The sequence below is a fragment of the Lepidochelys kempii genome, chromosome 15 (assembly GCF_965140265.1).
Source record: "Lepidochelys kempii isolate rLepKem1 chromosome 15, rLepKem1.hap2, whole genome shotgun sequence".
Lineage (NCBI taxonomy): Eukaryota > Metazoa > Chordata > Testudines > Cheloniidae > Lepidochelys > Lepidochelys kempii.
The window spans coordinates 23,982,105-24,044,564 of record NC_133270.1 but is presented as its reverse complement, the minus strand read 5'-3'; the positions used below and the strand labels follow the sequence as shown (position 1 = coordinate 24,044,564).

General features: G+C 46.5%; 1 long non-coding RNA gene across 1 annotated transcript; it reads right to left on the bottom strand.

Moving 5' to 3' along the window:
• Positions 1 to 1,835: 1,835 nt before the first annotated feature.
• LOC140898909 (uncharacterized) lies at positions 1,836 to 41,294 on the bottom strand. The gene is made up of 3 exons (XR_012155134.1): positions 41,214 to 41,294; positions 34,111 to 34,242; positions 1,836 to 1,910 (listed from the first exon to the last, which is right to left on the bottom strand). It is a non-coding gene; the product is annotated as an uncharacterized lncRNA (long non-coding RNA).
• Positions 41,295 to 62,460: the final 21,166 nt, after the last annotated feature.

The following is a 62,460-nucleotide window of genomic DNA, read 5'->3' as shown; positions in this document are numbered from 1 at the left end:
AGATGTTCCCAGCATTCAGCCAAGAGAAGAATGGATAGCATCTGAGATTTATGACAGCTGTCTCTAGAGCCTGAAAGCTTGATAAAACATTGGAGCCATCAGATGAATAGCATACATGGAAGCAGTAAAATAGGGTACATACCAAAAACTGTCTCTATCCTCCACTTACGTTTTCTTAATGCTTGGTAGAGGCCCTAGTGGATGCTTGGGCCAAAGGTCCCAGCCAGGGAAAAGAAGAGAGACAAAAAGTGTAGCTCTGCCATTTGCTTCATCCCAGTAGTCAATAGCACCCATTTCCATTAGGCTTTCATTAGGGACCTGAGATTCTCAGTTCGGGATCTGAGCTTCACTACATAATCCATGCTCTTGCCAGGCAGTATTAGGCTCTGGAGAACTCAAGGAACTGTACTAGCTTCCTATTAACCATTAAGGAATTGCCTTCAATCTACTAAAGGTCTACCCTGGGGACTAGACAAACCACATCTCCCCTCTAGCTCACTCCCTAACAGGACTGAGATTTAAGTAACTAAAGCTAGTGGGAAAATGATCTCATTGGAAGGCCCTGGACTCTGGCATGGGTACAGATACTAAAGTGCTCAGATATTATGGTGATGAGCACGGTATAAGAACATACAGAGACTAAAGAGTGTTCAAGTCTGTTTACCATCAGCTAAGTCATTAATGAAAATGTTGAAAAGTACCAGACCCAAGACAGACGGACCCCTGCAGTACCCCACAAGATACAGCCTCCAAGTTTGATGGTGACAACATTGATAACTACTCTCTGAGTATGGTCTTTCAATCAGTTGGGCTCCCACTTTATAGTAACTTCATTTAGACCACATTTCCCTAGTGTGCTTTTGAGAATGTTATGTGGGACTGTGCCAAAAGCCTTACTAAATTCAAGATACATCACATCTACAGCTTCCTCTATCCACTAGACCAGTAACCCTGTCAAAGAAGGAAATTAGTTTGGTTTGGCATGATTTGTTCTTGACAAATCCATGTTGGCTATTATGACAGTGTTATCCTCTAAGCACTTACAAACTGACTGACTGTTTAATTCTGTGTTCCAATACCTTGCCAGCTATTGCAGTTAGGCTGACTGGTCCTCTTCGTTCCCTTTTTTAAATGATAGGTACTATATTTATCCTTTTACAGTTCTCTGAGACCTCACCTGTCCTCCATGAGCACTAAAAGATGGTTCTGAGATTGCTTCAGCTAGTTCCTTAGGTACCCTAAAGGGTGAATTTCATTAGGCACTGCTGACTTGAATACATCTAATTTATATAAATATCTTTAACCTTTTCTTTCCCTATTTTGGCTCTATTGTTATAACCTTCCCCTACCTGCGAAGGTTTCATCACCTAATCCAGTGCTTAACTATTCTAATTGTTGAAAAGATTTTTCCTAACACCTAACCCACGTCTCCCTTGCTGCAGATTAAGCTGATTACTTCTCGTCCTGCCTTCACTGGACATGGAACAAAACCAGAGTTCGAAAACTTGGAAACATTTGTGAAACAGATTCTTTTTTCCTGGCCAGCCCTACTTCAAACAGCCCTCTCAGAAACGAACCTCAGGCAGGCAGGGCAAGCTTATCAAGGCCAGGGAATCAAGAGCTTTAAACACACAAAAGAGAAGTTTATATTTAATCCTCACGCCAGTGGGTTTACAGTTCTGGGTTGCAGTGTAGGGTCTAGATGGTAAATGTAGGTGCTGTCCTGTAAGACCCAGGACCATTCTCAGCTAATAGATTTCAATGGAGCTATGCTTATTTACACCAGAAAAGGGTCCAGGCCCATATGCTCCCACTTTGGAGGATCCCAAACTGTTCCACACGTGTTCATTCCATCTGCAAAAGAAGGGCCTCTGTGTTCTTTGGGATGTTTCTTTTAGTTGGCATGTTCCCTGTGACAGGAAGGAAAAATGCACGCTATAAAGCAGGATGTCAAAGAAGAGCAGCAGACAAGTTAAAGCAATCTCACTTCCAAGTGCCCATGCGCGGCTTATTCTAGCAAAGTGGATCTTCAGCTACTGTACACTTGAGGATGAGCCTCAAGGCTTGGTTCAAATAAGCCTCAAAAGCGTTTAGACGCTGACAGTTATGCAAACCTTTGGTCTGCATGTGGAGGCTGGGAATCTTCATTGGTTTTGGTGGTGACACCACCTCTCCTGGTATTTTGGCATCTTTGCTTCCTACATCACAACCTGGATGTGCTTAAAATGAAGCACTAGATTCATAAAGCTCAGCGCCAGCTTCCGCTGTGCAGTTTATTTTTCCCTGCTGCGCAGAAGAGTCACATGTTTGCGAAGGAGGAATCCCTGGTTTGTTATATTTGACCAGCTTGTCGTAGCATGTGATGCAGCAGACCCGATCCTCCTCTGGCATCACCCTTAAAGGCTGAGCTCTTTCTAGTTTATGATTACAGTGAAAAGCACAGATTATTGTTTCAAAGTGTTCTGCCCCTCACGGGGTCATCTTTGGAACATTTCATCCCATTAAAATGGCTTTCCCTGCACACCTTTTGGAGTGGTGTTGACACTCTCACTTGACAACTTTAGCCTTATCATCCTTTTGTACCCTCGTCACAGTGTGTTGCCATGGAAAGGGAAAGAAAAGCTTTATGAAAACATTGCCAGCTCCTCTGAGTATCTGGGACACGGATTCTTTCAAAGGAAGAAAACTGACACTACAGAGCAATGGCAGAGAAGCAAGGTCTTGGCAGAGCAACAGAGGCAAAGTCATTCCCTGTCCCTTGCTTTTGAATTTTCCCCACTAGTTTAAACACAGACACGTCATTTTCATTACATGCTGGGTACAGAATTCAAGGCTGCAAAGCAGCGTGGGCCGCTCTTGTCGCTCCCAGTCATGGTCTGTGTGGTTTCATCAGGCTCTGATGACACACACACACACACACACACACACACACACCCTCATAGCCTGGAGGTCTTTTAAGGACTACATTTAGGACATTTCTCTCGAGAGTTGGAACTCACCCTGAATGTCAAGCTTCAGAGCATTACTCTGGAAGAATAAAATGGCAATGAAACATCACAGAGCCGGCTGATGTTTGTATGAAACACATTTTAAGTTCCAAGCTGGTCATTAAGGTAAGTAATTCTGGGCAGCAGTTAATCAGACCTATCGCAGCATGACATTCATAGCGTAAGAGCTCTTTTGCTTTGGTTCAGTCATGCCAGAACTGGAAAGTGTCCAAGTTCTGAATGGGACAGTTCCTCCCACCTCACGCTATTGCTGGAAGAGGAGGAAAGTGGATGAGGAACCCTGAATCTGTCCTCCTCCCCTACCTCCAATGGGGACAGCTAGGAAGGTAGACCTGAGCCTGGACCCAAATCTGATAACTGAGGTCTCTAGGTCTTGGCTACACTAGGGTACTTTGGACCCATGGAAGCTGTTGTGTAGACAAGGCTAATAAGCATTCAGGTATTTTTATTGGTGTGTCTCCTAACCCTCGTCTGAGCAGATCTAGATGATGCAGTGGTTAAAGTGCCAGGGGCAGTCTACACTAGATACAGCAAGGCCCACAGGATAGGGCACTGGACTGGTACTGGACTAGGCAGCAGTTCTGCGGAAAAGGACCTAGGGGTGACAGTGGACGAGAAGCTGGATATGAGTCAGCAGTGTGCCCTTGTTGCCAAGAAGGCCAATGGCATTTTGGGATGTATAAGTAGGGGCATAGCGAGCAGATCGAGGGACGTGATCATCCCCCTCTATTCGACATTGGTGAGGCCTCATCTGGAGTACTGTGTCCAGTTTTGGGCCCCACACTACAAGAAGGATGTGGATAAATTGGAAAGAGTCCAGCGAAGGGCAACAAAAATGATTAGGGGTCTGGAACACATGACTTATGAGGAGAGGCTGAGGGAACTGGGATTGTTTAGTCTGCAGAAGAGAAGAATGAGGGGGGATTTGATAGCTGCTTTCAACTACCTGAGAGGTGGCTCCAGAGAGGATGGTTCTAGACTATTCTCAGTGGTGGAAGAGGACAGGACAAGGAGTAATGGTCTCAAGTTGCAGTGGGGGAGGTTTAGGTTGGATATTAGGAAAAACTTTTTCACTAGGAGGGTGGTGGAATGCGTTTCCTAGGGAGGTGGTGGAATCTCCTTCCTTAGAAGTTTTTAAGGTCAGGCTTGACAAAGCCCTGGCTGGGATGATTTAATTGGGGATGGGTCCTGCTTTTGAGCAGGGGGTTGGACTAGATGACCTCCTGAGGTCCCTTCCAACCCTGATATTCTATGATACTCAGGGCACCTTGTACTCCCAGTTCTGCCACTGATCTCCTGTGTGATCTAGAGCAAGTCACTTCACCTTGGAGGTGCTTCTCTTTCCTTTCCCACCTTTTGTCTGCCTTGTCTGTTTAGATTGCAAGCTCTTTGGCGACTGTCTTTCACTTTGCATGCATGTCTACACAATGCCTAGCACAGTAGGACTTCTAGGTACTTCTGTAACACAAAAAATAATGGCAGAGCAATTACGGGAAATGTGTAGAGAAATGCCAGGGTAGACAAAGTCCCTTTTAGACAAAACTGTGCAAATTCTAATGACTGTTTTTGGCTCCAGTACTGTGCAGCGATGGATGTTATAGAAACATGCAAGCTAGCCTGACACAATAGGGCCCTTGAAATGCAACCTTAGGCTTTGAAACTTTCAGTAGGAACTTTTCGTATTTCTGGGTTGAAAGTTGGGGTTTTTTCAAATTGTGGTTTAATATGAAAATATTTTTGTACTTTGCACATCTCTGGTGAGTTGGCTACCCAATAAGGAGCACATTATTCTCCCTCTGAGAATATATAACTGTCCTGGCACATCATCAGAAAATATGGTCTTAATGGTCACCTTCCGGTGGCTGGGAGTGGAAATAGGCCACACTTAATTCCTTAAAATGTCTCTCAACTAATTTGATTCAGAATAGATTTTTAAGTTCAAATCTGATGAATGAAAACCACTGAGGTTTAACAATAGAATGGATGATATATGAGCTGTTAGACAGGTGACTGAGTTTTACCAATTACAGTAGAGGAATTTCCGTAAATATGTTCTTAATAAACTGGTGATCATCCAACATACAATTACCGTCCATTTCAATTAAACGTAACAGAACCGTTAAGTATGTAAGACAACATTTTCTGTGCTACTCTTTAAAATTATAATTATTTTAATGCCTACACGCTGCAAATAAGATCAGGGCCCCACTGTGACAGCCCTTGGCCCAACACATAGTAAGAGACTATCCCTGGCCCAAACAGCTTACAACCTAAATAGGAAAACAGATAAAAGGGTCGGAAGGTAAAACAGAGGTGACATAACGTTTCCAAGCCCACATAGCCAGTCAGCAGCAGAGCCCAGTGATCTATCCACTGGACCACACTGCTTCAACCGCTGTCATATTACCTAGGGTTTCAATTTGGAGTTGGGGGATGATGCTGGGGCATGGTCCAAGCCCATTGGAAGTTAATGGAAAGATGCTCTTTGACTTCAATGGGCTTTGGCTTAGACCTTGGGTGAGGCGTCAGATTAGCCGTGGCGTAGACACATCGGCAATAGCTGCTGCTTGATGTTTCTGTTGCTGAATCCTTGTCTAGCGCTCTCCACTGGAGGCTCTCAGACTGAAATCGATAAAGACTTCCTGGGAGACTGAGGATGAATCATAGAATCATAGAATATCAGGGTTGGAAGGGACCCCAGAGGGTCATCTAGTCCAACCCCCTGCTCGAAGCAGGACCAATTCCCAGTTAAATCATCCCAGCCAGGGCTTTGTCAAGCCTGACCTTAAAAACCTCTAAGGAAGGAGATTCTACCACCTCCCTAGGTAACGCATTCCAGTGTTTCACCACCCTCTTAGTGAAAAAGTTTTTCCTAATATCCAATCTAAACCTCCCCCACTGCAACTTGAGACCATTACTCCTCGTTCTATCATCTGCTACCATTGAGAACAGTCTAGAGCCATCCTCTTTGGAACCCCCTTTCAGGTAGTTGAAAGCAGCTATCAAATCCCCCCTCATTCTTCTCTTCTGCAGGCTAAACAATCCCAGCTCCCTCAGCCTCTCCTCATAACTCATGTGTTCCAGTCCCCTAATCATTTTTGTTGCCCTTCGCTGGACTCTCTCCAATTTATCCACATCCTTCTTGAAGTGTGGGGCCCAAAACTGGACACAGTACTCCAGATGAGGCCTCACCAATGTCGAATAGAGGGGAACGATCACGTCCCTCGATCTGCTCGCTATGCCCCTACTTATACATCCCAAAATGCCATTGACCTTCTTGGCAACAAGGGCACACTGCTGACTCATATCCAGCTTCTCGTCCGCTGTCACCCCTAGGTCCTTTTCCGCAGAACTGCTGCCTAGCCATTCGGTCCCTAGTCTGTAGCTGTGCATTGGGTTCTTCCGTCCTAAGTGCAGGACCCTGCACTTATCCTTATTGAGCCTCATCAGATTTCTTTTGGCCCAATCCTCCAATTTGTCTAGGTCCTTCTGTATCCTATCCCTCCCCTCCAGCGTATCTACCACTCCTCCCAGTTTAGTATCATCCGCAAATTTGCTGAGAGTGCAATCCACACCATCCTCCAGATCATTTATGAAGATATTGAACAAAACCGGCCCCAGGACCGACCCTTGGGGCACTCCACTTGATACCGGCTGCCAACTAGACATGGAGCCATTGATCACTACCCGTTGAGCCCGACAATCTAGCCAGCTTTCTACCCACCTTATAGTGCATTCATCCAGCCCATACTTCCTTAACTTGCTGACAAGAATACTGTGGGAGACCGTGTCAAAAGCTTTGCTAAAGTCAAGAAACAATACATCCACTGCTTTCCCTTCATCCACAGAACCAGTAATCTCATCATAAAAGGCGATTAGATTAGTCAGGCATGACCTTCCCTTGGTGAATCCATGCTGGCTGTTCCTGATCACTTTCCTCTCATGCAAGTGCTTCAGGATTGATTCTTTGAAGTATCTGCAAAAAGGACTATATTTTTCCTTTAAGTTTTGTGTAATGAAACAATCATTAGAGCTGTCAAATTCCCTCCCCCATGCTGCACCAAGTAAGAAAAGTCCCCACCTTCAGAGAATTTAGAACCACCTTTCTGGATATTCGAGTATGGCATGGATAATAAACCTTGAATTAATGAAAGCAGTCGACAAAAGGCTGGAAAGGTAGCGAAGGAGTTAAATGCTCTTGGAAAGATCACATAGGAATATAAAGGAGGCTGTTATGCATTCCAGATATATTTCATGCCAATGTCATTGGAAATGGGGAAAGCAATTCTAGACAGCCATTTGTTCTAGGAGAAAGGCACTTGCATTCCAAGGATAAGGGTTTACTCACTCACCGGCTGCTCTGTTCCAAAATGCAACGATGAGTCTCTGGTGTTATTCCAGTGGAAAACGCATGGCATCACATCATGAGTTATTCATATGTGTGGGATTGGTATTCGCTGACAAGCCAGAGAAACAGATTTATATTTCACTTAAACTCTACTGATTCTGATGGGTCTCTCTGAGGTTTCCTTTGCTTGGGTTAGAACTTTGCTTGCAACAAAATGTCCCCTAGGTCGATGCTGACAAAACAGATGTTCTGACTTTTACACCCCTAAAGGCAAGTACTAATAACCTGCACCTGTCCTGTTCTTTTGGAACCCTCTTTCTTCTTCTTTGCCTGTCCCCTCCCACATACCTTCAAAAGGACTTCAAGGCCTTGACCTTTCTTATTGTACTGACCTGCAGGAACCCACAAGCACCTGGTGTTAATTAGCCAATGATCACTGTGGGTATTTAGGGTTAGGCTAAACTGCAGGATCTAAAATCGCCCTCAAGCCAAAGCTCTGCTCAGGGCTGGGGAGGAGAAGGATGTGGTGCTCTGCAGGTACACTCAGGGTTGTGTGGCATCTCACCACCAGCTGCCCTTCTAATTTGCCTGTGCCTGCTGCGGATAAGCTCCCTGAAAGCACCAGCAATGCTAGGTAGCACTGCTTTCCAGGCCTCATTCTCTCTGTGATAAGCACACAGCAACCTCCAAGTGGTTCCTATAGCACCCAGCCCTTTATCCACTGAGCACTCACAGAATTACCAGGCCTGCTGTTCCCAAAGGCACAGAACACACCAGCTCGAAAGATTCAACTCAGGATCACCACTTTGCTTAACACCACAGCACTTAGATATATTTATAGTGAAAACAAGAATACATTTATTATCAAAGATTCAAGTGATAGTGAGTAAGAATATTGGAAACAAATGGTTACTTATAAAAGGCAAAATCATAGTTAAGTTTAGTCTCTGGAAAGTGTGCTAACAGGTTAATCTCCAGTCTAACGAGGTTTATCTCACCCGAAGTTTTCTCCAGCCTTTTCAGTTGAGCCTGGTTGAGACTCTTCCATGAAACAAACTCACTGGCCGTTTACTAGGTGAAGGATAATAGGGTGTCTTCTTTGTCTCCCAAATATACTAGAGCAAACCTCTGAGTGTGCACCTCAAGACAGGGTTCTCTCCCCCACGCTCCACCCTTTCACATTTGCTTCCTCCTGTGGCTCTTCTCCCTTTGAAGTTTTCACAGTCCTTCATTAGCATTTGGTTCAGACTGGGGAGAGGAGAACTATACATTGTGAACTAGAATACATAATTTACACGTAAACAGTCACCAAGATAAACATTCCTTGTCTGGTGGAAAACCTGTTTTTCACCGTTGCTGGTGGCCAGTCCCTAGTCACATTGAATAAACATCATCTTCAGTGTGTATACAGAACTCCTTACACAATATCTGTGAATGTGGTTCGCAGTAATATTGATGGCCAGCGTGACACCTGATTAGAGACCTCACCTGACACTCTTTGGTGAAGCAGAATGTGCCTACCAGATGCAGGGAATCCCTGTAGCCTCTCTGCATCCCTTGCCAATTGGCATTAAGAGGTTCTTGGGTTACAGAGAGTACTGTAGGGAGCTGGTTACAGATCCTGTCCCAGCCAGCTATGGCATAACAGGTGAGGAGTTGCTCTAATTTATACTCCTGGCATAAACAATCTAAGTGACCTTACACCAGCAGAGTTTCCTCTGCCACACACCCTCCACACCTCTCACAGACCCTTCTCTTGTCCCTGCTGACGGGTGTGCATGTGGGAGAAGGTGGGTCAACTGGCTCCCAAGAGCACCTCCATCAGCTTCATGCCAGCAGGGAGCTCCCTGGCCACTCCCGGCTGGAATGCCTCCTTCGCATTGCCTGGCGCACTCACTGTTGCTGACTTGAGAACCCATCCCTAGGAACAGGTCATACTGGGGAATCAAACCGTTCCCTTCTCTAAATCTGCTCTGAAGACTTTCTAAGAGCTCCAGCCATTTTTCATCATTACATTAGAGAGGAGAAGAATGGTTCTGGCTGTATTGGGTTATTTTGTGTTTCCTGATTGTTCACATAAAGCATGTTGAGTAAACCCTGCATACATTTCTCTCCCCAGTCTCAGTATTTCTAAGGTGCTGATTACTGGGGAACATGAGTGTAGATTTATGGGGCTTGTTACTCAGATGGTAAGCTCTTTGGGGCAGGGACTGTCTTTGTTCTGTGTCTGTACAGTACCTACCACAATGGGGTCCTGGTCTATTAATGGGGCTCCTGAGTGCTATGATAATACAAATAAATAGTAAGTATATAGAAAAGCCACAAGGTCCTCATAGATTTGTGTGTATAAAAACAAACATCTTCTGTATTTTCCACAGTATGCATCCGATGAAGTGAGCTATAGCTCATAAAAGCTTATGCTCAAATAAATTGGTTAGTTTCTAAGGTGCCACAAGTACTCCTTTTCTTTTTGCGAATACAGACTAACACAGCTGTTACTCTGAAACCTGTCATAGAACCATAGTAGCCAAATTCTGCTCCTGCTGTTCTCCTGGACTCCTTTAGCAGTTCCATGAGCTTGCATGCTGGCAAATTGTACCCTGCCTGGCTGCTACCCTCCATCCTAGAGCTGGCTACATTTCAGCAATGCTACATGGATAGCAGGGTCCAATACAGAGCATGGATTTCAAGGGGAGATTCTCCGCACCTGACTTTGGCAAATAGTGTCTGATCCGACTGCTCCTGAAGTTGCTGGGAGTTCAGAGGGCTTTGGGAACTCCAAGATAAAAGATGCTGTACAAATATAAAATAATTAAATATCATGACTGCACTATACACCTGGATTAGCATTAGCTGCTCTTGAAAAAGGTTTGCTTTCCTCCTCCGTTTCCTGTCTCGTTAGCCACGTTTATTCACTTATTAGAATCTGTAAAATATGGAAAGTGCTTCAGGGTGTAGAAAGAAAAGGAGGGCTTGTGGCACCTTAGAGACTAACCAATTTATTTGAGCATGAGCTTTCGTGAGCTACAGCTCACTTCATCGGATGCATGAATGGAAGTGGGGAAATTGGAATCATGTTTTGCTAAAGGGGGAAATGGGAACAGGGAATGGGGGTGGGGAAATTGGAATCATGTTTGGCTAAGGGCAGGAATGGGAACAGGGACAAAGGTGTAAGGCTCTGTGGTGTCAGAGCTGGGAAGGGGGATACTAAGGAAGGAAACTGGAATCATGCTTGCTGGAAGTTCACCCCAATAAACATCGAATTGTTTGCACCTTTGGACTTCGGGTATTGTTGCTCTCTGTTCATGCGAGAAGGACGAGGGAAGTAAGTGGGTGAAGGAATAAGCCCCGATGAAGTGAGCTGTAGCTCACGAAAGCTTATGCTCAAATAAATTAGTTAGTCTCTTAGGTGCCACAAGTCCTCCTTTTCTTTTTGCGAACACAGACTAACACGGCTGCTACCCTGAAACCTGTCAGGGTGTAGAGACTCCTTTGAAGTTTTACCACATAGGCTAGAATTGCATTATGAAGCCTCAATAGTGAGAAATAGGCTTAACTCGGGCTATAGCATTGAATTCTTTTAGAAGTGCACTGGGAGCATAGACACCTGGCGGATTTGTGCTGGGCTTGTACCTCTTTGGGTCTGTCTCTTAGAAGAATTCATATGTTGAACCCAGTTGTGGAGGTTAAGAATTTAAGTCTTCGGTTAATTTGCCATGGTGTTAAATCTAATTAGCACATTATCACTGGCTTTCCCAGCCATAAAACAGCAGGGGAAATTGCCATGAACTGCTGGAGACAAAAGCAAAAAGAAAAGGAGGACTTGTGGCACCTTAGAGACTAACAAATTTATTTGAGCATAAGCTTTCGTGAGCTACAGCTCACTTCATCGGATGCATTCAGTGGAAAAGAGACAAAAGCATGTGTCACTTTTGTGGGTTTCCCCTCTTCCTCCACTTGCCAAAAAATCCCATCCCAAAGGAGCAATCTTGGACAAACAAATGAAGGGCTAGTGCTGTAATCTCTCTGGAGACAGAAAAATAAATACCGACTGTTGCATCAAATAGGAAAGAACCTGTGTGTGTTATAATCCTAAAATGACATTAAAAAGGCCAGGTGGTTTAAAAAGATCCTGATCAGACTGAGCCCAGGGAGGCGATGTAAATGTAGGTCAATTTAACCTTTCCAGTCCAATAGGGTAAATTCATGGTATTGAATTAAATGGGAGTTACACCAGATTTCTTTGACAAGGGTAGAGAGAGATCTTGTCTCTTAAATCATCCATCCCAAGTTACTCAAGAACTGGGCTTTATAAATGGGATTTTCGAATGCACTGAAAGGGACTGTCACCTAACTCCCTTAGGCACATTTGATGAAAACCCTCCCTATAATGTTCCTTCTCTGCCAAGCACTTGGGGGAGGGGTTGTTTGAGATTCAGAGAGCCCACTGTTCACTGTGGGGTTATTTTACCTGCTGGTGTGTAGTTATACTGGGGAGGGCAGTCCTTTATATTTGAAATTTTACTGTGAAGTTACATGATTGCTGGGCTGCTGGTGGCTGCCTGCTTACTTTTTATTATTCTCTCTTATTTGCATTGCAGCAGCCCCTTAGAGTCCCAGTCACGGCCCAGGGCCCCCTGGTGCCAGGCACTGTACAAACACAGAACAAAGATAGTCCCTGCCTCAAAAAGTTGATCATTCAGAAATCAAATCAATAAAACCTTTTTGAGTGACTGGGTCAGCCTACATTTTTAGAGGACTCCGGTGATCGGGCTTTTATAAGCATCTAGCAGACCTTACTCTTGGAGCGCAAATAACTTGAGACTGTGAATCAAGGAAAACATAACCCAAGGAGGGGTCAAAGTTCACAGCAAATGGCTTTTTGCTTTGTAAGACAAATATTGGGCACACTCGGGGATTGAATCCTCAGTCTTCAAAGCAAGACGGGGGAGGGAGGGGGGCTGCATAGCTCTTTCCATGAGGCATCACCTCCTCTGAAGCAAACTTCCTCCCTTGGTCCCAAATAAGCTCAGACCTGATAGCCTTCAGGGTACACTACAAGGCATCTCTATTCTCCTGCACATTGCCGGGAGGTGCTGGGCAGGGAAGAACCTGGGGTTGTGGACTGCAGGGCATTGATGGTGGGTTTTCCATATGTGGAGTGGCAAATTGTGGGTACAATTATGATGGGTCCCACACATCCACTTCTTGGGGGCAGGGGGCTCAGGGCACAGTTTCCTGCCCCTGAACTAGGGTATCTAGTGTCCCACTAGTAACCCAGAGAAGGGTAGTGGAGAGGGAGGGACCCAGGCCCACCCTCTACTCTGGGTCTTAGCCCAGGGGCCCTAGGGATAGTGGTAAACCACTTGAACTAGTGCTTCCTTCCCCTGGGCTAATTCCCTCTCCAGCTCTTCAGCTTGTGGGGCTTCCTGCCTCCTCTCTCTGCACAAGCCGGGTGTCTCTTTACCTAGGGTCTTGGTCTTCTAGCCAGCCACAGCACTTCTCCAAACTCTCCTCTGCTCCAACTCCTTCCCCTGGCTGATTGAAGCAGGGGGGTTTTTAATCAGGTGACTAGCTTCAGGGGCTCTAATTGGCTTCAGGTGCTTTTAATTAATCTATAGAAACCTTTCCTCCCTCTACAGGGAATAAGGCTTCTCCTCATCCTTACTTACATCTCTCTCCTAGATCACTCTCCTGCTGCCTTCTGGCCATGCTGTATCACAGTGGATATTGGATTAATGTGCTGATGACTGTAGCTTATTGCATTATGAGCCATACACACCATTTCTCATTTCTTTCCATGCTCCTGGATTTCAATCACAAAAGTTCTAAGCTCCTGCGGTGTTTCTGCCTGGCTGGATACAGGGACTAATTGGAGATCTCCAAAGGCAGCTTGTTTTCGCTAGTTTTACAGCCCTGGTTTGCAGGCTCATGGGATTGAGAAAAAACATTCAATCCTTTGGTGCTTCTGCTGATGTGAACCAGTGCCAGGGCTGAGGCAGCGCCCCAGTGCCGAAGAGTTCCAGATTTTGGCAAGGTTCAGCTCCAGACCCATACTGTGTGCACGCTCAGGTCCAGCTCTGCTCCCAACCTTTTAAAGTTTACCCGCTGCTAATAAATTCCCTGCCTGGCATGCACGCTCAGGAACTGGACAGGACAGGCAGGGTCACAGTTTCAGAGAGATCAAGAATTCTCCCCATACATAGGCAGCTTTGACTCAAGTGTTAGAGGCCTCATCTAGGAAAGCTCATCACCAGACCTATTTCTCCTTGGCTATAAGGAGGGAGAAAAGTAAATTCTGATCTTCTCCGCAGCCCTTGATTTCCTTCTGTCAGGCAGCAGTACCGTTACAGCAGACAGATTACCGCTGGGTCCCCTGAGCCCTCCAGCACAAGTAGCCACTCGTACACCTTTCCCCAGGATGTTCTGAAAGACACGATTAACACGGTTTTGCTCTAATGAAGGATGGCAGCTTGAACGCCGTGTACAGACTGTGCTGAGAGCACAGGTCTAAAAAAAATAAGCACCTAAAAACCTCCATGACATCATCAAGCAGAAGGGCAGCCTAACGGCCTTGGCCTCTGCTTTGTAATGGAATCATTAACGATAATGCCAAGCCATCATGCTAAATTGTATCCACGGTTTGATGTTCCCTTGAGAGCTTTATCAGGTTCTCCATACCCAAAGTTATGACTATGTAAGTATCCATTGCCTTATGCATTGCACTAAATTAACAGCCACTTCTTTCCAACATTTGGAGGATTTATTCTTTGCAGACCTTTCTGCTGAAATTAGAGAGATGCTTGGCTGAAGTCCACATCTGCAAAGGGAATTGGCCCTGATTCCAGCACCCAGTTGCTGCCTTCCAGCCTCGCTACACTGCCGCACCCCCCTCCGAGTGCAAACAAGGAAAGCTGCCATTTGCTCCAGTGAAACATACTCCTGCGGGAAAGAGGAGTAAGAGGCCAAAGTGGACAAGCCGTCAGTTCTCCCCCTATCAGGGACGATCTGCGGGCAGTGTGACAATACTCACACTCACGCGGCTCCAACTGGCTGCTGTGCAAGTTGCACTCCCACATTTGAAGTTGTTTCCTTCGCACCAGGGCCTCCTATATTTGACTGATGATAGATGATAGTCTTCAACAAACATCCAGAAAGCAGGTACTGGGGTCTAGGACTTGGTCCTGTGTCAAAAATACAATGCTTCTGGCAGCCAGCAATTTGCATGCTGACATTAGGAAGGTGGCAATCCACCCAGAATCTGCAATCTGTCTTCTCAGTAAGCTGTCTTATGTTCCCCTGACTACACAGATGAGCATATTTTTAAATATAGCATTAGTGCTGTCTAATAGCCTAGTAGCTAGGCCTTGGAAATCTGAGTCAGTCTCACTCATTTCACAGAGGCTAAATGCTCTGATGCAATGCATGTCTGGGGAAAACGTAGATCCTCCAGCGTAGCCTTGCATGATTTAATGATTTCTGCCAACTAGTTTGCCAATACAATGCAAAGATAGAGGGGACATTTGCAGTGTACAAGTCAATCAAATTTTACATGGTTCTGATGGTATGTTCTCAGTCTTCGCCAGTGCAACATCATTGATCTTTTATACCACTGGGTATTTGGTTATATTTTTACCCTCGTCGAATACAAGTGAGATACAAGCAATCTTCTGTGGTTATTTAAGAGCTCAGTGCATTTTGCATAAATGTTAATGCCTGTGAACAGGCCAAATTCCAGTTTGGATCAAGTGTCTGTCTGTATACAGTTATTCCTTCAGCTTCACTTCCCATGGGAGCCAGGCTTCTCTTGTGAGGGTCTTCAGTCCACTCTCTGGGTCTGTGCAAGCCCTGAGGCTGGCTTCCTGTCTGACCTCGAAGGAGAGAAGCACATGCCCCATAGCCCGGGACGTAAAGAGACAACTATGACATTAACTGGGGCTCCAGAGGCCATCTAATATTACTGCAGCTACTAGAGATCCCCTGCAAGCAAGATTGCAGCCCCGTTGTACTAAATGCCATGAGAACACATAGTAAGAGGCGGCCCTTGCTCTGATGATCCACAAAATTCAATAGACAGGACAAAGGAGTCCCTCAGCAGGTCAGCGGTAGAAATGGGAATAGAACGCCGACCTCCTGACTGCCGTGCCATTGCCCCATCCACCGGGCCACACTGCTTTTGAGTCTCACCCCCCACCGCACAGAGAGGCCTGGGGGAGCTCACTTGTCTCTCTGCTCTTGTGGCAGGTGGCACGGGGTTTGGTTTGGCTTACGTTCAGACAGTTTTTTTGCAGCCCTAGGGGTCAGGAAGAATATTAAACAGCTTAGATTTTGATTGACTTGAGGGGCAGGAGGAGATGGTGGGCAAATCCACTGCTCCCTTTACCCCAGATGGCAACTTGACGGCTGCTCGGGAGTTCATATGAAACGAATTTGGTGGTCTCCAAAATGCTCCCCAGAAGCCAAGTATCCACATCCCCAAAGACACCACGACAGTCGCCATCTTGGTCAGCACTGGGGACGTCAGAGCTAAACGCATGAGTTGCTCCAGCTTCAGCGACAGCACCAGGTTCCACAAATGGCCATTGTAAAACAGACTCACGTTCTCGGTCGCTCAGGCCCAGAGTGGGATGTAGAACGCACACACTGATCAGGGTTACTCCCACAGGTGCCGACTTTCCAATGTGCCGGGGGGGTGCTCGATCCGCGGCTCTGCCCCAGGCCCCGCCCCCACTCCACCCCTTCCCCCAAGGTCCTGCCTCTGCCCCGCCTTTTCCCACCCCGTTCCGCCCTCTCCCCCCAAAGCTGATCGCGGTGGATAGGAGGTGCGGGGAGGGAGGGGAAGGCGCTGATCCACAGGGCCCACTGATGGGCAGGAGGCCCTGGGGTGGGGAACAGATAGGGGGCTGCTGGTGGGTGCTCAGCACCCATCACTTTCTCCACGGAGTCGGCACCTAGGGTTACTCCCACACAACATATGACAGCCTTCCTGAAAGTTTCAGCAAAGAGGCCAAGTACTGAACAAGCCATCAAGTCGACAATTCTTTCTACCACCCTCATTACCGTTGTATCTGAATGCCTTTCTGCAGGGTGTTAAGCAATGTGCCGAACATCTGTCACATGAGGTTTGCTCTCCCTCATCCTCTGCTTCAGAGGAGACTTAAACGGCATCTGAACTGTTCCAATGCTCTTCTTGGAGGTGGGCTCTCCAAGTCAGGTCTGACGCATGTGGCGAGAGTGTATTCTGTGAATATAAGAAACCAAGTCTGCCACCCCGATCAATCCAGTCATCTTCCAGAAACTGTGAACGCACCAACATTTAAATTACAGCCACTGTGTCCCACGCTGAAAGATAGCTGTGTTTCAGTTGTGGGGGAAGCATTTCCTGTAGGCAACGCTTCTAGTCTACAAAGCACTTTGGCTTGATTTGTACATTTTTTTGCTCATTTGCAAGATGTGAAAATCAGAGTGGGTTGAGTTTCAGCCAAGAGGTTGGGTGAAGGGGAAACAAAACCTTGGCTTCTTTTCTAGGCTAATACCAAGATGCTGCACTATTTCGGCCAATAAATAAGGAGGGGGGGCGGAAAATGTGATCTCGAAGGGAGCAATTATGGAATGAAACGTCTTTCTGGCCAGATGAATTCCTGACAGTTTTCGTTGGTTGATCTCAGATGCCCATTGCTGCTCAGAAAGAGATGAGGTCATCCTTGCTGGAAGGGAAATACTGCCGTTTAAAAGCTTGTGTTCCTTACCAATAAAATAAGGGCCAGGAATTCCAACGCTATGCCGGAAAAACACATCCAATTTTCCCTTTGCAACTGGTACGACTCAAACACTCAAACAACAGGAAGAAATATTACAACATTTTAACCAGGCTGGCAAGTGGGTGTGCGTAATTCAATTCTTTCCCCCCTTCATTTCCCTCCCCCCGCAAAGCTGATGGCGGTGGGTAGGAGGTGAGGGGAGGGAGGGGAAGGCGCTGATCCAGGTCAGTGTCCCTGCCTCTTCCACTTCCCCAGTAGCCAGTGTGCTTGGGAGGCAGAGGGATAAGCCAACTCAAAGAGAAACTGGAGATTAAGTTATTGAAGGCTCAACTCACTTGAGCCCTAATGGCAAAAGGATTGAATTCTCTCCAGGCTGGGTTGGTAATTGCCTCTTCCCAGAAGCGGTAGGGAAAATGTTTTTTATTTATTTGTTCCTTCCCCATTGATCCACATAAGACCATGAATTTTTTGTAAAGAGGGGAATTCAAGGATGCTGTGAAGCTCTTTAGTTCGGAGGTACATTCCATGGGCAGGGCCGCACCAAGGATATAGTACCAGGCCCTGCCCCCTGCTTTAGTCCCATGGCTATACTGTGTGGGCACAGAAGCCAAACAGAGAGGTCCCTCCCCGAGCCCCTGTGTATTGGACTTTGTACACAAAGTCCAAATGGAATGCCATGGAGTGGATCACACTGGGGCTATGGGAAAGGGGTAGGATCTCCCCTATGAAGATCTAAAAGCCCAAAAAGCCAGTGAGGGGCAGTGGGTGCTGAACAAGCCCAGAGGAGGAAATAATTTGCAGAGGGGCTGCTCATGGATGGGAAGGAAAGTACGGACCCGCTAGGTTTTCCAACCTGATTGTTCTGGTTTTGTGCAGGCAAGGATGATTTTTGTCCCAAGTCAATTAACTGAGCAGCCAATCTGCTATGCAGAATACAGAGCTGTGTCTATGTGAAACGTCGCATGAGACTGGTTAGATACAGGTATTGCTATAAGCTCAATGTGCCTTGAAACTACAGTTGGTCAGGAAAATTCCCATGGGACTGTTTTTCATCAGAATCGGACAACTGGTTGAAATTAAAACAGTGCCCAGAGATGGCTCCATTTCAGCAAAATTTCTCCAAAAACTCAGTGGGACCCTGCCTGCTTTCCTACCAGCGCACCTGCCCTGCTGCTCTGCAGCCCACCAGGCAGGCATGGGATTCCCCAGTCTATGGCTCTGTTCCAGCTGACAGAGTCATTTCAAAATTTGAAGGACCTGTTTCAATCAGAACTAAACCAACATTTTGAAACATCAAAAACTCTTCCATGAAGCTGAATACCTTTTTCCTCGCTGCTCTATTTGAAAGGCTCAGGTCTTTTGATTCGTTCAGGGGCTCGGTTTCAAGCACAGCTAGGTCGAGTGCTGATCTTTGCACTCAGATCATGCAACGCGGTACACAGGATGGTTCTGTGGACAGGAACTCAAGAGACCAAGTTTAATTCCTGGCTACTTATCTGGCCCCAGTATAATGGTATCGAAGTGCCTCACAACGCCCTTGGGTGCCATTATTACCATTGTTTTACAAATGGGATACTGAGGAACAGAGAGACTAAGTGATTTGCCCAGGATCACAGAGGAAGTCTGTGACAGAACTGGGAATTGAACCCAGGTCTCCCACAGCTCAGGCTAGCACCCTAACCACCAGGCCGTCCTTCCTCCTGGCTCTACCACCAGGGCCGGCTCCAGCTTTTTTGCTGCCCCAAGCGGCAAAAAAAAAACCCTCAAAAACGATTGAGCTGCCTCCGAAGTGGAAGGGAGGGAATGAAGGAGCTGCTGCCGAATTGCCACCGAAGACCCAGACGTGCCGCCCCAATAACTGATGGAGTTCAGCCCCTTTCTGTTGGCCACCCCAGAAACCTGCTCCCTTCGCTGGTGCCTGGAGCCGGCCCTGTCTACCACGCACTTCCTCTCAGATCCTGAAGCAAGTCCTTGTGCCTCATTTCATCATCCCTCCCATAGGGAAAAATAGTATCCTACCTCACCGGCGTGCCGTGAAGCTCAAATCCATCGATGAGCACAAGGCGCGGGGGGACTGCGGTGAGGAGGGCCATTTGCACGGGTGACAGAAGGTGCCGTTTTCTTTGCCAAAAGCGGGGAGAAACCAAAGGGCTCTGACAGACCACCACTTTGAGGTGTGTGTGCTCGGTCTAGAAACAAAGCCAGTCTCTCCAGGGGACAGGTGAGAACCTGTCTCAGATGGAAACCACGTTGTCTTTCTCAGGGCTCTGCATGCCAGAATATCTCCCTCTGCACTACCACCGTGTTTACGATCTGCCTTCTTCCAATTCTAATTAATAGCAGTTCATTAGCAGGAGGGGACCATTTATAAGATTCAATTAGAAGCCATTTATTTTAATGTTTTTGAACACAAAATGAGCTTGATTTCAGGAAACTTTTCATTAGCGTAATCTTCCTATAACAAGATCATCTTCCCAGCCTGAAAGTTAGACAAGCTGGTGCGAGAAGCAGACGCTGCCTTTGTCTGACAGGACGGGATGGGACATCCATTACCACCACCATGGCCAGGAACATCCTCATGCAAATCCTGCTGCCAGCAGCCTCGGCTGCCCTAGGTCTCATTTCAGAGTTTGCTGCTTTATATGGGTTTGACCCAACCGATGAAGCATATACATTTCCTCCATGCAGCCAGCTTTATTCCTGGCCTTAACTGCTGCTAGTTTCTGCTGAATGAAGTTGTTTTATCTGAATCCTCTGCTGAGGAAAGTAGGTCGTTTGGTCATGATGCAAGTGCCTGACCCATCTTCGCCACTCTTACCAGCTCTGCTGTCCAGCTTTCCCAAAACCAAAGGACTTGTAGCCGGCCAGAGCTGGTATGGAGCGTCCTTCTGTCTCCATCTGCGTGTATCCAGATGGAGTAGCCTGCAAGCCTGTACAAGCACAATTTGTCTTATGCAGCTCTATTCTGCACTAACACATGTCCCAGGACATGTGCTGGCCCTAGGAAAGGTTCCCGTGGTGCGACATTTAAAAAACAAGAGCGCAAAGTAGGACTTTCCTGCTGTAAATCCCATTTTATTTGCTCATTTCAATTGACATGATAGAAACATTTCCGCATGAAAGTTGCAGGGTATTGCACAGCTATAACAATCTTCACACTCCTGCCAGTGATCATCCAGGAGGTTTCGTTAAAAGGCAGTCAAGCGGAGTAAAGACTAAATTAGAGGCTGGAGGAAAGCCTTAGACCCCAGTGGTCTGCTTTTTACTCCCATGACCCAAAACGTTTCGTGGCTATGTAAGACCCAAAGGAAGTGGAAATTAGGGGTTTCTGCCTACATTTGTGGATAAGCAACAGAGAGGTTTATTCTCTACTATAGAGTCTCTGCACCTACTGCAGAACAGAACCAAGGCACCTTGAAGAGGGAAGAAGCGGACCTGGGAGAGTATGGCCAGGAAGTCTGTGCACAGCGCAGACCCAGAAGTCCAACATTGCAGGCATGGACAAGCAGCAGGCCACATCCTTCACTCTCCTCCTGATGCAACAGCGTTGGTGCGGCAAGCCACAGTCATTGGGTAGAAGGATTCACCAGCTCAGAGACTTTACTGTACATTTCACCTAAGCTAGGCACTAATTTTCAAATGGAGCTCCCCTTTATTATCCTAATTGGGCAACGACCCCACACCACCACCACAATTGCAGGCAATAACTAAACCCTTGACCGGGTTTCATGCCTCCTGCCTTTCAGGGCTCATTTAATCAAGCATTTCATTTCCAGCCTTTGTCAGACATGAGGTGCCCTGCTCTGCTGATTCATCCTTTCACCGTGCAGCTAGCTGCTAGGTCTACTGGGCCAAACCCATAAACTCACAAGCATGAAGAGCAGCGGTGAGTTGCCGATACCTGGCTGTCTTCGAACACTCTGAAGAGCGTTCTTGCAGTAGACTCCTCTTTTACGTGCAGTTCTCCTAGCTCACAGTCAAGAAAGCTAGCCTTTATTTGTGGGCTCTGCTGTTTTATATCCTCCACTGCCTCTTTGCTAGAGTTAACCCACGTGATCTGCCTTCGAGTTACTTCCCTTACTTTAGCATACCAGACGGGAGAGCGGCCACGCTACAGAACAACAGTCGAATTGCTGTTAACGCCCTGTGTCCGCACTGGCATCATACTACCTTGTGTGTGGTACCGAGACTCCTAGGGGCACTTCCCACGTTTCGTAGCACTGTAGTAAGCTAAGCCACTCCATCCTGCCAGGTGCCAAGTGCCCTCAACTCCTACTGACTTCAGGGGAAACCATTTGATGAAACATAGCTTCCACTGTGATCTCTCTCAGCACTGTGCGCTCAGTAGCCTTTTCCCAGTCAGGAGGCTGAAGACACTCCCCCCCCCCGCCCCAGGATATTGCTATTGTCATGATTTAGGGTTTGCATCCTTACAGCTTGTACTCTGTGCTTCTCTCCACATCAAGAAGTCAGGTCGTACTTCACACAGACCTATAGAATTGCACTACATTTGCCAGCCACACTGTTTAGAACTTCTGAGAAGCAAGTTTTCCTTACAGCAAACCTGAATCATTGCACAGAGAGTGAGATCATTCCTCAGGTTAGGAAATTCAGTCAAGAAGCAGGAGTGAAAAGCTGTGTCTCCTCCAAAATCCGTGGTATAGCAAGGATATTTCACCCCTAGAATAATAATCTATGATTTGTTGCCAGTATGGAAGATATATTGGTTTTCCATATACTGTATGGTTTGTGCATTTCACAAGGTGGGTTGTCCATATATTCAAAGTAAAATGAAATCAGTCACTTATGTTTAAGCTATATGGTGTCCCATATTTAAGATACAAAATTACACTATACAATTATTTGTATATGCTTAATCTTCATTGGATTTCTGTCAGCAACAATTACATTTCAGAGAGTGATGTTCTAGGATATCCATCGCAAAATGGTCAACTGGCTGTGATCCTGCATTGTGAATTTTGGAGACCTGTCGCTGAGAGCACGCACAGCAGCAGTGGATTTAAGAGACCCCCTCCTCCCCCGCTACAAGGGCCTCAGGGATTGGGGCCTAAGCTCCCATTGTAGCGTGGAATCCTGGCCCCGGAGAATAGGAGTTTTACCACCGATTTCAGTCAGGCCAGAATTTCACCCAGACACTCTACTCCCCACTAGCTTTCTATTTCCTAGGTTGGTGTTCCTATTAGTTATTGCACACTTTGTACTTACACAGACTCAAGGGGCTTAATCTCACAGCCTGCTCCCGCATTTCTCATGTTCCCCCACTGCCCTGGAGTTTTCAGTGCATAAGGATTGTAGACTGTAGCCAGATAATACAGTGGAGCCTGTCCTTCATGTTGTTCAAGCAGTGTGGTCAGTGCATCAAACCCATCTCTTGCTTCTCAGGTAAAAAAAAACAAAACAAAACAAAAACTATTTTTCTATATGTTTCTGTGGTCACCTCTGACAGAGAGTCTTCAGTCTGGCAGAGGTCACACCTCTAGGACCCATTTCTTCAGACCTAGAATGTGTCTTGGCCTACGTGCCTGCAAAATGGAGTAAATATCTCCATGTGGGCTATCCAGACTTTGGGTTCCATATCTGCTTCATCCCTCCTTGGAGTAGATGGGCAAGGAATAGACAGAGACTTAGCTACACTGGCCAAGGAGTGGGGGAGGTGGAGCTGAATCGTTCCAGGGTGGTGACTGGGAAGTGTGTGACTCAGAGTCACAATGCCCTCACCAGTCTGCTCCTGGAGGGGTGCAGCTCACAGGCGACCCCTTGTTCAGGATGATGCCTGAAGCCAGTTCTGCATTTCTCATATTTTAAGGCCACATCTAGACACCAGGAAATAAATCCCCTTTAGCCTCCTCCAAAGGGATCTACTCTTGCTCTGTCTGATCTGCTAACACAGAAGGCAATTGTCAAAGATATTTTTTTAAATGTTTGGGCCATGCAATGTGTGAAACATCCACTTGAGAAAATCTATTGCTTTCCCACATGGACTTGAAGAAGCCACGGTTTACGGAGCGCTCAGCCAGATGGCCCAATAACTCAGTGAAGCTGAATAAAAACCTCTGGATCAAATTCACCCCTAGTGCAACTGCACTGAAATCAGTGGTGTTACACTAGAGTGCAGTGTGGCTCATTGTATTTAACTCATGCAGTTCCTGAAATATCTGCTCACGGCCGTAATTTTATTAAGGGGATCTGGGAATCTTGTTTCTGCAGTTGTTCCACCCTTTGCACACTCTCAGGCTTAACATGGGCTCTTCCTTGTTTACCTAGCCTATGACCAGAATATTGAACCCGATGGAGCACTCGTGTTGTTTTCCCCCCACACTCATTCCTTCCACAAATCCCCTTTTCACCAGGGTGCATGGGAGAGATAGACTAAACCCACAGTTGTATGTGTGACCATCGTCCATCTTTTTAGACTCTGTGGACCGGATAAAATGCAACTGAAGCAGAACCATTTCTGACTTTGCAAAACAAAATGTTGTCATTTCTGAATGCTCCATCACAACACTTATGAAAACGCAGGCTGGGATTGGAAGAGGTCTTTAGGGAAAACCAGAGAAGAGATTCAGAAAATCCTTATTGTACCAAACGATTCCATATCCCAACAGCTGTAAGTTATAGACTCTCAGTATATTGGGGAAGAGTCAACATAGCTTTTGTAAAGGGAAATCATGCCTCACCAATCTATTAGAATTCTTTGAGGGGCTCAACAAACATTGACATGGATGATCCAGTGGCTGTAGTGTATCTGGACTTTCAGAAAGCCTTTGACAAGGTCCCTGAGCTAAGGCTCTTAAACAAAGTAGGCTGTCATGGGATAAGAGGGAAGGTCCTCTCGTGGATCAGGAACTGGTTAAAACATAGGAAACAAAGGGTAGGAATAAACAGTTTTCACAGCAGAGGGGGTAAATAGCAGGGTCCCCAAAGGATCTGTACTGGGACAAGTGCTGTTCAATGTATTTATTAGTGATCTGGAAAAGCACTCAATAGTAAGGTGGCAAAGTTTGCAGACAATACAAAATTACTCCATAATGTCTGAAGCTGACTGAAGAGTTACAAAAGGGATCTCACAAAACTGGGTAACTGGACAACGAACTGGCAGATGAAATGCAAAGTAATGCACATTATGTTTTCCAATCCCAACTATACATACAAAATGATGGGGTCTAAATTAGCTGTTACCACTAAAGAAAGATCTTGGAATCATTGTGCAGAGATCTCTGAAAACATCTGCTCAATGTGCAGGCTAAAAGAATAACTGTGTTCAAAAAGAATTGGATAAGTTCATGAAGGATATGTCCATCAATGGCTGTTAGCCAAGATGGTCAAGGATGCAACCGCATGCTCTAAGTGTCCCTAAACCTCTGACAGTGAGAAGCTGGGCCTGGATGACAGGGGATGGATCGCTTGATAATTGTCCTGTTCTGCTCGTTCCCTCTGAATCATCTGGCACCAGCCACTGTTGGAAGACAGGATACTGGGCTAGATGGACTATTGGTCTGATTCAGCGTGGAAATTCTTAGAATTCCCTCTCATGATATACAATCTTTCTCTCAGCTACTGCTGGAAGATGTTATCATGCACAAAGGAAAATTATTGGACTCTAGAGGCTACGTTTTCAGGAAGGACATGCACAGATCTCTCCCTTTTTGTAGCTCAATGTTCTGTGCCTCCCTCCTTCATGAGGTTTTAGAGTGTATAGGTAACCTTGGATCATGTTGAGACAGATCATGTTGAGAAAGCAGCTAATTATATGCATTTGGTGTCAAGCTTGGGATCCCATCCTAGGCCTTAGAGGGTCTCTTTGGTTGAGCAAAGTGAGCATGAACGTTGATTCTGTACTGGCTTTCAATTCTCAAAGATCAGCTCAATGCCTCAGAGGCTAATACCGGAGACATTTTTAGCACATTAGAAACTGCATATACCAACAATCATTTAATCTTCAAGAAAGACTGGCTGTGTTGAATTCCAGTACAGCAGGTGGCAAGATACAATGAGCACTTTAAATATCACCTGCCTAAACATCTTTGGTTCATAACAAGCATGTTTATTGCGAATCTTTTCCACCCTCCATTAAACCAAGACACAGCCTAGAATTTTTCTTGTGCTTGAGCACGTTATAAGAGAACAAAAGCCACAAAAATCTACTGTATCAAGCCTATACTAGTCATCTAATGTTTAACTATTTTGACACCTTTATACTGTTACAACATAAATAATTACCACACTAGAACTTTAGGGACCGCATCCAAAAGGCCACAAAAACCAATGGGAGATTATTCATTGATCAGCCACTGCGTTACTGCTTCTATAGTTATGGTGATCAAAACTACTTCTAGAGAAAATTAGGCCCAGGTCAAAATTCATTAAATAGGCAAGTCCCGTTTTTCCTTAGTAGCTAATGGCCTGACCTTTACCACTCAAGCCAACGAGAGTTTTGCCATTTACTTCAAAAGGAGCAGGATTGGGCTATGAATTGCATTTGGAGATTTGCAAATCAAGATATCTTATAAAAGGTGATTAAAACATCCTTTGATATTATATGGACAGATTTGTTTTTCGTTGCTGTGATAACCAGATCAGAAGAGCAAACACTATTAAGATCAAAATCTGAAATGCCCCTGTCACTTGCCTTATTTGCCGTGCAAACACCTACAGCTCAGCTGGCCGTATGCTTTAACTGGGTCAAAACCGGGCACAGCAAGGTGATCTCAGTGCCTGAGGCAAAGCTGGGTTCCTTCTGTTTAATAAGGCATCAGGGCTGATCTGGTAAAGTCGACAATGATGCACCAGGCATAATGGAATCTTGCTCTCTCTACGCCCTGCCCCGCCCGACTGACTTGCGATGCAGACAGCAGCCAATCACATTTTCCCTTGATGGACAAGGCTGTCGATGACTCTACTATGAATTACGGTGAGATGGACATGGAGGGGCACTGGACCGCTGGAGGCTTTTGTCTCGCTTGAGCAGGAGGAGCATGCATTCCTTACCAAGCCCTAGTCCACCCGATAGTGCAGAAATGGGGGAGGCCCCACACCCCAGACTGTTCTGTGAGGGTGTCTAACATGACTGGCAGTGCAGCCATTTCCACCTATCCCTGGGTCTTTGTACCGTTTCCCAAAAGCCACCAACAACAGGCATATTGCCTGGGCCCCATTCTCCTGCACAGTTAGGCAGCTCTGCAATGCTCCAGCAGCCCAAAGCTGCCCCATGGAGGATTCCCCCTGCCCAGGGAGACCCTGGTCGGTGAGGAGCTACCAGAGCAGCTCCTATGTTACCCCTATTCTGGCCTAGTCATCCTTATGTGCCAACAATCCCTGGCTGGCCATGCCGCAGCTTGGGAGCTAGGGTACCGATCCAAGGCAGAGCAGCGCAGGATCGGGGGGAAGCCCAGAGGTGGTTTAAAGCCACTCTTATACGTCCATCACCCCACAAGCGCATCTTGGCTGCAACTGAGGATCCAGGCCTTTCTATGCAGTCCCTAGCTGCCGTTTTCCCGGCTACGACACTCACGTTAAAGGCCCGTCTAGAAGCCGACGCGCTTTCAGTGACCAAATCTGACAGCGCTGCCAGAATCGTCACCTCCTTAGTACGGTTCAATCATATGCTAATGTGTGGTGAGAAATGCCTGTGTTCTGCATAGGTCAGAGAGATGAAACTTCTCACTGCTTTGTAGGAGGGTTTTTTTTTTTCCCCTTGGGAAGTCAGAGAATAGAGCACATTGCTTCCTGCCCAGCAGTTTCCGGTGACTCATTTAGCAAGTTTCCTAGTGGGTGCAGCTCTCTACCAAATTCTTCAGTTCTCACTTTTCTCTCTCTCTCTCTCTGTATATGTGTGTGTGTGTGAGCACACACACACGTGTGTAACATTTATGAATCATTAGTCTTAAATAAGGGCACCAGATGCATATTTATATGCTTCATTTTAGGGAGGTGAAAGGAAAATGAAACTGGCCATAGATTAAAACCCAATGCAACAATAAAATGAACTTGCTCATAAATCTGTTTGTTCTGACTAGGGAGATAAAGCTTTTCCGAGAACACGGCGAGTCTGAGAAAACGCCAAGTAAGGAGAAGGTCTTTTTTCTTGGACATGCCAGCCAAAGCCTAGGCTTGACAGAGTAGCAAGAAATGGTTGCAGCTTTTGCTCTGTAGGGGCTTGGCCTTTGAAGGCTAAATAGTCCAGTGGCAGAAGACCCAGGTGCAAGTGACTGTCTACCGTTGAATACCCACATGACCTAAGACATGTCACTCGCTCTGTGGCCTAGATTCGCACAGGTACTTCGGTGGAGTGATGCCCAGTGTCAGAACATTTAACTTTTAGGCACCTAAAAAAAAAAATTCCAGAACACATTGGGATTCCCAAAGGCAGAGTTAGGTGCCTAGACTCCCTGTACAATGAAGGGGGCGAGAGGGGTGCCTTAGACCGTGAATCACAAAATGCTGGGAGCCGCCCACAAGACAGGTGTGTGCTAAGCATCGCCGCCTCTTGGGGATCAGCGAAGCGCCTGAATCCGGACGGCAGGGCGGTGCGGAGCTCTGCTAGCAATTCGCAGGTGGAAACTCTTTGGAGTTTCGGGTCTATGCCATTTTGTGCAAAAAGACGGGGGGGGGGGGGGGTGGCAGACGACAACCACCTCTCCCACAACCTTTAGGCCAGTGGTTAAGGTGCTCAGCAGGGATATGGGAGACCCCTGGTATAAGTCCCCCAATGAAAAGGCATTTGAATCAGGGTCTGCCAACTCACTCGCTATAGTGTATTCTGAGGGGGGGCGCCGTCAATCTCTCCTGCTGAAGCTGTTCCGCTGGCTATAAATAAAGAATCACGTGAGGCAGAGAGGGAGGAGACACAATCAACTCTCTAGCCTGGTGGTAGGAGCACTCACCCAGGAGTGGGAGACCCAGTATCCAGTCCCCTGCTCCAATTACTCTATTTATTCTCAGTGGAACAGCTTCACTAGGAGGGATTGAGGGAGCCCCAGGGGTTAGGGCACTCACCCGAGAAGTGGCAGATCTCTATTCAAATCCTTTTTCCTCACTGCAGGGGATGATGGACTTGAACTGGGGGCCTCCCACATCCCTGGTGAGAACCCCAACCACTGGGCTAACAGTGATGAAGGAGACCTCCTTCTCCTTTCCCTCCCCCCCCCCCCAGTCTGTTTTGTGTGAACTTGCCCATAGGGGCCTGAGCCAGTAGATGGCCTCTGATCAGACCCACACGTGAGTTAGACATATCCTAAAAACCTGTCTACACTTGAAACACTACGGCTGTGCTGCTGTAGCACTTCGTGTAGGTATTGTCTGCACTGGACAGGAGGGGTTCTCCTGCTGGTGTATGTAATCTACCTCCCCAAGAGGCTGTAGCTAGGCTGACAGAAGGATTCCTCTGTCAACCTAGCGCTGTCTATACCAGGGTTTCAGTCGCCTTAACTACATCACTCAGGGGGGTGAATTTTTCATACCCTAAACAATGAAACTGTCAACCTAATTTTTTACTGTAGACCAGGCCTAAGGTTCCTTTTTGTCAATCTAGCAGACTATACAAGCCATACCGTGGGTGTAAATTACATGCCAGGGCACTCTAAAGGAGCCTTAAATGAGAAACAGGCCCTCGAGTTCCAGGAAGCTGACAGGAATCCTCAAATCGGACATCCTCATTGGTGTCATTTGTATATTTGTATCATTTGGTAGCTTATGCTTATTTCACCGTAAGCAAAATCTGCCAATCCAAGTGAAGGAAAGAGTTGAAGAGCAAGAGATTAAACTCAATCGCCTCTGTTACCATGGTTGTCTATAGATTACCGTCCACTGGAAAGCATGATTAGATGGGCTAAGTGTCACCATATGGAGGCGAGGGAAGATAGTGCAGGCATCATAGGAGAAATGAAAAGGAAATGCTTTAAGAGAGGAGTAAAGCCATATTTCTTTTTGAGTTTTGGTTTGGTCTGTAGCACTTCTACAGAGATTCATTGCAAGGCTGCCCAGGTATTTGCCAAACATTAATTAAGCCTCACAAATTCCCTCGAGGAAGGTAGGCGCTCTTCTAATTGTACAGAGAGGGTGAGTGAGTTGCCCAAGGGGATTTATCTCTTCCGTGGCAGAGACAGGAATGGATCTCAAGAGTCCCAGTTCCCAGACCCCGGCTCTACACACAGTCCAAAGGAGACAGGTTTTGATGGGGTGGAGGAATGGCCGGGGGTGTGTATGGAAAGGAAAGAAAACAGTACAGGAAGAGGTGGGATGTTATAGAAAATGCTAATGAGGAGATAAATTCCTGCTACTTGAGTGAAATTAGCTCTTGAGTGGATGGAAGGAATCAGTAAGAAGGGCAGCAATGGTAGCACCTTATCCACATGTGACACAACCCTAACCCACCCATGAGGTCTGAATCCATTAATGCTCTTCCTCCCGAGGCTCCTGAGCTGGCCACCTCTCCTTGCTAAAAACTGGCAATGGCAGCAGCACCCAGTTAATCAAGAAATAGTAAATCTCACTTTGGCAGCCTCAGGGTCACTAGCTTCCTCTCTTCCTACCGGGCAAATCCATCACACAACAACAGGTAAAGAGAAGGACCCACCTGGCCTGCACGTGAAGGGCTGAGGCTGGTCTCTGCTGCCCTGGAGCACAGAGTTTTCTCTGAACTCCTACATGCAGTAAACAGCTTGGAACTCAACTGGTCTCTTGAAGAAATGGGGGGGCGGGAGGGAGAGCATAATAAATGTGCCACTTGCTGAAGCTGTTGGCAGGCCAGGAGTGGGATAATTATACAATATTTCTTGAGCTGCTGAAGCAGCTGTTGCGGGTGCATATATTCTTGCTGTCTTTCTTGCAGTGGAGGAGGGGAAGGTGCCTTTCAGAGGGTGGGACAGACAGAGACAAATCCTGCGGTTTAATGTCTCTGCTGAACGTGGAGATAACAAGCCCCTCGGTGTGTTTCACACAGCTGTCGTAAGCCATTCTCCGTCCTACTGGGATTTTCTCAAACTGTTACCCACTCCCACTCCCTGGCAGTATTTGTGGGTCTTCCCTGCGCACATGCAGAGTCCCCCGTCTTGCTGACAGCCAGAAGCAGCTGAGAAAGGAGCTCTCTACTTTCCCCTGTTGGCTTTCCAAGGGGCAGTAGCAGGGGAGGCTGTGTGCAAGGAGGCACTGGAGTCTCCTCCGCAGAACCTCCCGCAGAGCGTGCTGAATGCCTGGTTGGGCAGGCTGCCCATCTAGGGCGTGGACGGCGCCCTGGGCATGGTTGGACCTGCCTTAGAGGAGACGTGGAGGGAAGGCTGTTCAGCAGCTGGAGGACTGCCTCAGCCCCTGGGGCTTTTCAGCAGCATGTGCTCTGCTGCACAAAGAGCATCTTCCATCCATCTGCGGATCTTCGCCCTTCCATGCAGCCAGTGCCTGGAGGAGCGAATGAACCAGGCCACCCAAAGAGGATTCTATGCAGGACATAAGGCAGGGAGAAGGGCATGAGCAGCTTCCCCTGAACTAGTACACCCACTGAGGGGCTGGCCAGAACCCGGCTCTAAATGAGTTGTGCTTGGCACCTATGATCGGCAGGAATGATACGCGATCACACGTGCATGGCACGTGACTGTGCATGGCCATCAGTTGGGCAGAAAAGGCTCTCTCTCCAATGCAGGCATGTCTGCCTCTGAAGGAATGTGTTATCGCTCCTCTGGCTCTGAAGGGGGATTAAGTTGTTTCTGGGACTAAGGCAGGCAGGATGCATTTTGGTTAGGGTTGGGTGAACCTGAAGTCATTAGGGCTCTGCCATAGTCAGGCAATTCTGAGCCAAGCCCAGAACTGCATTGCAACATGAGTGACGTTCAAGGAATCATGCCAACGCCAACCCAGCAGAGCCTGCGCTCCAGGAACCCATTCAGCTGCACAGATCTTCGCACTCTTAGTTCCCACTCTGCCAGAGAATCATCCCCTCTCATCTAACAGGATCTATACCGGGCAAGGAAGAAGTCTTTCCCTCCAGCCAAGGGCCTCAAAGGGCTGCCTGCACAGGGCTTGCCACCTTTGCAAGGCCTGGGGCGTGACAGCCGGAGGTAGGAATCCACCCTGGCTTCCCACCCGGTAGAGCCTAGTACCACCACTCTTTCCAAAATACTTAACATTCCACAGCCAAGCTCCAGTTTACACATGCTTCTGTTTGAGACAGGTTTGATAATTAGTTCCCCCCTCCCCCCAGACGCATTCCTCTAGGGATTAGAAAGTGAGTGCCAAGCACAGAGCCTACATTCTCCAGCCCTGTTACTGAGTGAATCGCAATGCTGGCTGGCTGACTGAGCGATTCCACAGACAGATTGTATTCAAGGGTCTCCAGGAGGCTTCCTAATGGGCAGCTCCCTGGACGAGAGGGGAAGCCAGAGGTGAGCTAGCTCTGCTGAATGTCTAAGTGCCACACAGTTACTGACTGTCCAGCTCAATAGAGACTACGTGGGAATAAAGAAAGCCGGACACACATGCCGCATGCCTCTGGGAAATAAGTCTGTAAGCCGTTCCCAAGTCCAAGCGAGTCCTTTGCAGATCTGAAGTAATTAGAAGCAAGCTAGAATACCTGGCTCCAAGCCCTAGCAGTGTCTACCACATATAGACCTGCATACGCATTCCTTTCAGAAAAGGGCCAGTTTTCTGGAGAGATCCTAGATTTGACCTTCCTATAGGCCAGTGTCAGGACCTGAAGCACTGATGGAAGGGATAGTGCTGTTACCTCTTTTAGCCTGTGCAGCTAGTCAATATTTGGTCTTTTGCAAGTAGTTTCTGTTAGGAGAAGAAATTGGTGATGGAGTCAGGAATTCCTTTGCTGCAACCTTGTTTATGTACAAGAATGGACAAAGTCACATTTCCCTGAGCACGGCAGGATCAAAGTGGGGCAGTTTCCTTGCTCAGAGTTCCACATCTGCCTTTATAGCTGGCACTCTGCTCAAAAAGCTCTCTTTTGACTCTCTCTCAGAGCCACACAAGTGCTTCTCTTGCGGCATCCAGGTTTTCTACTGCTTTCTCTTGGCAACACTTTCATAGCAGAGCCAGAAGCTAAGAAGCCTGGGATTGGACGTTTTCCCAAACTCAGAGGTCTGGTTTCAAGTGTCGTTTCCAATCCAGGTCAAGCCAGTGACTTCAGAGGATTTTTTTTTTAAAGCTATTTCACACCAGACAGAGGACAGTTAACCAGCAATCTGCTCCACTCAAAGGAACATTTCTGGTCTTGCCTTAGATGCTTGTGTGGGTTGATTGCCTCCAGTTCTTCCTATTGACCAGAAGTCCAGCAGGAGAGCACTGCAACAGTCACACAGGTTGTTCACGTCCTTCTGGTCCTGGAACGCCTGATATGGGCAAGTCATCGGTCATTCCATACATTAGGTTAGATGAGATACCCAGGCGGGTTATAAAAAGCAAAAGCCACCTTGTTTTGCAAGACAACTGCAACTTGCTGGCTAGCCCCAGCTCAGGCAACACACAACAGTGAACATTAGACTGGGAATGCTTCGTATCAGGTCGTTAACCAGCTCTCTTTCCCCTGCATTATTCTTTCCCAATATTACTCTGACTTTTCATTTTCTGCCCACAGAAGTCCCATAATCTTCTGCTGAAGACTGCAGAAATGTGGGTCCCTGAGCTTCCATGGGTCAGATTCTTGTGGAGGTGGCAGATTCTTTCTTCCTTAAGCAAAAAAACAAACTAATCTAAACCGACATTTAATGAAGACCTTAGTACAGGTTACAATGGCAGGTGACGGACGGTTGCTGAGTAGCATCCAGCATATAAGGATTCCTAAGATACTGGACTTGATTCAGTCCACCTAACGGTTTTACCCCCGGTGAAATTTCAATGAACCCAACGGAGTAACATTAGCGTCAGGGACAGCAGGGTCAGGACCACAGTTCTCCTTCTGTTAATTTTTTTTAATCCCACCAGACGACAATGAGCCTGATTCTCAGTTGCACCGGGGCCACTTTATGCCACTCTGGTAGTGTAACGGGCCCTTTGTGTAAATGAAAACTGGGTCCATGGTCTCTATGAGCTAACAAAAAGGTGCTCACCACCCGGGTGAAGGTAAATGGAACAAGATACAGGAGGCAACTCATGGCCCTGTCGTCTCTCCGTTTTTGCTCTTGCGTACCACTGTGAATCTTATGAAATGGAGTGTCACACACATACACATCTGTGCTTCAGAAAACAGGGAAGAGGGATTGCTAAATAACCTATTTCAAAAGGCACTCAAACACACCAACTGTTCACAAGTAAAACCTAGAAGGATAGGGCAGGATGGGGGGGGGGGCAGGGGAGAGCCAAATGCAAATTTCAAGCCTGGTTGACTCACTTTAGCGTTATAACTATCTGCGACAGAGCTTGTGTTTGTTTAGCCAAATTACATAACAAATAATAAGCTAACCCGTACATAGCACCTTTCATGCTGGAGTACCCCAGTTCACATTACAAGCCATGACAGGAACCTGCCAGCAATCTGCAGCTAAATTTCCCATTGACCTCAGATGGAAACAATTGCAAGATCAGGTCTCCCTAGAGTGGTGGAGTAAGACTAAATGGGACTGGACCCAGTTCAGAGAAAGAGCAGGGCACACGCACACACGAAAGGACATTCCCTCTGCAAGAACGCTTGCAGCATTCCTGGCTTTGTTTCCTGTCAATGCTCCCCTGCCTTGGAAAGTGCTCAGCGTAGGGCAAGAGAGGGTACACAGGTCTCTCAAGAAACTAAGTTAGGGAACATTATGGGGAGTTGGGGTGATTCTCACCAAATAAAATGTGAGATTTTGAGGTGACCCAATTCAGAGAGAATCGTGAGAGGGACCAATGAAGCTGAGGGAGTTTTTCATAGTCGGAAAGGATTAAAAAAATGAAGAGATCAATCTAAAAAAGTGTGGCACCTGGAAGGAAATGAAAGAATCTGCCCTAGACAGGAAGTGAAGGAAGCTTCAGAGGGGATTTTAGATAAGCAGAAGTTCATTACCTCTCTCTTTTCCTCTCAACTGTCTTCCTTCCTTCAATTCACCATTTCTAGATCCTGGCCATTTGTCGTCTCTCTCGATCATCATCTAGGAAGCACTAGGATTCAGCATAGTCCATGCTTCATAAAAACCTGCTAAAACAAACGCACACCCTTTTTTAGCATCCTGAGGGTTCTGAAACGTGGATTCTGTGCAACATAGCTAATTCTCCCAGGTGGCGAGCATTCCACACGCTGATCTCCTTAAATAGGTTTGCTCAGCTGGGCCCGACAGCGACAAATTATGATAAGCCTGAAAGGTTTGGACGAACAAACAGAGGAGAAGAAAAAAGGAAAGGGTGTCTGCTTTGCTTTTATTAGGATGGCAATAGGGTCAAGATGGCCATTTGGTGTTTTACTGTTGAAGCCCACATCTGTCACGGCTGTGTCAGCTCCGCGGGGGGAAATGCGACAACTTCCTACATTCTCAATGCTGCTAGTTTGGATTCCCATTAAGCACATGTTGGACCCTGAGCTCTATTCCACCGCTTGCACGCGGTCCAATGCCTACGGATTCCCACCCCCCATGGAGGAACATAAATTAAATATTGGTCATGAGCATTTTAATTAAACGATGCTTCTGCAATATCGATTTGGCTGTGGGGTTTTCTGAACACGATGTTAGCGTTCGGTCAGGGAGGGAACCCTCCTTTCACCCATTCAGCCCCCCAATCTATCGAGGGCAAGATGAATTTAAAGGTATAATACTGATCAGCGTGATGCTTTTTCCATTTCCGGATCAAACCACGATGCTTGGGAGGATTAAAATGAAAGTTTGTTTTAAAGTCAGCTTAGTCCAGGTTTTTGGGGTTTCCAAATGGTTTAGCCATCTGGGGAAAGCCTTTTTATGCCTTTCACAGAAAGAACCCTCCATGGGAAACGTGAACTAACATTAAAGCACAAAGACAGATTGCAGGAATATTTTCTTCCTATTCAAAGCAGCAGACTAAAAATACAGATGATGTGTCCAAAAAAAAAAAAAAAAAATCAGAGGCTTTTCCTGTCACCGTTACAGCTGTATTCTTTTTACAGCCTGAATACAGATGTTTTACCTTGTAAAATGAGCTTTTCTAAAATGTATGATGTTGAGCATTTCTAAAAGGTGAAATCACTTTTAAAGTGATGGATACCAGAGGACATGGGAAATGACCAGGGAAAATATCCTTGGATGAACTTTCAAATCCCTTTGATTTTCAAATATGCTTGTGTTGGTAGACATTGTTATTAAGTGTTAGGAGAACTTGCTGCTCAAGGAGGACAATGAAAAAAAGAGACCATGTTCTGCTCTTGGTCAGTAAACCTGGAGTAACAAATTATTTCCATACAGGTACTCCAGATTTCCCTTGGGACTGATTGTGCTGTCACCCCTAATTCACACCAGTGTAACTGAGAACAGTACTCGGCCCTTCCCCGCAAAAGCCAAGTTTGGTTCATGAGGTCTAGGGCTAGTCTATGCAATTCTAACTCAGAATGGCAAGTGCTTACTTAGGTTTGAGGTCCCATTGATTCAAGTAAGCAAGTGCCCACAACTGTGAGTAAAGGTTGCACAATCCAGCTAGGGATGCTAACTTTCTAATTGCACAAAACCGAACATGCTTGCCCCGCCCCTTCTCCAAGGCCCCGCCTCTGCTCACTCCATCCCCCCTTCTTCTATTGCTCGCTCTCTGCCACCCTCACTCATTCATTTCACTGGGCTGGGGCAGGGGTGTGGGAGTGGGTCAGGGCTCTGGCTGGTGGTGAGAGCTCTGGGGTGGGGCCAGAAATGAGGGGTTCAGGGTGTGGGAGGGGGCTCTGGGTTGGGGCATGAAAGGGGGTGAGGGCTCCAGCTGGAGATATGGATTCTAGCATAGGGCCACGGATGAGAAGTTTGGGGTGCAGGAGGGGACACCAGTCTGGGGAGTGGGGCTGAGGGGTTCAGAGTGTGGGAGGGGTTTCCAGGTTAGGGCAGGGGGTTGGGGCATGGGACGGGGTGAGGGCTCCAAGCTGGAGGTGTGAGCTCTGGGATGGGGCCTGGGATGAGAGGTTTGGGGTGCAGGAGGGGACTCACGTCTGGGGGATGAGGCTGAGGGGTTTGGCGTACGGGGGGGTGTTCTGAGCTGGGGCAGGGGGTTGGGGTGCAGGAGGGGGCTCAGGGCTGGGGCAAGGGGCTGGGGTATGGGCTCCAGGAAGAAGTTTGGGTGTGGGAGGGGGCTCAGGGCTGCGGTTTAGGCTCCAGGCAGCACTTACCTTGGGCAGCTCCCCGGAAGCGGCAACAAGTGTCTCTGGCTCCTAGGCAGAGGGGCGGCCAGGGGGCTCAACATGCTCCCTTCGTCTGCAGGCGCTGTCCCCACAGCTCCCATTGGCTGTGGTTCCTGGTGAATGGGAGCTGTGGAGCTGGTGCTTGGACAGCGCACAGAGCCTCCCGGGCTGCCCCGTATGCCTAGGAGCTGACGGACTAGTTGTTGCTTCCGGGGAGCCACGTGGAGCCAGGTAGGGAGCCCATCAACCCTGCCAACTGGATTTTTAGCGGCCTCGACAGCTAAACACCCGGGTCACCATAAATCCAGCCATTCATAGATACTTAGTTTAAAGGTTCTGACACGTAAGGCACTTGAGCACCTAGGAATTGGTGCTCTGGGGTCTAGATCTTTTAAATAAAATTAGCACTGAAAACCCACCCCGCCTTGTACTGCTCTTGAATACAATCCTGCCCAGAAACCTGGCTATGAGTCTGGTGGCTAGTCCAGGTCTCTGCACCTACACTGCTAATTTTAGCGAGCTAGTTTGATCAAAGCTAGTTCAGGTATCCCCACACTGCTGCAAGGACACCTCCTGATTGCATTGTAGACACCACTTGTGTGTTCAAAGAAGTACAAGGCGGGGTGGGTTTGGAGAGTGGCAATGCTCATTTTATTTAAAAGTTCCAGAGCACCAATCCTGAGGTGCTCCAGCGCCCCAAGGCATCAAACCCTTTAAACTAAGCTGCATTGTGCAAGCAGTACTCACAGTGGTGGGCGCTTGCATGCACGGGTCACTGGAACCTCATAGCTAGGTAAGCGCTTGCCAACCTGAGTCGGGACTGCACAATCCAGTTCCTTTCTGTTGTCACTCGCCTCTCAAATGTGGTTTTTACAACTGCAATGAACATTTTATGCAGAGGGGAAAGCATGTGCTCACTGATTAAAAAATTCCATCCATGGTGGACAAGACTTAAAATATGGTCAATGGCAGACAGGGAGCTGGTATGCTATGGAAAGAGAATTTACAGTTTGGGGGGGGAGGAAGGGAGGGAGAAATCAATGTAAGGTGCTTGCATAATGCAAAACTACTGCTGTAATTATAATTTTATGGTCAAATCGATTGTAATTCTGATCTAGGAGTACTGTGTACTAATGTTTGCAGCCGGGAGCTAACTGATAAATTAGCAAGGATTATATGTTTGCAAGGGTTTTGATTTGGCACTAAAACCAGCAAAGCTTTTGCCCCTGTGGCTGACTACACCAGTGGCTGAGGAATTTGGAGCCAGTTACGGGAGAGCGGTAGGGCTGCAGTTTGGTTAGGAGTTGTCTGATACATCACAGAAGCTTTGGGGAATGCACCCATCTCCATGCATTTATTTATTCATCTGGATTACAGCCCCACCTAGAAGCCCCAACTGAGAGTGAGGCCCGGTTGTCCCTGGCACTGCACGAATAAGGTTTGATGCAAAGCCCATTGAAGTAGACTGAAAGGAGTCTATTGACTTCAACCGGTTTTGGATCAGGTCCCTCGCTAGAGAGTCCCTTGCCCCATGTAAAGAGACAAAGCATGGAAAGCAAGGCAGAGGCAGGTCTGTGATGGGAGCTGGCCAAAGTCACCCAATAGGCCAGTGGTAGAGCTAGGAAAAGAACCTAGGTCTCCCAAATCCTAGTCCATTTAAGTGAACATAAATTAGGACCCAACTCCTAGCCGACTGAGTTGGGGATATATTCCAATGTGGTGTTAACCCTCTTTTCACCAGGGAAAAAGGAAGTGTTTTGAGACTAGAACTTCACCTGCACAACGAGTATAATACAGGTGTCTGGACAGCACTGCGTGTCTGATATAGACCGCAGGCCACTTGGGACAAGGACCACCCGTACTTGGCAACGCTGAACTGGCGCCCAGCAAATGGCAAAGCACGCATACTATCGATGGGGAAAAGTTATAAACCCCAAATCTAACCCCCTTTATAGTTCTAGGGTGGGGGAGGGAAGTTGAGCTTTGAATCCTCAGACCCAATCTGCTCCTACAGTGTTGGTTCAAGATCTGATCCAAAACCAAACCCAAGCAAACCAAAACAAGGCCTAATTTTCCAGATGCAAGTGAAATTTCATGAGAACAGCTCGATATTTTTGTCACTGAAGCAGATCCCAAAGTGAAGCCTAAACCCCAATCTGGATCGGAAATTAGCCCCAACCCTTCTCTCTCCCTGGAGTCCTGGATGCACGAGTTTTGTTTTGTTTTTTAAAAGGAAGGCACAGACCTTGAGCTGTACTGCTAACCAGTGTTGCCATTCCAACTTCTTAACAAGAGATTCCTGGAAAAACTTGCCCCTTTAGCCTGTGATAAAGCCTGTCCCCCCACAGATGCATGGAATATGAAGGGAGGATGGGGAAAGGGCAAGCAACCGAGCAACCTGTTCATTCATAATCCCAAGTAAATACAAATGCTGTGTCATCATCAAGACCACTGAGAGACTCCGCACATCCTGACAGACACACTGATCAAGACACAAGGTTTATCTAAGGCTAAGAGGGGAATTTTGTGGGAATCCCTCGTTAAAATGTTGGTGTGAACACTATGCTGAGTGGATTGATTATGGAGAGTTGTGTTCAGTGTGTGTAATATGAAGCAGGGTGGGGTCAGCAGGATAAAGACTTGGTAGGGAACCAAAAAGTTTGTTTTTTTTCAAAACGAGACATTTGGTCCATTTCAGAGAGGCAAAGTTAGGACCATGCCAAAGGGAAATCGTCTACCTAGAGATGGTTAGCAGTATGCAGAAAGGGACGATGACGTTAGAAGCAGAGCTAATTATTCCACTGTTCCCTTCAGTTTGGAAGGGGGAAAATTAACAAGGGGCTCCTGGGAGCCCACAAGAAAGTGTAGCTAATAAGCCACCATGCACACGCACCTTCCTGCTAGGATTCTGGGCACATTGCCCAAGGGGCAGTTTCCTCCACTAAACCTTCACTGCCATGATAATTCCTGCACAAGGGCAATCTGCTCACAAGGTGCCAGCTATGGCAAGAAAGCTCAGCAGAGTGAACGAACGTTTTTAAAATTAAGTTTGCTTCATAGAAGACAGGACCATAGAAGACAGGATTTTTTCTATGAAAAAGGAAGAATTTTTCACAAGTATTTTTTAAAACTGAAAAGATTGTGAAAAATTTTCATTGACCAAAAACTAGATTTTCAGTATACAAAAAAACAAACAAACAAAAAATTTTAATAATGTTTCCACATAGAAGTTGAAAAAAGGTCAGGGAAAAACAAAATCAAGAAAAAAAACGTTTGGGGCGGGCGACTCAAAGCTACTGAGATGGCAAGGGTCAGCTCTTTGGGGCCGAGACCCTCTTTGTGTTCTATGTTTGTACAGCACCTCGCATAATGGGGTGCTGGTCTGTGCCTGGGGCTCCTAAGCAGCACCGCAATACAAATAAATAGAGCTCAGCTTCCACTTTGGCACCAGGGATCTGGCTTTAAAGTAGAACAGTGTGAACTGCTGGGAGCTGAAGTCCTTCTGAAAAAAAGCAGGCATCAGATATGAACAATGAGCACTTAGCATTCTGGCCCTGAGCTCCTTTGAAAGTCTGGTCTCATGTGCACAGATTAGGTAATAACCACATACTTGTTGCCTCTACAGTGAAAGTCTAAGGGGGTCTCGGTTGGCAACCCCACCCAATTACCACTTGCATTTCATCAACTGGTGCTCTGCAATGCACTCCACACCCTAGGTTGCCAACTTTGGTTGGACGAATTCCTGGAGATTTAATTAACGATTAATCTTTAATTCCTGGAGCCTCCAGGACAATCCTGGAGGGTTGGCAACCCTACCACACCCATGTGCCTAGACAGCGGCAGCTCTGGTGGCTGCTTTGGACAAACCTTACGGACGATGCAAATAAGAAAGGGTGGGTGGTCAGGAAGAAGAGCACCGCCGGCCTTCCACTGAAAGGTGAATGAGAATTGCCTTCTCCAGGGCAAGGAGAGACCATTCTGTTGAACAATGGCAAGTCAGACTAAGATGAGAAAGATGCTGCAGTTCAAGCAAAAAGAAAAAGGAGTACTTGTGACACCTTAGAGACTAACCAATTTATTTGAGCATAAGCGTTCATGAGCTACAGCTCACTTCATCGGATGCATACTGTGGAAAGTGTAGAAGATCTTTTTATATACACACAAAGCATGAAAAAATACCTCCTCCCACCCCACTCTCCTGCTGGTAACAGCTTATCTAAAGTGATCACTCTCCTAACAGTGTGTATGATTATCAAGGTGGGCCATTTCCAGCACAAATCCAGGGTTTAACAAGAACGTCTGGGGGGGAGGGGGGTATGAAAAAACAAGGGGAAATAGGTTACCTTGCATAATGACTTAGCCACTCCCAGTCTCTATTCAAGCCTAAGTTAATTGTATCCAGTTTGCAAATGAATTCCAATTCAACAGTTTCTCACTGGAGTCTGGATTTGAAGTTTTTTTGTTGTAATATCGCAACTTTCATGTCTGTAATCCCGTGATTACAGTACTCCTTTTCTATTTCCATTATGTCTCTGAGCCCAGGCATGAACCAGGACCGCATCGTGCTAGGCGCTGTACAGAACACAGAAGAGAAAGACAGTGCTGTACCAGGCTATCAGCTCAACAACTGACCAGTGCAATCACGTGCATTTCCGAAAGTGGCTCTTTTATGTGTAATTAATAGCGAGGCGGAAAAAAAATGCATGGACAACAATTTGGTACCGAAACCTGGCTGATGTCTCCTATCCACCCAGAGTTGCTCCAGGGGAAAGACATTAGACTATTCACTTACTGTATTGAAGCCAAGCTGCTTTGTATGCATAACTCACACTTAATTTGTGCCGGCATTATCATGTTGATACCAGGAACCCAGTCTGGCAGCAATAATCTCCTCATTCTCTGCCATTTCCTCGAGGGGGTAAAGATCATGGAGCATTAACACAGCGGATGTGCACTTTGACCCAGAAGCTGTTCCGTGGGCTATAAATCAGAAGCCTGCCACAGCAGCACAATGGCCCTGAAATTAATTACCCTGTAGGTTTTTCTAAACAGAAAGCACAATGAGCGCGCGCGCACCCCCCCTCCCACAAAAAGGGGGAACGTCAGCAAAACCGGTCAGCAGGATTCCTCTGGTGTGGAGGACTCAACCCGATGACAATGTTATCTTGGCGAACCTGCTGATTTGCAGCTTTCCGAGTCAGACGGAACCCGAAGCGACACCTGGTTCAAGGAAGTTCTCGGACACATGGCTGCTGCCATGACAACACCATTTCCTCCGTCTGCACATGGACATCTCTATGGGGCACTGTTCTTCTGAGACGCCTTTGAAAGCGTGACTGAGCTGAGAAAAAAAAGTTAATTCCACTCCCCTCTCCCCTTCCTAGAATGCTGTCGGGAGCTTTCTTAAGAGGAGAAAAGAACGGCAAGGTGGGGCTGCTAGGCCCAGTTGCTTAGGGGCTAATCCTGAAATTCTCAGTCCTTGCTCTGGTGAAATTCCCACTGGCATTTTAGCGGCTGGTTTTTGCACACGCAGTCCTCAGCTACCTGTGGACGTGAGCTGGGACTGCACACTTTGGACTCAAATGCGGCAGCCATCGATGCGCTAAATGCTATAACAAGGCCAGGCCATCGAAGGAGGAGAGTGTGTCAAAAAGCGAGGCGTGTGTTTTGTGGACATTGGAGGGGATTCAATTTACAAAATTAAAGATAAAATTTTGAAATTTTCCAGTTTTGAGGAGAGAGAAAATTCTACATTTCCTCCCTTCCCTCTTCCATTCCTTTTCAGTGGCAAAATGAGAAGAAGAAGGGGGGGAAGGAGAGGGGGAAATTAAGGAAAAGGGGGGAAAAGGAGGAGGGGCCTCCAAAACTGAATTTTTAGGTTTTTATTGAAAAAAATTTTGGGGGAGGAGGAAATAAACATTTTCACAAAACATTTAGATTTTGGGTGCAAAAAGGCTATTTTTCATTTTTAAAAAAGTTTTTTATAAAACATTTCAATGGGCTCTAGTTAGAGATACAGGAGAGTTGGCAGTAGTCACATGGGTCTGCTCATTAGCCCTTCCGCTTATCAGCAGATGTACCAGAAAAAGTCTCTCAGCAATGCATTTCCATATGAGGATGATGGTAGGGAGGAATTTCAGAGTAGCAGCCGTGTTAGTCTGTATCCACAAAAAGAAAAGGAGGACTTGGGGCACCTTAGCGAACAACAAATTTATTTGAGCATAAGCTTTCATGAGCTACAGCTCACTTCATCGGATGCATGAAGGGAGGGAGAGACTTATCAATGAGAAGAAGCTTTAGAGAGCTGCCAGCTGCCAGAGACATCAAGGCTCCCCACGAATAGAACATCTGTACCAGTCTCTCACGCACATGGGCATAAGCCACTGGAGGAAGAGAGAAACAGAGAGAGAGTGTGTGTGTGGGGGGGGATCCTGGGCAAAGGTAGGCAGGACATCAGTAAGCAGGAACAACGGCTGCGGTTCAGAGTCAGCATCAGTTTCAACAGGCCAAAGGTCAAAGCCAGAGACGGGTCAGGGATCAGACCGAAGGACAATACCAGGTATCAGGGTCCATGTCGGTGTTCTGGGCTTCAAGTGGGAGTCAAAGTCAGAGCTGAGGTCAATACTGGGAGCACAGGAACAGAGAATACAGAGTAGTCATGGCAGCTAACGAGTGATCCACATCGTTGCCTGGACACTTCCTGGACTGCCTCTTAGGTTTCTATAAGGTGGGAACTGACCAGGTGCCATGAGGCTGCTGTTTGTCAAATACTTTGAGGAGGGGGATTTCCTGTGGGCTGTGTCCACAGCGTGTTATGGGTAGGAGAGTGCAAACAAGTCACAGCTCTCCTTGCATGACAACGTAGAGGTATTTGCTGCTTAATAACTCTGCAGGCCCAGGTTCAAGACTCACTGGGCCTTACACTAACACATCCCCCCTCTGTAATACTTCTCTAGCACAATGTGACTGCCTACAATAAGGGTAAAACTCATGTGTGGCACACAGAACTTTTGGGGGGCGAGTCTGTGGTATGAACTCCCCCAGGAACTGAGGAGTGCAACATCTTCTGTTCCAGGTGCATTTCTTTGACCTTGTCTTCTCCGACATGAACACATAGCAACAAGCATATCTTAAAACCCTCCCAAAACAAGACACTCCGTTGCACCGGCTTCTCTGCCTGGGTAGGGGATGAGAGACCAAGCAACATGCGACAGATATGTAGTTATGTTGTTTACGGCACTACTGGAAAGTGTTCAGCTACCGTGGTGATGGATGCACTCCAACAACCTACATAGAACAGAACAATCTGTGCCCACTACCTTTTAGCTCTGGAGAGCCCCAGTTCAAGCCCTGGTGTCAGCCAAGAAGGCAGCTGACACATCAGTACGTGCAAGCGTCTTTCTGGTTGCCAGAGGCCCGGGACAGGAAAAGAAAGAGTTGCTGCAGGATAAGATGAGGTGCATGTTTACGAGCACCACTTCTACTCTAAACACCTCAGTGTCTCAAATACTGCAGAATTATCTGGTTTCCTCCTTTGGATTTCTTTCCCCACTCAACAGGGCCAAGGATATGCTGCAGAACAGGTATGAGATTTGGGCCTTTCATCTCACAGCTTCAGCACGAGCTGTAATTCCCCTCCCGCCCCCGAACCACCACATCACAAATGGATTCCACCTCAACAGGGACAGCAGCAACCCTCCTCCAGGCTGCGCTATTACTTGTTCCTCCTTGTAATTATTTACAAACATTTCTGTGTCCGTCCCCCACCAACGTGTCTGAGCATCCACTATTAATACAGCATGCTCGTGTCCATGGCGTGCGATATTGCTCGCATGCATCTTTAATTCCTTCCGGCAAAGGGTAGAAGACATGCTCGCTCATGGGCCACAAGAACAGCAGCCCTTGAGCCTTTCACTTCACTCTCCTTCCAGGGCCTCACATCTGGGTGCTCCCAGACACAGCTTAGCCGACCCACTAAACCTTTAATTGACGCAGACACAAAACTGATACTTGTCTCCTTGATAAAATATTAGGGAGTCAACAAATAGGCAAGCCCTTCCCATGGCTTTATTTACTCACCTACAGCATCCCCCCACAGCAGTATTGGAATGGTATAAACCAAGGATTAAATCCTGCTCTCCTCAATCACACAAGCCGTTGCGACTATTCACACACAGCGAGCAGGATTTGGCTCTGTGGCAGCAGTTGCCTAGCGTGGTTTTGCTGCACCCTTTCAGGATATTTCTTAGTAGTGTATACAGCACAGCAGTCTATCATCACACTGAGGAACTAATAAGGGTCTCGGGCAGCCATTCCCTCCGGGCCCTTTGCAGGTTATTATGGGGTAATTCATCTGCCACCGATGATGAAAGTCTTTTATATGGAAAGGGGCTGATTCATCCATTATTTTTCTAAGGGATAAGAGGAGATCTCTGGAATACTCAAGGGATTATCCGAAGGAGCATGAGCATGCTCTAAAATCCAAACCGTTTGTTTCCTTTGGTATTTATTATAATACAAGGAGTTGTTGCTGCAGGTTTACACTGGCGTGATTACTGCTAGCATACTCCAGAGTTATACACATAAAGCTACATTAATGTAACATTATTAAGGTTGCAAAGTCATGCACTCATAAGTTAAAAAATACCAGAATTAACATTTTGGCTGCTAAAAATCTAAGACGTCTCTACTGACCATGTGCAAACTGATCTTTCAAAGGCTTATAGCTTGGCCAAATTTGGGCAGATTTTCACAGGACAGCTTAAACACTGCTGTTGCTGTTAATCAGATGCTATGTTCCAACATATGCTGGGCTGCGTTTTAGGCCTTGTCTACACAATGGAATAAAGTTGATCTAAGTTAGCTTGATGTACAGCCACCACACTAATTATTGAGGTGGTTCATATGCACGCTACCCGTCGGAGGTGCATGTCCTCATCAGGAGTGCTTCCACCAGCTTAATTGTGCAGGGCACTGACAGCTGGAGCCCCCTCAACCCCACCCCAGGGCTGACAGTTCGGGCTGCGGGCCCCAGGGCTGACAGACAACAGGCAAAGTAAGTAACTCTGCATCTACACTGACGCACTACACCTCTCCCAGGGGTTTAGTTATTAGGCTGGCGTAGTGGGTGACTTAGAGGAGCCCAGAGAGACAGCTTTGTAAATAAATATAATAAAACTAATTTTTTATGTAGCCTCTTGCCCCAATTTTGAATTAAATACCAAGTTACACAACTCCGGTCAGAGAACTCCAGCTAAGCTCTGCAGGCACACGTAATAACACCGGCCTTAAATTCCCCCCCCCCCTTGCAAAAGGAAGATTCAGCAACCCAACTCATGCGTCAAATACAAAACCCTGAATCCTACTTTCTCTGACAACGGCCGTAAAAAGTTGCACAGGTATGACAGGTCAGAATACGGCCCAATTAAACACATCTTGAAAGACCACTTTGAGGACAAGCATGTGTTATTTGTTCAATGGAAATGGTCTTTAGGAGAGGTTGGGTTGGAAACTATGGGATGGATTTTCCTAAATTCTTTGCACATTGGGTGCGGAGGTCTTTTGAACATTTGCCTCTATTCTGGGCACTGGGCGCTTGAAAGCCTCGCCCCTCGGGTGTATTTGCCCACCATCATCATAAAGAACACTGGCTTCCCTTAACAGAAATAGTTTGAATGGGGGCGGGGAGGAGAGGGAAACCTTCAAAAGGCAAAAACACATATGGAACCAGAGTCACTACTGGCATAAGCTGCAATAATTCTATTGGCTTCCATGGAGTCGTACCTGCTTACACTAGCTGCAAACTTGGCCCTTAAATTCATCCAAGATGTACATCCTTTAACTTCAGTGGCTTACACCAGGAATGAGTTTGGCCTATGAAGTCTCAGAAATGAGAAATGGGTCTGAACCCAAACAGGCCAAATTTAGAGGAGAAGTAGGAAACTCTATTCTGATTTTCAGATTTCAAGGTCAAAAGGGACTATTATGATCATATAATCTGACTTCCTATGTAACGCAGGCCCAGAGAACCTCACCCAGTAACTTCTGTATCAAGCTCTCATAACTGCCATGACAGCGATTGCACATCATGGGTCTCTTGCTATTTAAAAGATTGCACAAATTGTTCTGGAAGCTTGCAGTTTTCCTCCTCAAGTTACACTGATGGGAACTTCATGGAACTACAATAGCATTAAGAGGAAATCAGACCATTCATCTTTAGTAATGAGGCACTTCATCTTGCTGCACTCACTGATAGCCAGAGCTGTGTTGAACATTAAGTCACCCCAGGACTAGTGATTAAGCCACCAGTCCCTGTTTTTCAATTCATACTGATACCTGGACTACGAAAAGCCAGCACATTAGTGAGAACAATACATAAAACGTACGAACCCAGAAAGTACAGAAAGGCATACGTGGTCTAGTGGACTGCCTATGGGACTGTAAGCCATGAACTCCCAAGATTTAACCCAAACTCCCGCACAACCTGTGTCGCCGTAGTCAAGTCACTGAACCTCTGTGTCTCAGTTTCCCCCCCTCAAATGGGAAGAACAGCCCCCCCCCCCCCAGATTCTGTCATGTTTAATTCATTAATGTAAAGTGGTTTGAGATTCTCAGGTGAAAGAGGCTACAATGCTAAGTATTCTTACTTCTTTCAGTTGCTATCTTGGTCAATTTATGTGCCACAGTATTATGCCAGTCTGTACCATGTTACATTGCTCTAATTTGGATATGGGTCCAAAATACTCTTCACATTGCTTGTTACAGAAGAAATTTTTATATATTTTTAGCTGGCATAGTGTAGTGAGAGGGGAAAAAACCCTATGCACAGTAAGTACAGGATTCTATTGTCTCTACATTTCTAAATTGCCATTTTTAATGATAAAACTAAAGGGCATCTATCCAGAGACCCAAGAAGGTCCCATTTGTCAACAGCAAAGTAACTCAAATAGATGACGAATGAGAAAAGAGTAGCCGGCTCTCTGGTTTGCAGTCTGTGAAATATGACTAATAGCAGAAGAGTGCTGGTGATGCATCTTCCTAGCAAGGGAAAGAAAGATCACTTGAATTTAAATTAAACCCTGCATTTTACTCAGTCAGAAGCAGACGTCATCACTAGTGACTGAGCCACCGTGATTGCTTTAAGAATTAAATTTTCTCCCCCAAGGGCAGACAAATTAGACACAAGCTTCTGCTCCTCGAAGGCATTTAAGTTACCCTGTGATATGAATTACAGTCACGGAGACTTCAGACCACTTCAAATACAGCTGTACGCAATTGCTACATCCAAGTCAGTAGTTAGTCCACCTCCGAGGAGAAACCAGCTTGGGAGATGAGTGTTTTCTCACACACACTAGTTTGAGGAATGGGGGAAGGTGATCAAACTTTTGCACAGGAAAGTGAGCAAATGGGTTATGAGATGCACCATCTAGGCCCTAGGTGTAGGTTTTCCAAGAGTATTCTGTCTTGGTCATATTTTACTCCCATTAGAGGCAAGCACAACTGCGATGGATAGGGCGCACCATTAGGCCAATGCTGAATGCTTTTGAAAATCCCACAGTAGGAGGGCATTGCCTGACAGCCTACCTACAAAGGGAGAAAGGGAACATGGATGGGGGGGGGGAGCGGAGGCGGGGGAGAAGGGGGGAAGAAGATGACATATAATAGGAAGTGAAAATTCCAGAGTGCCACCTGGACTCTGTAGAGAGAAGCACAGGGCCCTTGGTGGGCTGGATGAGGATGGACACATTGCTGTGAAATGATTTGACTGCTTTGTCTCCATCACTCCCCACAATCTGACAGTATCAAATTAAACCGTCAAAAAAGTGACCAACAAGCCTCAACTGCTCCAGCCTTCCAGGAAAAGGGGCCAATGTTCACCTGTACTGTATTATTGCTCCCTGGAGAAAAGCCATTTTGCAGACTCTATTAGGAACAGAGCTCTGTGTGTGTGTGTGTGAGTCAGATTTTTATCTGTGATTGTCCTTAACTCCCCTGCATAATTTCCCTCCCACAGGCAAGACTCTTCTCAAGTAGCCCAAATCTCCCTCCCACCTCCCACAGCAGTTTGTACCGTGAATAGCCAGTTCCCTAGGCAGTTACATGACCTCTTCACCACAGCCACGAAGCACCTCACAGCCATTAATGGGTCTTATCCCCACCACATCCAGAGGAGGCAGGGAAGGATTTTCCCCATTTCACAGATGGCGAATTGAGGCCTAGGATAGACTGAGTGACTCGCTCACGATCACACAGGAAACCTGTGCTTATAGGAAGGCCAGGAACAGAACTCAGATCTCCCATGTTCCAGTCCAGCGCCTTCTTGCCACACTAGCACCATTGCTCGGAGATCAGGAGCTGTGCCCGGGAGAGCAGTTTCCTGAATGGGCAGCAAATCTGGCAACTAAAACCTGCCTCGATTGAAAGCAGGTAAGTGGAATTCTGGAAAGCCGGGGTGTGGGGGAGGTTGAACGCAGACGCTGGAATCTGTGGCTCAGAATTCTCTCTAGTTACGTACCAGACCAGCTGTGCCATTCAGAAACACAACTGTACTGTAACTAAGAGGTACAGCAGGAAAATGGGGGGCCCTGACTGCCAATGTGGAAAGGTTAGTGAATTGCCAAAGAGGATAACTGACCCGACTGAGAGAAAGTGCAGACTTTCTCCAGTGAAAAGGAGTTACTTGTTGGTATGGGATTAAACCCAGGTTTGTTAGGCTAGTTTCCAAGAGCGAGAGCAGAGAGCTCAGATACCCATGTACCTTTGAGAAACCTACGTTTCCACAGCACCTCTCCTCCCAAGATCCCCATAGTGTGTCACACAACATAGCAACTGCTTTTCACACCATTACATTTCACCACCATGGTGGCAACAGCCTAGGGTGACCAGACAGCAAGTGTGAAAATTCAGGACAGGGAGTGGGGGGTAATAGGAGCCTACATAAGAAAAAGCCCCAAATATCGGGACTGTCCCTATAAAATCGGGATATCTGGTCACCCTACAGCAGCCTGGCAGCTGTTACAACACACAACACTTTAGATGTGGGTAATGCCATGGGATTTTTAATGACCACAAGTGACCTTAGGTTTAAGGCTTAAATGGGTTTTCCTCCTCCAACCACCCACACAAGCACAGGTCTGATCCAACTCCCATTGAAGGCAATGGCCAAATGCTCATTCAACTTCAAAGGGAGCATGATCAGGCCCTTACTGGACTTCAGAGCATTATTCTATCTTAGATACTTTCATGGCCTTGTTGCCATAAGATCCAAGTGCAGGCCTGCCGATGCGGGGAGGGGCAAGGGGCAACTACCCAGGGCCCCGGTCGATTTAAAAGGGCCTGGGGGCTCCCAGATGCCGCCACCACCATGGATGGTCCTGGTACCTGGAACTGCTGTTGGTGGGCCTGTCCAAGTGCCTCACAATCTTATATATTTTCTCCTCAACACCTGTGAGGTAAGGAAGTGCCACTATCCCCATTCTATAGATGCAGAACTGAGGCACAGGCTAAAGGAGTTAGTCGAGGTCACACAGGTGGGAATTGAAGCTGGCTCTCTGGCTAGCATCCTAGCCACCAGAAATCCCTTCCCTCAACAACTCATCCTTTGCTACAAGCAGCCCTTCTTTCTGGGCACACTGTTTCTATGGACGAATTTTTAGTATGGATACTTCTAAGCTGGTGATCCAAGAGAGCTAATCCCCTCCCCACCCTCTCCAAGGAAAACATTACCCAAGGGAAAGAAAGAAAGACTCCTCAAATCAAAATAGTTGATTAAATTTGCAATTTTCTCTCACGCCCATGCTCAGAGCCCTTGCCTGTGAGCTGCCAAGCTCTGCATTCTGATGATGTAGCGCTACAGAAACAAGAGGACAGAGAAGGATAACCTTGGAGTCCTCCCAACAGAACGGGATCATTTTCCCCTTGCTGCAAAGAGGCGGTGACAGATCTTCCCAGTGAAGGAGTTGGGAAGGGCACAACTGTATACGGCTGCACAGACTGAAGAGGCAAAAAGTCCCGATGAACCTGCCTGCCACTTGTCAGCTCCCTCGTCTACTGTGCAAACCCAGCTCCCCTGAATTCAAGCGGAGCTCCACGTGCAGTATCTGAAGGCAAATGAGCCTGCACACAATTAACATCAAAACGAATTCTGGGACCATCAGCCTGGTATCTTGGCACCTTCCAAGATGAAGAACCTTCACTCCCTTTCCACTAACACTAAGGGAGGCGTTCTTTCCTCAGTGTGCCCATGCAATCCCCATTAACCACAATTAAGGCACTGAGGATAGATCTCTTATTAAGTGGCATTCACCATGGTGCAGAGGCCTCTTGCGGCCTCTGCACAGACTTGCCAGGCACCTGTGGTAACGGTCATGCTGCCCATAAACCACCAGAATGGCCTTTATTTTTGGGGGTCACTGCTTTTATGGTGGGCATCAATCAATACAACCAGGCAATAGCTATTTAACTACCTCCAGCCCTTTCCCCATCTCTTCGATTACCACAAAAACCTTTTTAAGTTCTGTTTTGGACTGTGAGGAGTTCTTTGTTTTCCCTTCTCCCCGGGTGTTCGATCCGTATTCCGCAAGAAAAAGCGACCCTCTGCCCTCGCTGATGTAGACTTGCTAGAACTGTATATGCTGGGGACACCGAGCTACCCAGCACAAAACACAAAAGAGGTACTGTTCTGCAAAGCAGCGAGGGTCACGCGAGCTGTATGGTCATGTGAACAATGCCAGCACCAGAGACCTTGGCTGCCGTACTCTGAGAAGAGAAGAAGGGTGGGAGAGCTTGTTCCATTCCTTGTTTTTGCACAACAAAAGCAGCCAGCTAGGTCATGTTATCTTGGAAAGCCAGCCAAGAGAGACAAGGCTCAGACAGGTTAGCCAAACTCTACGTCTACAGCAGCTCCTCCTCCACTGAAGCTTGGTCCTCTTCGCCATTTCACAACGGGTAACTTTGCAGGCCAATTTGTCTTGTTTTAGAGAATGGTGCTTATGAAGACACATTACCAGAGATCTCCACTTTTTTTAGTTACTTCTTTCTAACATAAAAAAACCCCACTAGTTCTAGGTCACTAAGCAGGGGAGGTGGACGATAAGAGAGAGACTCAGCTTCCCTGACCCCTTTTGCTGATTTTTTACAGAGAAATGCTCTGCTTAACTATGTTATTTAAAAAGACAGCTGAGGTATACATGAGGACTGGATTACTGCCAAGACTGCTGTGCTTTAGCTAGCCAGTTTTATCAGAATCAAGGTCTTATTGGTAATCAAAAGGAAGTAGTGACCTAATACAGTAGCATAAGAGGAAAACTTTTGCTTACTAGAGTAGCCACACTAAAGATCAGAACTAATCATCCTAAGGGATTGGTCAGTTGTTAGCTAGAATCTCAGAAGAAACAGCTGAAACTAGGGTTGCCAAGTGATTAAAAAAAATTAAATCGCAATTAATTGATTTACTAAATAATAATAGAATACCATTTATGTAAATATTTTCTACATGTTTTCTACATTTTCAGATATACTGATTTCAATTACAATGGAATACAAAGTGCACAGTGCTCACTTTATTTTTTTTTAATTACCCATATTTGCACTGTAAAAAAGAAAAAGGGGGAAGGGGTGGAGTGGAGTGGAGTGGAGGCCGGGCCTGGGGCAGGGCAGAGGTTGGGCAACCTTGGGGAAATTAGAAAGTCAGTGCCACTGGTGATTTGCCCAAGTTCACATAGGAAGTTCATGGAGGAGCAAGGAATTGAATGCAGGTCCCTAGGTCACAAACTTGCACCCAAGCCCCAGACCATCCTTCCTAACCTGTGGCAGGAATGGAGGTGGCAACAGAATGGGCTTCTGGTCCCAAACAAAGCTTCCACGAAGAGTAAAATTCTAATCCAAGAACACCACAGGTGTGACTGCACGTGGCATCTCACATCATGCACTGGATGAAATGAAGTTTATTATTTTTTAGTGGAATGGAGTTTGATTACGGTAATTATTATTTGTATTGCAGCAGCACCCTACAGTCGATCAGGACTGGGGATCTGTTGGGCTAGGTGCTAAAGCAACACGTAAGAACAGGATGTTACCTGTCCCAAAGAGCTTGCAGTCCAAGAACATAATGGATGCCTTGGGAAATGTCAGTCGACCCTTTACACATGCCGAAGCCAGAACTGTTATGATAACTGTCAGGTCACTTGAGAAGGAAGAATCTTTGCTAGCAGTTCCCCCTTCCCTCCTCCCAGCTTTCAGGCAGAGTTCTCACACAGTCCTAACCATCAGCCATCTGCCTCGGGATCTCTGCGTGAACAAGCTCCTGCAGAGCAGTGCTTCATTTTCCCTTGCCAGGAAGGTTAGGCGTAGGCATAGCAGGGAAGTACTGTCATTTGACATGGCATGGAGAGGACACTAGGGCACAAAACGCCAAAACTAACACCCTTGTCCCACGCATGAGAGCTTGGGTCTGTCTGGTTCAAGGCCTAGCTCCTGGTAGGCTGAAGAATTTAGTCATCACCTATTTAGCACCAGTGTTCAGAAGCCATATCTAGTCAAGGGAGCTGGCACCATTTCACAGGATGGACCAATGTTCTCCACTGATCTGATTACCCACGGGTGCCACTTTTGGGGAGATAGTTTAGACTCCAGCACTGGCAAATCTGGATACAACATACGCATGCTGAATACTCCACATCTATATGGGAATCTGACACCAGTATTGAGATGGGCCTTCTGGCGGGAATCCGTCCAGCCCTGTTGTACTGTACTGAAAGAGCCCTTAATCCGGGGAAACTAAATCTGGAGCAGATCCCCCAAAACATCAGCTCTCCCTAGATGACATTACCTCCTGTGGGTTCCTTTATCTCCTTTTAATCTTTCCTCAGTCAGTCTGTCACCTCACTCATTTTTAGTGCTCATCTGAATTTCCTCTAATCTGTCGACATATTTCTGGTATTAAGAGGCTAGAACTGCAGACAATAATTCATGTGTGGTTTTACGACTGCTACCAGCCAGCACAGTTTGTGCAAGTCTAGCCGTACAGAGCGAGTGGGAACTAGTGATATTGTCCCACTTTTTAGATGGGGGGTGGGGAAGGATGGACCTGTGGTTTAAGTGCTAGCTTGAAAGTCAGATGATTGAACCTGGGTCACCTGCTCTACCAGAGACTTCCTGTGACCTTGGGCAAGTTACCAAGGTCAGATTCTCAAAGGTATTTAGGCACCTAAAGATGCACGTAGGATTTTCAGAAACATGTAAGTGGGTCAGCTGCCTAACTCCCACTGACTGAGCTCCTAGGCGTTAGGAGCCTAACATGCTTAGGAGCTTTTATAGATACGACTGGGCTGCATCTCTCGGTGTCTTAGCTCCCCTGTGTCTAACACAGGGAGGACAGCACTGCCATACCTCACAGGATAAATACGTTGAAGATTGTGAAATGCTCAGATAGGACAGCTGGCCGCATAAAATATCTTAGAGGCATAGATGGAATGGTAACCAATCTCCCTGGGTCTGACTTGCCAGGAAATAGACAAAGGAAATTTTAAAAATGGTTTAAGTCCATAAAAGGATGGGAGGAAATTAAAAAAAAAAAATCTGCCTTTTCCATTGCCCACCTCATTTGCAGTTCTATTAAGAGACGACGCACCTGTAAATATCCCAGGGGCATGGAAGAGTCCGTTTCAGCCCTCCAGCTTGGTTCTAACTAGACATATATCCCTCTGAATGGGACACAGATCCCTTGTATGAGTGTCAGCCACTGCCATTCAGTCTTGATTTAAGCCTTCATTAATGGTTCAGTACAGGGATATATTGCAAGAAGTCAGCTTGCTTTGTCACAAATCGCAATGTTATTATGGAAATAAACACTGTACGGGGGAGGTGGGGGAGGAGGAAGTGGGATTCCCGTGGGGATTTGTCTGGATTAACCATAATATGAATTTAAACTACTAGGCGTTTATATACTCCTACAGCCATAAACCTTTATGCATATTGATTTATATAGGGACAATTTGTTTATTCTTTATTCCACATTATGAACCAATCAGCAAGTCAAACCCAAGTCATTACTAGAGAGCATGCTGTCATGCAGGCCTTACAGAAAAAAGGGTCTGTCTAGTGGCTTGATAGCCATAACAAAAAATGATTAATAATCTGCTGCAGACACTTATAATTGCCATAGCTTCCTCTTGTGAATTTAAATAGCTTTCTTGAATTACTGACTTTGACATAATCAATAAAGTTGAGTTATAGCTTTATCAGGCGATTCTATAAAGCATAAGGAAACTAGAAAACTAGCCTTGGCACTTCACAAAAGACCTGTAATCACCTTGTCTGCATTACGATGCCACACTAAGTGGTCGAAGGCTGCAGGGCAACCGACGTGGAGAGCAGAGAACACAAGGTCTAGACTCGCCGATTGATTTCCCACTGTTGGGAGGAAGAAAAGGCAACTGCTGGGAGCCCTGAGACCGTGATACTATTCAAGAGGAAAGCAAGTGAGCAATAGGCAGGGGAGCATGAGAAACCATTGGAGAAGAAGGTAATTCACATGGAATTAAGAATGGCCCAAGTAGGCATGGCATGGAACAAGTACCTTTGAAATTGTTACTGATACCAACTTGTTTTTTCTGTACAGTGCCCAGGTAAAAACTGGATTTGCCATGTGGTTGATCCTAGCCAGAAAGTCATTCCTAAGAGGATTTCTTTCCTGAAGCATTAAGTTTTCTTAATGCTGGGAGGGGTGAAGGGTAGGATTTGACATCTCAGGATATCTGCAGGCAAATTCCTGGGCTTTGGATCATGGGTCCCCTGTGCACCTCCAGTTCACTTCCTCTGTATGCATGAAGTTGGGCACCTTTTCATAAGCACTGACTGATAAAGGCTCTGCAGAGCCTTTATCTACAGAGCAGACACCACATGGGCAGCATCACTGCAAGCTTCTCTGCATTGCCCCCCAAAGTCCCTCAGCTCTGAAGTGGAGAGACCACTCCTCAGGATGGGAGGGGAGTTTGGTTTGCTTTAGGAGGTGCGTACTTGTTCAGTGAGAACTGGACATTTACCACTAAGTGATTCTGCAGAGCACACTGAACAGTTGTCGGGCAACACTGAGCAAGCCTAGATTTGCAGAGGCCTTCACCCAGGAAAGAAATGCACTTTAGTGCATTCCTGGACCCTGGAGATACCCAGTCCACGTCACCTTTAGAGTACATATTACCAGTAACCCCAAGGCATCCAGTCCCCCTGTGATAAATGAAGGGGGGGGGGTAGCTCCCTTTTATGGACTCCCAGCCAGCCAGTTAACTGTAAAATCCCTGTTAGTAGCTGTTCTCTACTTGGTTTACCTGTAAAAGGGTTAAAAAAGTCCATAGGTAAAAGAAAGGGAATGGGCACCTGACCAAAAGAGCCAATGAGAAGGCTAGGTTTCAGAGTAACAGCCGTGTTAGTCTGTATTCGCAAAAAGAAAAGGAGTACTTGTGGCTCCTCAGAGACTAACCAATTTATTTGAGCATAAGCTTTTGTGAGCTACAGCTAGAGAAGGCTAGAACTTTTTAAAATGAGGGAAAACTTCCCTCTTTGTCTGTCTGTTGTTGTTCTCTGGAGAGAAGGGACAAAGCAGAGACTGGGCTGGAGCTGTGCTGTAAAAAGCTTTGGGCCAGGTATGAAAATTACCAGATCATACCTAGAAACTATTCATTTGAAACCCCAGATACGTAGATCAGGAAATGTCTAGGAAGACACAATTAGGTTTATCTCTTTTCTTTCTTTCTGGCTTGTGGACTCCTTTGGGCTAACCCTAGGTGCTTCTGATTCACTTGTAACCTTTAAGCTGGACCTCAAGAAGCTCTCTTGATGCTTAATCCTTGTAATTTTTTTTAAACAACTAGCAAAAAGCCTACATTCCAGGTATATTTTCTTTCTTTTTGTTTTTAATAAAGTTTACCTTTTTTTAAAGAAAAGGCTTGGATTTGTGTGTCCCTGAAAGGTTTGTGCAGATGTTATTTAATTAGCTGGTCACAACAGCTGATTTCCTTTGTTTTCTTTCTCAGCTCTTCCCTGGGGGTAAAAGGTCTTGAGGGTACCCCATAGGAAGGAATTCCCATGTACACCTTCCTGGGTTCCAAAAGGGGTTTTTGCACTTAGGTGGTGGCAGCATCTACCCATCCAAGATCAGAGAAAAGCTGCGACCATGGGAGTTTAATACAAGCCTGGAGTGGCCAGTATTAATTTTTAGAATCCTTGCGGTCCCCCACCTTCTGCACTCAAAGTGCCAGAGTGGGGAATCAGCCTTGACACCCCCTTATCCTATTTAATTCAAAACAGCAAGGCCACAGAGTAATAAACACCACATCTTCATTTCAGTAAGAAGCAATAGAAAGCTATGCCTCTGATGCAGTGTAAAGCCTCTGCTATTATTTATATTGCTTTAAACAGACTTGACAGCTGCACACAGACAGACTGGAAAGCCATCAGATCTTACAACAAATATTTAATGACTACTTGTAAACTCAGCCAACGCATTTACCTTTTCCCATTCCCTAGAAAAGAGCTCTTATTTAGCTTAACAGGACAGAGGAGCTAAATACATGGTATTATGGCAAACCGGGATCTCTGGGGGATACGTATGGAATTTTTCAACCAGGATTTCCACACTTCCAGCGTCTGATAGAGGATAACATTATAATTACCGTAAGGTTAGCCATCTTGGAACCATGGGGCACCAATGGTTATACAAACAATGGGCGAGTTTCACTCCAGAGGCCTGGGAGGTTTAGATCTGAACCCCTGCATCTGCCCCATCTCTACCATTTTGGGTCAGAGTCCGATTGACAATAGGAAGGGGCCTTTTCTCTAGATCCAGTGCAGATGTGACCCAATATAGCAGAATCACCTCACAGATACCTATTATTTCAAGCTAAAATCTCATGAGAAAGCCTACAAGCACGTAATGTCCTAGAATCTGAACATGAATGTGGCTTGGCCTCCACCTTGAACTCCCAGACCCTAGTGTCTGTACCTAATCTAGGCTAAAGACATCTCCTTGGTCCATCTGCAGTTGGCATACAAACCCTATGGATGTTGTGTGTCACAATTTAGAAAGCCTGGACAATTACCAGAAAGATGGAATTTTAAAAGTCAGCAGGCAGTGCAGCATGGAGGGGCAATCAGCATTTGAGTAACCTTCCTATTTAGACTCCTATTGGTAAATGACTCTTGAATGAAGACAAGAGGTTGGTCACAAACACTTTCTAGCCGCAGGGTTTTATTCTGAACATTTTCAAATAGATAATGTCTCCACGCTGCTTGCTGTCTGGCCTCCTCCTTGTCAAACCCTGAACTAAGTCTTATCCGGATCCAGACATCACCACCTCCCTCAATCTCCACGCACAGCACCCAGAGAGGTAGGCAAGATTGGTAAAGTGAGACACGGAAGTTACTTGTGTTTGAGGTACAAGACTCAGAATATTGGAGTTCAATTGCAGACTTGATCATAAGCCTTGTGTGTGACCTCGGTCAAGTAATTTGCTCTCTCTCTGCCTCCGTTCCTCATCTGTTCCTAATAATTCCTCCCTACCTCACGTAGATATTGTGAGGCTAAATCCATAAACACCTGGCAGAAGCCAAGATTCTCTATGCTACCGGCACTGTGGTAAGAGAAGGAACTTGCCTGCTCACAGTAACGGGACCAGGAATGGAAACCCAGAGTCCTGTCTCCTGTACCCTTAGTTCTCTGCTCTGAGAAATTAATCAGGATTGCAATCACTTCCCCAGAAGGCTCGCACCATCATACAGCAAAGCACCCTAAAGGAATGGAAGATTATAAATAGAAGAATGATCATTATGGAGTAGGAGGTGAGTGTTGATCTTCTTCTGAAGTGCTCAGAGCAGAGCACATTTTCTTCTTAACAGAGAAAGAGCAGCTTACAAACATTTCTAAATTCAAGCCAAAAGGCAGCTATAGAAACTAGAGAGGACCAGAGCACTCAGGGGATGTTTAACTTAGGCTGTAATAAAAGAGTGGGGTGTTAAAAAGCTACATGTAAATGACCCATCAGGGCCTAGTCAGAAACCCATGTGGCCATCAATAAGATTGCTCAGGAAGATGGTGTTTTCTGTGACAAAAGACAGACAGCCATCAGCTAGGCCAGTGGTACTCAGACTTCTGTGATTCAGGAGCCAAATTAGAGATCAACATGACCCAAAAGAGGCACAGTCGTGTGAATTCATGGTTTCGTTTACTATAGTACTAGTCATATTTAAACAGTATGATGGGAAATATTTAGTTTATATATTATTCTGACAGCAAAGAAGTTAATAACTTAGTGCACGATGACAACATAATTGGTTGACATAGTAAAAGCATCCTGGTCTGTGTTTTAACACCATGTGCTGCAACGCGGCGCAGAAGATACATTAAAGAGCCACTTGTGGCTCGAGAGCCATAGTCGGAGTATCACTGACAAGCCAACTACTAATTTCACAGCCCGAACAAGTGGCAGATGGTAATGACCAAAGCGGTTACAGGTCTGGGCTGGATTCACATTCATAGATTGTGGCTAAAAGACACTGTATCCCCATTAAAGTCTTCAGAACCATCTTGTTTCCCAACTGGTGACCTACCCTGATGCAAGGGAGGGGATGTAAGTGAGCCTTCATTTAAATTGATACTTCATTTGAGAGGAGTTGGAGGAGAACCTTATTTGACACACTGCCCTGAGGCAGCATACAGGGGAAATGAAAATAAATGATCTTACTGAAAATAAAGAGATTAATGAGATTCACTGCTTGAAAGTAAAATCTTGTTAAATTTAAGACTTCAGAATACTATGATGTAGGATTTCCATATCTTGGAAAGGAGCTTACTTTTTTGACTAAACAAACGACATAATATTTCCGTACATCTCCAAAGCCTTCATATCATGTGTTTGCTAAAACCACATACAGTAGGGGAACGTGGTATGGACTCAGAAGCTCACTTATTCCAAAGTGCATTTTCTTTGGCGAGGGGTGTGTGTGTGTGTGTGTGTAGGATTAACACAAATAATCAAATCTCCGCTTCAGTGGAAACCACTCTTTAATCAATACAAAAGATATTCCACTAGCAAGATATTAAGCTAATATAAAAGGACTCAGTTGCTTAAGAATGAAGGATTTAAGACTGAAAATGATTTAGAAACAGGAATACAACTGGATGAACCGGGGATTTACTCAAGATGTTCTAAATTAAATCTTTTAGGCCCATTGTTAGATACACATATTAATTCACCGAAGAACTTGCAGAAAACAAAACGTACCAACTGGTCTATTGCCCTGTTTTTAACAGCAAAAAAGCAATCCAATTGCACAAAGGTAACTTAGAGACTATTACTTATTGAATGTGTCCAGTTTTGTTTGTTCAATAAAGATCTATGAATGACAGTTTATTTTCTGTGAAAATTTAGAACAGTGCCCATCTTTGGAACGTTACCTTTGTCAGCAGATCATCAGATAATCAGAATACAGTATAGAGTAGCAACATGCGTGATGCATCATGCTAACAAGATGACACATGCAACAAAGTCTTTGCAAACAGCCGCTTTCAGGAGAATGCTTCTGTAGCAATCATGCTTGGGGAGCAGGGGGGAAGAGAGGGAGACAAAAAACAAAACAAAACTTTACCCTACCTTCTAATTGGTTCAGTCCAGAGGCCTTCCTTGTGCAAAAAACTCATTGTCAGGTGCTGATGTGACCCACCGGGGTAAGTGTGCATTACAGGGCCACCTCTGTACGGATCTGGAGAGGAGTGGAATTGTTACAGCCCCCACCTACAGAAGTCTGGCTCTTTAGCTCAAGCTGTACCTACTGATGCTTTGAGCTCTGGCGGGCCTGGGTTCAACCCCTGGTGGACTGGCCAACTGGGTGGCCATTGTGCTTACGTTGGCAGCTTTGGGTTCGATGTAAATATTAAACATTGACGTTCGCTTTGTTTTCATAGAACCATAAAGCTGAAAGGGATCTCGAAAATAAATGAAACAATGAATTCATGCCACTGTGCCTCTTTTGGGTAATGTTGATCGCTAATTTGGCTTCTGAACCACTGAGGTCTGAGTATCACTGGTGTGGGGAAAGTAGACGACAAACTGTTAGCGTGGAGTAGGGTGGCCAGGTGTCTGGTTTTTGACTGGAATGCCCGGTCAAAAAGGGACCCTGCTTGGCACCCCCGACCAGGCCATTAAAAGTCCAATTGACAGTGCAGTGGGGGCCCGGGGCTAAGGCAGGCTCCCTGTGTGGCCTTACTCTGTGAGGATCTCAGAAGCAGCTGCCAGGTCCCTGTAGCCCCTAGGCGCAAGGGCAGCCGGAGAGGCTCCGTGCACTGCCCCCGCCCCCAGTGCTGGCTCCATAGCTCCCATTGGCTGGGAACCATGACCAATGGGAGCTGCAGGGGTGGTGCCTGCAGTGGGCAGAGCCTCCCTGGCCACCCATGCACCTAGGGGCCGCTTCCTGGGAGCAGTGGAAAGTGCCGCTGGGACTCTGCACCCGCTCCCACGCCCCAACCCAGAGTCCCCTCCCACACCCAAACTCCCTCCCTGATCCTGCACCCCCCCCCCACACCCCAGCCTCCTGCCCCAGCCTGAAGCCTTCTCCCGCACCCTGAAACCCTCATTTCTGACCCCACCTGGAGCCCGCACCCCCAGGTCAGAGCCCATACCCCCACACATGCCAACCCCCTACCCTAGCCCAGAGCCCTCTCCCACACCCCAAATCCCTCACCCCCAGCCAGATACTTCACCCCCCGGCCCGTACCCCAACTCCTGCCCAAGCCTGGTGAAGTGAGTGAGGGTGGGGAAAGCAAGCAACAGAGGGAGGGGGGAATAGAGCGAGCAGGGGTGGGGCCTTGGAGAAGGGGCAGGGCAGGGCAGGGCATGTTCAGTTTTGTGCGATTAGAAAGTTAGGAACCCTGGTGTGGAGGGCCTGTTTTTTTTTTTTTAAATGACTTATATTTTTAGATTCAATTTGACCCCTTGCAGTTAACTATGGGCTCAAAATGCTGTCAGACGCTAGCCTTTAGGCATCTAGCTACTTGGTTTGCAGACCCAGTCCATCTAAATAGCAGCATTTGCACTCTAAATTGCACCTACATTAAACGGAGGCTCACAATATGATCTAATAACACGACTGTCATCCAGCACTTTTCACCCAAAGATTTCAAAGTCCTCTGCAAAGGTGCAGAGTCATCATTAGCCCCATTTACACACAGGGAAAACTGAGCCAAGAAGAATGACTGGTTCAAAGACACACAACCACTCAGTGACAGAATCCAGGGTGGCTAGATCCTCAGTGGATATAGATCGGCATAGCTCTGTTGTCTTCAATGAAGCTACATGATGTTTACGATCGGGCCCATGGTCTCTGAGTCTTGACTCCCATTCTGGTGCCTAGTTCATTGGGACAAGCCTTCTCGTTGGATCCTCATTAACTGGTAGTGCTCCACCCATGTTGTCAATTTGGAGATTTTTTTTTTTCAGACTCCACATTCTGAGAGTTGTGGCCAAAGGGCAAGTGTACCTGTGATGTTCAAGGAGTTTAGCAGGCTAGAGCCCAAATCTGCTGGTCCCCACTAATGGCTCAGGGTGGCTCATTTGTTTTGGTCTTTTCCTTCACTGCCGATGACCTCTTAAGATAATTTCTATTCATCTACCAAAGAAGGTAGAAGTAAAATTGTGACTGTGTATGGTTTATATTTTGTATGATGCGCACAAACGTACTTACATTAGTGTGAAATTTACACATGGTCCTCACGTAATGGGAAATCTGTGAATGCAGCTCAGCGGCTCCCTGGACTCAACAAATCAGACCATCCGCTGACTATTTTAGTCTAGACTAGACTATTCTCGCTTCATGCCCCAAATCAGGATTTATGTTCATCAGCAGCACTTCGTTCTGCATCAGAAAGTCATGATTAAACCGTTCCAGGATTATGTCGACCAAGTACAGTTTTGCTAGAACTACAAGTTCTGGCAACAGGAATACAGTGTTCCAAAGTTAACTGTACAAACGATTACATCCTGTAGCAGGACAGAGTCCAGATAAAATGCCTGTCAGTAACAGAAATTA